We start from the raw sequence: 72,089 nt of genomic DNA, 5'->3' as shown, positions 1-72,089 counted from the left end.
CATTCGCCTCTCACAGTTATTCTTCTCGGCTCAAAATTTCATTTTATTATTCTTCTTTTTTTTCCTGAGTACGCCCAAAGAAGCTCCGTCACCTGTGTTCTTACGAAATAGAAGTGAACGTTGAACACATGTGCTGGGCTCTAAATGATTTCATAAGACACCGCTCTCAGGGACAATGTGGGGAGACTCCACGAGAGATCCAATTGCTTAAATAATGTTTTTCTAGTTTTTTTCATTATTCTCTTAATTATGCGCATATTTTTTCCTGGGCGAATAGTGAGTTTCGTTCTTTAGGAAGGTTAATATTGCGGGAGAAAAATTATGAGCGACGTCTCGCCACAAGCAGCATGTTCTTGTAAAGCGCTGTTTCGGAAATCTGCAGTGACTTCCGAATTGAGATGGACAAGGCATGATGAATATATTTTGCGTGCTAAAATATAGACGAAAAAATGTAGGTAAGGCCTACACTGCCATTGTGAGGCCATTGTGAGGAAGTTACCGCTTCCTAGAAGAAATTTCAAAAACGCAGTCTTATGTCATGTTATCTTGAATAATTTTGTTCGTCACTATAATTTATACTTCCATAAAATTTCGTGACTAGATAACAACCTATTAGCTAAAAAGTGCCCTGATTTTTATGTTAATAAGACAAGGAAGCACAACAAACATTGCCCGAGATCTGGTGCTTTTAGTTTATAACCCATTTCTACTCACTTAAAATTTTGAAAACCAGACTCTAGAAGGAGGAAAAAGAATAAAAAAAGACATATTGCACTCGATTTATGTGCCATTAAGCCTGAGGACATCATCATCATCATCATCCGGCAATGTTATCAAAGCTAACATCTATGGCTTCTCCAGCCTCGGCCGAGCGCCTCAATGAAGGCGCAACAGCAGCAAATACGCCCTCTGCTTTTTAAAATTTTAGCCAGACACCAACGCTGTCACCTTTTCCATCAAGAGACAGCACACGTATTTATATTTTTATGAATCGACACAGATCTCTTACGTAAACAGTATGCGGAGGCTTCGCTTTCGCTGGGTGTGGGCAACAGCTGGCGGTGCGAGCCTTAAGGGAATGCATGGAAACGGACAGCTGCAATGTAACTTTATGATTTCACTGCGCATCCATGGTGTCGTAAGCGCCCCTGGGCCCTCGCTTTGTTTTTCTGTTGTAAGCATACCATGCCTTATGTCCTCTTCTGAAAGGCATTTGGCTTAAAAATACATTTGGGGCTTCTTTTAGCTCCTCCTCAACTATTTTGATTGGTTGTGATTTATTTTGATTGAGCCTTTGAGAGCTACACTGCAGCAGATTCTTTCAGATTTTTCTTTTACTTTATTTACGCTCTTGCCTTTATATGCAAGAGACTACAAAATGAAGAAAGCAAGTACTCCTTCATTAACGAAAGAAGGTTGGTTGGTTTACGGAGTTTAACGTCCCAAAGCGACTAAGGCTATGAGAGAAGGTTAGTGCGTAGGCCCGGATTTGGAAACGCAAAGCGTTTCTTGCAAGTGCATATTGGGTTCTTTTAAAATGGAATTGGCTTTGAAATGATTTTTGACACTTCTACATTCTGTTCTATGATGGAGTCGGCTTTTATTAACATTGCAGCAACAATGTTGCAGCGGCGACAATATCTTGAAACAACGACTGAGCGCCGTTCTACTCTCTGTCGCAGATCACCGCCGGTACAGTTGAACGGAACCACAGACCAACAGCACATCGCACGTGCCTGCCATCGCACGTACCTGTGACTCGTTATCTTACGGAGCCGCACACGCAGCGTAACCCGACTATCACCTGGCGGCATTGCCATCAACCCCTACAAGCCTCACAGTTGGCGCTCCAGTCGACCACATCGACTACATATAAGGGACCACCATCAACACCCCGAACACTTGGCAGCGGCGACAATATCTTGAAACAACGACTGAGCGCCGTTCTACTCTCTGTCGCAGATCACCGCCGGTACAGTTGAACGGAACCACAGACCAACAGCACATCGCACGTGCCTGCCATCGCACGTACCTGTGACTCGTTATCGTACGGAGCCGCACACGCGGCGTAACCCGACTATCACCTGGCGGCATTGCCATCAACCCCTACAAGCCTCACAGTTGGCGCTCCAGTCGACCACATCGACTACATATAAGGGACCACCATCAACACGCCGAACACTTGGCAGCGGCGACAATATCTTGAAACAACGACTGAGCGCCGTTCTACTCTCTGTCGCAGATCACCGCCGGTACAGTTGAACGGAACCACAGACCAACAGCACATCGCACGTGCCTGCCATCGCACGTACCTGTGACTCGTTATCGTACGGAGCCGCACACGCGGCGTAACCCGACTATCACCTGGCGGCATTGCCATCAACCCCTACAAGCCTCACAGTTGGCGCTCCAGTCGACCACATCGACTACATATAAGGGACCACCATCAACACCCCGAACACTTGGCAGCGGCGACAATATCTTGAAACAACGACTGAGCGCCGTTCTACTCTCTGTCGCAGATCACCGCCGGTACAGTTGAACGGAACTACAGACCAACAGCACATCGCACGTGCCTGCCATCGCACGTACCTGTGACTCGTTATCGTACGGAGCCGCACACGCGGCGTAACCCGACTATCACCTGGCGGCATTGCCATCAACCCCTACAAGCCTCACAGTTGGCGCTCCAGTCGACCACATCGACTACATATAAGGGACCACCATCAACACCCCGAACACTTGGCAGCGGCGACAATATCTTGAAACAACGACTGAGCGCCGTTCTACTCTCTGTCGCAGATCACCGCCGGTACAGTTGAACGGAACTACAGACCAACAGCACATCGCACGTGCCTGCCATCGCACGTACCTGTGACTCGTTATCGTACGGAGCCGCACACGCGGCGTAACCCGACTATCACCTGGCGGCATTGCCATCAACCCCTACAAGCCTCACAGTTGGCGCTCCAGTCGACCACATCGACTACATATAAGGGACCACCATCAACACCCCGAACACTTGGCAGCGGCGACAATATCTTGAAACAACGACTGAGCGCCGTTCTACTCTCTGTCGCAGATCACCGCCGGTACAGTTGAACGGAACCACAGACCAACAGCACATCGCACGTGCCTGCCATCGCACGTACCTGTGACTCGTTATCGTACGGAGCCGCACACGCGGCGTAACCCGACTATCACCTGGCGGCATTGCCATCAACCCCTACAAGCCTCACAGTTGGCGCTCCAGTCGACCACATCGACTACATATAAGGGACCACCATCAACACCCCGAACACTTGGCAGCGGCGACAATATCTTGAAACAACGACTGAGCGCCGTTCTACTCTCTGTCGCAGATCACCGCCGGTACAGTTGAACGGAACTACAGACCAACAGCACATCGCACGTGCCTGCCATCGCACGTACCTGTGACTCGTTATCGTACGGAGCCGCACACGCGGCGTAACCCGACTATCACCTGGCGGCATTGCCATCAACCCCTACAAGCCTCACAGTTGGCGCTCCAGTCGACCACATCGACTACATATAAGGGACCACCATCAACACCCCGAACACTTGGCAGCGGCGACAATATCTTGAAACAACGACTGAGCGCCGTTCTACTCTCTGTCGCAGATCACCGCCGGTACAGTTGAACGGAACCACAGACCAACAGCACATCGCACGTGCCTGCCATCGCACGTACCTGTGACTCGTTATCGTACGGAGCCGCACACGCGGCGTAACCCGACTATCACCTGGCGGCATTGCCATCAACCCCTACAAGCCTCACAGTTGGCGCTCATGCAAGAGCAGAATATATGTACACTTCAGATCACATGCGCATGCGATGAAAACTCAAACCAGATAAAAAATTATCTGGCTGCGCATGCGAAAGAAGAAAGATATGCAATCTCTTTCTCAGACAGCCAAATCGACGCACCACTTACACATTCATCGCCAGATCGTGCTATCTCACTTGCCTCAACAATTTCACGCGTTGTTTTACACTTGCTTTTATACAGAACTTTACTTTGATGAAAGAGAGGACGACAATTCTTGCTTTTGCACTTGAGGCAATGAATGCTCAAATGCCCACCTTTTCTGTTTTCGACAACATAATTGTGTTCACCTAATCTCTCATTCAGGCATCTACCAGTTTGGCCTATGTAATATTTACCGCAAGTCAATGGTATCTTGTACACAACCCCTTCTGTGCATTTTACAAATGGTTTTTGGTGCTTGATCATGCAACCTGACTTCAGCCTGTTTTTTGACGTGCTCTGTTTGCTTAGCGCACTCAGCTTACTTGGGGCAGAGAACAACACATTTACATTCACTCGGTTACCAATTTTTCTTAGGTTGTGTGACAACCTGTGCTTATAGGGTATGACTGCAAACTTTCTTTTATCTTTTGTCTTATCCGGCTCTTGCTTTGAGTTAGCATTCCTTTTGTTTGTTTTAACAAGTCCTTCTGCAACAGACACCAGCATGTGCAATGGGTAGCCAGCATCTTGCAACTTTCTTGACTGTAAAAAGATGCTTTCTTCAACAGAATGTGGGCATGACTTTTTCAAACAGTTTATGAAACCTAATCGAGCTATGTTACGTTTAATGAGTTTAGAATGCGCGGAGCTAAAAGGTAAAGGCAATTTTCCATCTCTGGGATGATAAGTCCAGCAAGTATGATCTGCAAAAAATGTTAATATGATGTCAAGGAAGCGTATGCTATTGTTATCAGGGAGCTCATGTGTGATAACAAGTGGAGATAAACAATTCGAAAAACAATCTAAAACACTTCCAACGGCCTCATCGAGGGTGATTACAGTTGTGTCTAACAAAATTAAAAAGTCGTCAACGTAACGAAATACCTTTAACACCCCTACGTCTTTCAGGCAGGCAAAGAGCCTTCTGTCACATTCAGATAAAAACATGTCACTTAAAATGGGAGCCACACTGGACCCTATACATTGAGAATGAGAATGAGAATGAGAATGTATTTCACAAGCAGCGATTGAGAATGTATTTCACAAGCAGCAAGGCATTAAGCTTTCAAAAATTAGGCTGAAGGCAAAAAAGTTGTGTACTTCGCATAATCTCACCCGTTTAGCTCAGTCCATTGAAAATTCCAGAGGCCTAAGTCTTGACATGTTCTTTTCTGCTAAAACCCATAAATTGGATTGTCCTTTAAGAATAATCGTTTCAGAAGCGGGAACGTGGCAAAAATCAGTCTCAGACTTCCTGCAAAGGAGCCTAAAACAGCTAGTTGTTGACGACCCCTTCTTAATAAAAAATTCCGATTGTGTGACTACTTTTCTTAAGCAAAGTGAAAGAAGAAGTCTTAGTGCTTTCTCGGTAGATATAAAGGATCTCTACTACTCTTTGCCCCAAAATGGTTTGCTGCAGTGCGTTGAAAGATGTATCGAGAACTCTGGTGTAATTGATTTTCAGAATTCAGTGGGTGTGAGTGTTGGCGTTTTTCTAGAACTTTTAGGAACATATCTTGATTCTACATTTGTTAGGTGGGGCGATGACCTGTTTTTACAGAAGAAAGGAATTTGTATAGGGTCCAGTGTGGCTCCCATTTTAAGTGACATGTTTTTATCTGAATGTGACAGAAGGCTCTTTGCCTGCCTGAAAGACGTAGGGGTGTTAAAGGTATTTCGTTACGTTGACGACTTTTTAATTTTGTTAGACACAACTGTAATCACCCTCGATGAGGCTGTTGGAAGTGTTTTAGATTGTTTTTCGAATTGTTTATCTCCACTTGTTATCACACATGAGCTCCCTGATAACAATAGCATACGCTTCCTTGACATCATATTAACATTTTTTGCAGATCATACTTGCTGGACTTATCATCCCAGAGATGGAAAATTGCCTTTACCTTTTAGCTCCGCGCATTCTAAACTCATTAAACGTAACATAGCTCGATTAGGTTTCATAAACTGTTTGAAAAAGTCATGCCCACATTCTGTTGAAGAAAGCATCTTTTTACAGTCAAGAAAGTTGCAAGATGCTGGCTACCCATTGCACATGCTGGTGTCTGTTGCAGAAGGACTTGTTAAAACAAACAAAAGGAATGCTAACTCAAAGCAAGAGCCGGATAAGACAAAAGATAAAAGAAAGTTTGCAGTCATACCCTATAAGCACAGGTTGTCACACAACCTAAGAAAAATTGGTAACCGAGTGAATGTAAATGTGTTGTTCTCTGCCCCAAGTAAGCTGAGTGCGCTAAGCAAACAGAGCACGTCAAAAAACAGGCTGAAGTCAGGTTGCATGATCAAGCACCAAAAACCATTTGTAAAATGCACAGAAGGGGTTGTGTACAAGATACCATTGACTTGCGGTAAATATTACATAGGCCAAACTGGTAGATGCCTGAATGAGAGATTAGGTGAACACAATTATGTTGTCGAAAACAGAAAAGGTGGGCATTTGAGCATTCATTGCCTCAAGTGCAAAAGCAAGAATTGTCGTCCTCTCTTTCATCAAAGTAAAGTTCTGTATAAAAGCAAGTGTAAAACAACGCGTGAAATTGTTGAGGCAAGTGAGATAGCACGATCTGGCGATGAATGTGTAAGTGGTGCGTCGATTTGGCTGTCTGAGAAAGAGATTGCATATCTTTCTTCTTTCGCATGCGCAGCCAGATAATTTTTTATCTGGTTTGAGTTTTCATCGCATGCGCATGTGATCTGAAGTGTACATATATTCTGCTCTTGCATGAAAATAAAAATCAGTTGGAAGTAAGCGCTCGTGTTGTCTGTTTCTTTCTGTTGTCCTTTGTTTTTATGCGCTTTCCAGGTTTAACATGTCTAACCAACTCGCCCAAACGCAGCCATTATTGAACTCGTTATCGTACGGAGCCGCACACGCGGCGTAACCCGACTATCACCTGGCGGCATTGCCATCAACCCCTACAAGCCTCACAGTTGGCGCTCCAGTCGACCACATCGACTACATATAAGGGACCACCATCAACACGCCGAACACTTGGCAGCGGCGACAATATCTTGAAACAACGACTGAGCGCCGTTCTACTCTCTGTCGCAGGTTAGTGTCCTGTGTGCTTTCTTCTTTATGCCGTAGTCTTGTCGCTGCTGCCAAGTTCGGGATTTGTTCTGAAATCTTTTTGTGTGTGCTTTTTATTGTTTTATTTTTCAAAATGGATAAGAGCCTGGCTAAACTTAAGGAAGACATTAGAGCGGATTTCCAGAAGCTAAAAGATGAACTGAGAATATCCCGTGAGGGATCCGAACGAGACCTTCGTACCGAACTTCGTGAAATACGAGCTGAGCAAAGAACCGCAGCCCAAAGTATGGAATTTATGGATTCCACAATTGAAGAACTGAAGAAAAAGTTAGATGCTGAAATCGCAAGAAACATGGCACTAGAAACTGAGAACGAGACACTTCGGGCTAAATGTGAGGAACATGAGAAAAGAATTGTAAGTCTGGAGCAGTACTCGAGAAACGCCAACATCGAGATCAAAGGCATCGAAAGGCTAGAAAACGAGAACGTTCTTGACATAGTCGCTAAAATAGGAGATGCCATCGAAGTCCCGATTACTCCTGATGATCTTGAAGCTTGCCACCGTGTGCCAACTCGCAATGAAAATGAATCCAACATAGTAGTACAGTTTAAGTCACGTGCAAAGCGCGACGCGGCACTCAGGAAGGCAAAGAAAGCCAGACTAACTAACGAAGACATAGGCTTCAGCGGCTCGGAACCGGTGTATGTAAACGAGCATCTCTGTCCTGCACTTAAAAAAACTACTCGGTGCGGCCAGCAAAAGGAAAACGGAGCACAAATGGAAATCTGTGTGGTCGTTTAACGGTAAAATCTTTGCAAAGAGAACAGAAAAGTCGAAGATTATACACATATCAGGAAAGCGTGACCTCTCAAAGATAACAAGCTCAGAAGCAGCTAGCTTGGAAGTACCCGCTTAGGCGCACAGTATGGATTATGTAACTTTCACTTCACCGGAATCCATTAAACCTGTTTCCTTAGCAAGCGCTTCACTTCTACATTTGAACACCCGTTCAGCAGCTAATAAACACGATGCCATTAACAATCTTTTAAGTCAATTTTCCTTTCCAATAAACACCCTAATTTTCACTGAAACCTGGTACTATGAAGGCTGTAACCCTCTTACGCTTGATGGTTACAAAGGTTTTTTTCTTAACCGCCCAGGCCGAAAAGGTGGCGGCACTGCTATATATACAGAAGCTTCTAAAAAATACGACCTTGTGCCAGAATATAGCAAGGTTACTGCGGATTATGAAATAGTGGCGCTGCGATCCAACAATGAAATTGCGTCGGTTTATACCGCCCACCCGGCGGTAATATGCTATGCTTCTTCAATTTCTTTGAACAGTTTTTGGAATACGTCTCTGAAAATAGATTCTGACTCATTTGTTCTGGAGATTTCAACATAGATGTTTTAGAGCAGAGTAATACAACTATTTACTTTACATATATATTGTCCTCAACTGGTTTCAGAAACATAGTTTCTACACCCACTCGTGTCACTTTATCGAGTTCATCAGCATTGGATGTAATTATTACAAACATTGAAACGACTGTTCACCATGCTGGTACAATCACGTCCGATGTCAGTGACCATTGTCCTGTATTCATGTTTTATTCAAGAGACCCAGACAAGACAAAGAGCATACCCGCGATCCATTTTCCTTTCAGTGCGTAACAACAGATGCCTTAGAATCATTCAGAAATGAACTAAGTGCAGTAAACTGGTCTTCTGTATTTGAAAAGACAAGTGCGGATGAAGCGTATAGCGTGTTTATCAAAACTTTTACATGTGTCTACACAAAGCACTTTCCCTTCAAAACAGCTAAGCCATCGAAGAAAATCAGAAAGCCGTGGATAACGCAGTGGCATGCTAAAATGATAAGGCATAAAAACCATCTATACCATTCATTTCTGCGTACGCGTACACCAGCGTCACTCGAAGAATTTAAAAAGACCCGGAATAAACTTAATGCCGAACTAAAACGAGCTAAGCTTGCATATCATCACCAGTTATTTGCTAATGCTTCAGGCAAACAGCCAGACGTAGCCTGGAAAATATTAAACGAAGTCTTGGGCCGCAACCGCTCAGACTTTCACCCTGATAAGATCACTGTGGACGGCCACGAATTCACCGGCAAGTCCCTTGCTGAATATTTCAACAGGCATTTCGTCAACATTGCTGCAACGATACAGACGGTGCCGCCAGACCAAGAACCAGGACAAGATGTAGAGTTTAGCCCCACAAATAGTTTTTTTATGGAACCAACAGACGAAACAGAAGTGCACAGAACTTTCAATAACCTAAAGAATAGTGCTGCATTGGACTGCGATAACTTACAGAATAAGCCGATAAAACATGCGTTAGATTTTCTTCTTCCCGTGCTGGTGCACATATACAACCTAATATTTGAAACTGGCGTATTTCCAAGTGAAATGAAGCGTTCCAGAGTTTCCGTCATCTACAAAGGTGGTGATAAAAACACCGTAGCAAATTATAGACCAATAAGCATTATTCCAATCTTCTCCAAAGGACTGGAAAAAATCATGTTTTCTCGTCTAATGAAATTTTTTTCGTTAAAAAATGTCTTCAGTGAAGACTTGCATGGCTTCAGAGCCGGGAGATGAACTGAAACTGCTCTCGTAACACTGAAAGAGCCTGTACTACATAACATCGATCAGAACTACTTTACTTTAGGTCTTTTTGTAGATTTCACGAAGGCTTTCGATTGTTTAAGTCATAAAATCCTCGTAGATAAACTATCCCGGTATGGAGTTCGTGGTATTCCTCTAGAATTGATTAAATCGTACTTAAGCAGCAGAACACAGATGGTATGCCTGAGAAATCACCGATCCAGTTTTCTACCCATTAATAAAGGCGTCCCACAAGGAAGCCTCTTATATGGCCTCTCCTGTTTAATGTTTTTAATAACGACATTGTCCTCATTGACAGATCAGTGAAGTTCATCATATATGCCGATGACTGTTCAGTACTTATGCCGGGGCCAGATGTAGGTATGTTGGTAAAGCAATGCGAAGACTTTCTTTTAAAATTATCCTTATGGACACAATCCAATGGACTGAAACTGAGTCCATCCAAAACCAAAATTATTCTTTTCAGAGCGAAAAATAAAAGATTCCAGGTTAATCACCCAATAAATTATGAAGCCGATAATATTGAAATTGTAGAATCCCACAAAATACTTGGAGTCACGTTTAGTAGTAACTTGAACTGGGACTTGCATGTTGAGAACATATGCAAGAAAGTATCCGCAGCAGCCGGGGCGATCTCACGCTGTCGAACATTCCTGCCTACGCAGATAAAGATCCAGCTCTATCACGCATTATTTGCATCCCACATCCACTATTGCAATTTTGTCTGGGGCACCACTACAGGTACCAATAAGCATAAAATTCTTACACTACAAAAAAGGATCATGCGATACATCGGAAATCACCCATACCTCTCGCACACTGGTCACTTGTTCGCAACCTATAAAATAATCCCCGTGACTTCTTTGTACGACTTCCGAATTTCGCGCACGTTTTATTCTTCAAACGGCCCATTTCGTGACTTTGTAATTGCAACCGCATCACTACAGCGCCACGAACATATTCTCTCTACCAGAAGCATTGATAACTGGTACATTCCGCGTTTTCGAACTAATTATAAACATCAGTCACTTAAACATAATCTCCCTTCGGTTCTAAACACATACATAGTTCCTACTAAGCCTACGATAAACCAGTTGAGGCAGCAATTTCTTAACACAATATGACAAAGTTTTAAACATTACCTTGAATGTTGCTCACTTCAAAAAATGCTGGTTTTGTTATGTCTAATGTAGTTGTTGCTTTTGAAATTAAAGATGTGTAAGCTGGTTTTTCTTTTTCATTATTTCCACTTATACATGCAGTATGTTTTTCTTTATGTGCCACATTATAAAATGTCTGACTTCGTATTGAAATTAGTATAATAATGAACTTTGAAAATGTTGTCTCTCCTGCATCTAGAATGTACACTGAACATCTAATGTAATACGCTCATTGATGACTGACTGCACTACTGCAATACTAACTGCTTGTCTACCTACTTGATTTGTATTGCGTGTCCTCATGTATGAACATGTCAGCTTCGATTTTATATTTGTTTTTCTCCCTTGGTGTTTGTATTGCCACGCTGGCCTGCCTTGTTGTGGTCTCTTGGGCCCTGTCAAGCTGCCTCGAGCAGCTTTTTGCCCAAGAGTTCCTACCATGCATATGGTGAAATAAACGAATTGAATTGAATTGAATTGAATGACAGCGGTGAGCGCCTTGGACGCTTGCACCCGCCATCATTTTCTTCCTTGCACGGGAGTTGCCAGAAGTCGTTGAAATCTGTCACGGGGAAGTGATGATTCAAGTGTTTTTCTTTTGGAGGCAACTTTGATAGCCCGAACCAAGAACCTTAGTTTTTCCCACCACTGTAGCTCCCTAGCTGCCTCAGCTCGAGTGGTTTCTGCTAGGTACGGCCAATTAAAACACATTGAGCGGACTTCGCGTTTTTCAAAAGAAGGCATTGCTTGTGTTGCTGTTTCAGAGCCTTGCACAACTCACACTGTGCTTTCATCGCCCCCGTACAAAGGCCTAGAAAAAAATTTGCATTTCTTTTTTTTTTCTCCTCTCCTTAAGCGCCGGTAGACAAGCAGAATCTCTCGAAAGAACAATGAGCCAATCAGGCCGCCATGCGAATCGCTGACATGCACCACTCCGTAGAACCGTTAGGCGGGCTTGGAGTAGACCTTACTGTGCCCAGTAGGAACGTCAACGGTGGCAGTCGTCTCATAGGGCAAGAAAATGGTTCCTAAAAAAAGAAGAGAACACAGCCTCTTTCGTTGCTCAACACCAGAGCAGGGAGAATTTTGGCCGATGCAAACGTGATGTTTCTCGCCTAATAAAGAAAGTGCTTACACGGGCAGCCGGCCAGTCCGGCAAGGTGGTGCGAGCGTTACCGTTTTCGCTCACTTGTAGGTAGTACTAGGTTTGCAGTTAATTTTTGCATGATTTCCGCCCCACCTCCCCCATCACCAACGACCCGCTAGCTTTTATTTTAAGTCTTTTTTGTTTGGTAGTAAAGTACCTAAAAGAAATGAAACAACTAAAATGCCAGAAGTGTCAATATTGCAACATAATCTTCTAAGTAATGGGCAAAGAAAAAATCGGGACAATATTAAAAACATCGTCCTAGGCCGTAATAAACTAGTGCGCAGAATATAGCGGAATGCAAACGCTGTTTACCAAGCGCAGTGAACGCCGACAGCCGTCTTCGCATCAAGCAGCCGAACTAGTGAGAAAATGGGCTGCACGTACGCAAGCGACTCTTGAGAGCTGAGCGGCAGCAGCGCGTAGTCCTTAATGCTCACGGCGTGCTCAACCGTGCCTTTATCACTATTCGGGAGGAAGCAACATTTAATTTGCAGCTTTAGAAATAGTTGATGCGATTGTTGAATGAATATATCAGGTGCGGCTGAATGGCAGGAGGGAGAGGGTGAAAACAACTTGACTTGTAGGATGAGAAGATGAAAATAGCACGAAGATTAAGAAAATTCCTTCTTAGCTATATATCTGTACATCATAAGACGCACAAACAAGTGTGTGCTTAAGTTACAAGCGTCACAGGTGAAGGCAGTTTGTCTAAGTTCTGTGCTGCTGCCCCTTGCTCATTGCATGATTACGTATTCACCCTTCATTCACAGATTATCTCTATCTTTCCTTCCCCCCTGCCCTTTTTTTTTTCATTGCACGGAGAAATTGGCTACACCCACGTTCGCACCGGCTGATCTCTCCACCTATCGCGCCATAACAGTTTTCGCTTTCTCTGCTGCCGTTGCTTCAGGTGGATGATGATATCGAATGTTGCACACAGCAGCTTACCCCGCAGCATCTTCCCTTTGCAAAAATGGAATGAAATATATGAAGGAGAACTTCGAATCACACTCTTCCATTTTTACTCGTTTCTAAACTGAACTTCACTCCCCTCTCCCGTAATCACCTTCCTGCCCCATATTGCCTCTCCCTTGCCATTTGAATTGTAAGAGAAAGCATTTAGGAATAAGGATATCTCCTTGAGTGCGAGTGGATACGGTAGTCCCTAGCCTCGCCAAGCAAGGAACCCGTGAGGTCACAAAAAGACTACAGGCGCTCAGGAAAATATGACTGGCATGGGGTTAAAAACATCGATATGAGAAGCGGAGTCCCGGAGGTGCGGCCCTTGAGGATGAATGAGGGTTCGCACTGTCGCGGCCAGAGAGCATTTTCGTGTCTCCCTGTGTAGACGCAGGCACTTCGGCGGAGCATGCGAGCGATTCCCAAGCAGTGCGGGCCTAAGGCTTAGCGCATTAAATTGGAACCCGCATGCCCTGTTCAGATCAATGACCTTCTCTCGCAACCCCAAAGTGCTCGTGTCTCCTTTCGCCTCCAGTGGCCGCCAGTTTTAAACGCGCCGCAGACACTCCGGCTGTCTCCGCGGATTTGCTTCGCCTGTCTGGAAATCACACACTTAGCTAATGAGTCTCCAGCAGACGGTTACGTCATTCTATGCGCGCCATCAGGTCCTCTTGCAGTAACCAGCGCCGGACTAATTGGTCTCTTTGAGTCAGCAGCAATCCTGCTTTGGTTTGGTTTAGCAGAAATAAGAGGTTGCGACGCCTTTCTATGAGTGCATAAAGGGAAAGTGTCACGGCTGTATGGACCTCTTAGTGGGACATTACTGGGGCTTGCCCTATTTTATTCGAGGCTCGGGGAACCTGACTAACATTCGCCCAGTTGGGGAATACGCGCCCGCCTTCACGGTGAGCATTGATTCTTCACGCAGCCCCAGTTTCTCGCTGCGTTTAGTTTAAATTTACCTCAAACTTTCTCCTGTGTAGCGAATGGGCCCCTTTGCTAGAGGAATTCTATAAGAATTCCGTGAAATAGTGGCCAATGCCGGGTTACGGGAATTCGTTGGCTACCACTGCTTTTGAAGCATTCTGAACAGTGTCCTTTTGTCACAAAATTCGGCGCATTTTAGAAACAAAGAAAAACCGCCGCGCGCACGGCGTCTCGCCGGCGCGAGCCCAACGGGAGAGAGGGAAAGCCCCGCCGAGCGCGTGCCTCTCTCTCCACCGCCACGGCGTGCGCCGAAGGAATGAGTCATCCACGCCGAATTCTCTGGAACAGACGAGTTGCTTCTGCAGCTGACGGGGGGAAAGGGCTTAGCCTTGCGTGCACTAAGACACGTCCCCCTCGCCCGTCGGCGACGGCGCCACTCAAGAACACGCTCGAAACTTCGAGATGCGACCCCCGACCTCTGACCAATGGGGACGCGCGGCCAGTGAGAAGAAGGAAGGGAGACAGCACTGCAAATGCTGCGTGTATGTGCGCGCCTACTCTGGCGCGTAGAACAAACAGACGTGGAAGCGAGCCTATAAAAGAAGGCGTTGACCGCTATCAGTCAGTCCGGACCGCCGTTTAAGCTTCATCGAAGCGCGCCCGTTCGACTCCCGGGAAAAACACCACTCGGCCAGCCACGGACCAACGAGGCAACGTTCGCCAGTCTGCGGGACGGCATCGTCGAGGAACTCTGGTCGTCGGACTGCCGCAGTGCCCGGTGAACAAATTGTGTTTTGTTTGTTTACCTCTCTCTCCTGTTCTAGTGCACTTTAGGTGTAATTTTTCCTTTGAATTGTATTCTCTCTCGAGTTTAACTTTGCACGAGTTGCATTGTGTTGTTAATCACTTTGTCTTTGTACTAGTGTTTGTGAAACCCTCTGTATCGTCTCAATTGCTGTATAAACTTTGTTTTGTTTTGTGAACCTTTGGCTCCGACCCATTCTCTGGCTTGCGACCAGCGAAAGCTGGGCACCGAACGCCCAAAAACCTCTTGTCACTTGGTAGCTGGTCTCCGCTGAGTTTGCCACGCTGAGTAGAGGGCATCTCCTTTGAGTCCGAGACCGCTACCCCCACACGCTCTAAGGGTGTCTGGGAACTTCCCACGTAAAAGTGCGCGAAGTGTGGGTGACACCTTTCTAACTCGTACTGCAATGTGCCGTAACTAATAATGCACCGTTGATATGCCCATCTGTATAACTCTTGTCACGCATAGAGGCTGTCGTTCGTGGCCTTCCAACACGACTTCAAATGCTCCACACACTCATGTCTCTCGCCTTCCAACAAGGACACGGTGAGGTCGAAGTAGCCGAATATTTCTGCGCTAGGGTAGCAGGCCCACCTACTCCATCCCCAACGCTGCCTAGCAGCGATGTTCGGGCCTCTCACGACGAACGGATGGACGCTGCCTTCTCCGTGGAGGAGATTGACGCGGGGCTTGCTTGTTGCAGACGCTCATCATTGCCAGAACCCAACGATGTGACATACTTTGCGCTTGCAAAACCTGGACAAGAGTCTGGGCGCGCCCTTTCGGAATATTATAAGAAGTCTTGGAGTTAGGGTGTAGTTCTGGATGAGTGGAAGACAAGTCGCCTTGTTCCGCTCCTTAAAGCAAGCAAATCAACACTTGGTTTGGTTTGGTTTGGTTTATGGGGTTTAACGTCCCAAAGCGACTAAGGCTATGAGAGACGCCGTAGTGGAGGGCTCCGGAAATTTCGACCACCTGGGGTTCTTTAACGTGCACTGACATCGCACAGTACACGGGCCTCGAATTTCTCCTCCAAAGAAATTCAGCCGCCGCGGCCGGGATCGAACCCGGCCGCGGCGGCTGAATTTCTTTGGAGGAGAAATTCGAGGCCCGTGTACTGTGCGATGTCAGTGCACGTTAAAGAACCCCAGGTGGTCGAAATTTCCGGAACCCTCCACTACGGCGTCTCTCATAGCCTTAGTCGCTTTGGGACGTTAAACCCCATAAACCAAACCAAACCAAACCAAGTGTTGATTTGCTTGCTTTAAGGAGCGGAACAAGGCGACTTGTCTTCCACTCATCCAGAACTACACCCTAACTCCAAGACTTCTTATAATATTCCGAAAGGGCGCGCCGAGACTCTTGTCCAGGTTTTGCAAGCGCAAAGTATGCACACTTACCTCAGATCGTACCGTCCAACTGCAATGGCTAGCTGCGTCGTCGAAATACTGGAAAAGATGACGCTTAAATGTATTGAGTGGTGGTGCCCTGAGCGCTACCGAAAATATACGGACATAATATCCGGGTTTGGACCTTGACGCTATTCAGTTGGGAAAGTGGCCTTCTTGGGACACCCCCATCCGTTGAGGGCCAAAGATACTTGAAGCGCTTGACCATGGCACTTTTTCTTGTTGTAATGGGCGCATATAAAAAAGTAGCTCACTAGACCATTTTGGAGGCTTTGGAGGCTGCCAAACTTGGTAGTCGCGTGTCATGCTGGATATGCAGTGAATAGTCCAATCGATAACTCTTTGTATAGACTGAAGAAAGCCCAAAGTTTTTTACTTTCACATCCCGTGGAGTCCCAGAGGTATGATCACAACGCTCCACAATCTTGCACAGTTAGGACTTCTAGATTTACTACTACAGTCGGAGCAACTGACAATCTATGCAGACTACATGGTTATCTCGGTATCAGATGCTACGCGACCACAAGTTCGAGCTAGGCTTCAAAAAGTGGCTACTATTCTCAGGTTTTATCTCCACCTTCAACGCTTGCAGATTTCAAACGAAAACTGTTCGCTTCTTGCGTTTAAACGCAAGAATGTCTCATCTTACCGTATGTATTGTTGCGGGAAAGAATATATTTACAAGTATATACAAATAGAAAAGAACAGCTGCGAGAGGCGCCGAGAACACAGTCCGAACTTCGTTGTCGTCTTCTACTCTTCCCACTCGTGCCATCGCTCTTTGTCGTCGTCGTCTACCCGCTTCAGTATAAATGGCAGAGCTGTACCATAGGAAAGAAACCATCGCTTTCTTGGAGTAATTATCGACCGAAATGTATCGTGCAGATTACGTATTTTGTACATGAAAAAGACACAGACAATGGTTGCTCACGTTCTCGCTCTTTCTTGACGGAAATCGTGGGGAGCGTCAGTGCTGGTCGTGATGCAACTTTACAACACATTATTCGTGGGGTTCCTTCGGTACAGCCTCCCTGCACTTGAAACCAATAGAAAAAAAAAACCTACCATGTCTGCACAGCGTTCAAACACAAGACTCAAGACCTGAATATAATTTCCGAAAAGTGTCTTTTAGGCCGCAACCGCACTAATTACCCAGGAAAATCCAGCCACTACCTACGTAATGGTTGCTGGCCCGGGGGTACATTGCCAACATATTTCCTGCGTACCCTCTCACCATCTTGCCAGCCTTCCTGTAACCAGGGAGCGCACATCGTTTTCTAAGACAACTCATGCAAACCACACCATTCCGCCGTCGTAGTTTACGCCCGCAGAGCTGTACCTCGTCCCTTCTCTTCCTGTGGCCTCGTGCCGTTGCGCTGTCGCACTAGAAATAATGTTTCACCAACGTGCCCATCAGTTCACTTTGTACACCCTCTAAAGCGCCCTCTCCACTGCGGGGCTTCCACCAATCTCGCATGCTTCTTCCCATACCCGGTGTCAGAAAGAAGGTTTATGTATCGCAGAGAGGACCAAAACAAGCCACGCTTGAATATTTGCATCAGCTCCACGGAAACGAGCTGCGCATCTACACCAACGACTCAGTGAGCCCCAAAGTACTGCTGGCTCCGTGCTCATCCACACAAGTACTACAGAAATTAGAATCAAGGCTTCCCATCAGACTTCGTCGACGAGCGCAGGACTATCCGCTGTCCATGCCGCAGTTCAACGTATCAATCAAGAAAGCATCCAGCATTGTATATTTTCACCGACTCCGAAACATTCCTTCAAGGCTTACAAGTTCTCCTTCGGCGTGAACCTCATGAACAACTGGCCGCAGAACTGCGACAGCTACTTCACTTTGTGACCAATAAAGGGCACGATATTATTTACCAGTGGCTATCTGGACACAGCGACATCGCAGACAATCACTGTAGGGAGGGACGATGTCGCGTGACTGAAGAATGGACAGTTTAATTTATCGAAGTTATGACTATGTTGATTAAAATGTTCCGCATTGTCTTGTGCACGTTCCTTCCAGTGTCAGCTCGATTATAGCACTTAATCTGGTGCTCATTGATGGCCCGAGGCTAGGTGTGACATTAGTAAACTGCAGTTTCTTGAACTGGCTTTGTTGTGTCGTACCTGCATTCTTTGCGCTATGTTTGCAAGAGATTGGAAACAACGAGCCCGAACCAAGCAAAAGTATACGCAGCGCAAGAAAACAGGGACAGAAGAGACGGCACACACAACAGGACTGGCGCTGCTGTCTGCGCTGCGTATGCTTTTACTTAATGAGCCACCGACTAGCCCATACCAAGGTTTTGACCGAACCAAGCTTTTACTGTAACGTGTAAAAGTTTTTTTCAGTGATATCGGATCTATGAAAAAGTTACGCTGAATGTAGTCAGGCATAAGGTTAGGTTTTGAAGTAATGTATTCGATATGCTGCTTTCACGGGAGGGCTTTTTTGTACCATGGTCACTGAGGTATTTATTAGGTGCCGCCTGGTTAAAGTCAGCTTTTATAAAGCATTCACTCAATTGTGGTTCTCCGGTGAATCAAATCTCGTGTGCAAGCTGATCGGCCACGAACAACTTGTCACGTGATGAAGCCGTGTGACAGCTAAGTAAAATTGCAACAGCTGTCTGAAAGTGCACATGACAGGTCGCTATTTTACATTGTACTGATTTCAAGGAGATCAGCTCAGTTGTATGCGTTATGTCTATCTCGAGATTTATTAATTAGGACCACCTTGCCTGCATCATACGCAAAGCAGCAGAACATGTGATAGCACTTATCAATTGCTTCTGAGTCTACTATTTTCGACTGGTACTCTCAAGTACCTACTATTTAACGTTATTTTAAGATCATGCATCTTTTCTCAGTAGAGCTTTGCTTTATTTTCGAATTGACCACCTCTGGAGCTTGCGCCTTGCCTGTCTTTACCCATGGGCTCGCTACTCGCCATATCACTGGTAGTGAAACGCTCTCAAGTCATCCTCTTCGGTCAAGATGCAAACCTTACACTATTTTCCTCTCTGTTTTACTTAAACGGTAGAGATTTTCTTCCATGACTGTTTTTTATTTCCACAACGTCGTTTTCTCCGCTTTTCCTTATAAAATGGCTAAAGACACTCTACAGACTTCTTAGAGACTCTGCGGCCCTCCTATAGACATTTCTTTTGTCTATTCATAGTCTGTATACTGCCTATAAACAAAAGTCTACTAAAAGTGCATGGCCATAAATCTATAGATTGTCTATAGACTGTTTATAGGATTTGTATTGCCTATAGACTATTCTCTAGGATTTGTCTGAAGACGGTTTATAGACTTTATAGACAGGAGTACATGGGCAGTTTATAGACTGTCTAAACAAATTTTTGTAAGGGTGCGTGAAAATGTCTGGCATGATCACGTAGTTAACAACATAGGATACGATGCGGGAAGCCTGAGACGACGGGGAAAGGGCGGAAGGAATGAAGGTTAGGCGTCGTCGCTGTAAAAAAAAATCTAGCATCGATACACAAGGTCACCAAAAGATTGAGCGGCTGTCTTGGGTTCCTCATGAAGCGGATGAAGAAAACAGAGCGCAAGAAAATGTCTCAACTGCGCGCAGTTTTGCGTTAATAATACGAGCCGACGATGAGATAGATAGCACAATACAAAAAGGAGCATCATTGCCAACAATCAATCATTTCCGCCTTGCTCGCGAATTTTGCTGTCCTGCCAAAGCTGAGGCAACCTTCAACGCTTTTTACAGCATTGTTGCATCGCTTGCGTTTCAGCCACACTTTCCACGCTTTTCAGGTCGGCGAGAGTGGAAGATCAGGTGTCTCCATCATTATCTCTTTGCGAAACTTTTTCTCCATAGCTGTACGCCAGACCGTAATGCAAGCCTTATTTCTCGTAAGCCTTATATCATAGCCTTATATTATATTATTATAGGCAAGCCTTATTTCTCATAATGTACCTCTTAGCGAGTTTTTCATCTTGTTACGTTTACTGTGTGGCAGTGTTCCTGAATGTGCGTAGTTTCTGCTAGTTTGCGGCAAAAGACAAATTTAGGAAGTCTCATTTCCACCTTCGAGGCCTTTGTATAGCCCCAACGCACAAAACAAATCCCACTGTCTTTTACCAATTCTGAGGTTGTCCTTATTCATGTACTAAATTTTGGGCCTCATTTTTTTCCTGAAATTTCATTCCTACTTTGGAACAAGTAGCTTTTTTCCAGAATAACTACCTTACTAACAACTCGAAATTTCTGATATCCGGTAGCCGTATTTTAATACGAGAGTCATTACTCATTGGAATCCACCCAAAAGCAGCAAAAAATCTACTCTAATTTGGGGGATAGCCCTAAACCTTTGACCAAAGCCGTTATTGTCGCATGCGCAGACGTTTGCCCTTCATAATTCACTTGTCACCCGTTCGCGTACTTTATTCGGCTACAGAGCTTGCTTTTACTGTTACTTTTTTATTTCGCGCATCCTGCTGAAATGAAACTGAAAGCAGTTTGCTTGGAGGGGAACCTCGTATTGCGAAACTGGACATTCAAAACCTTTCTCTCTTCTTGCAATGAATACAGCACAGGTGTGATCAATACTATCTGCATCCGTCACCATCGTCCCACTATGGAAATACTTTCATAAAGGTATCGTCGCGGTGGCTCAGTGGTTATGGTGCTCGGCTGCTGACCCGAAAGACATGAGTTCGATGCCGGCCGCGGCGGTCGAAGTTCGATGGAGGTGAAATTCTAGAGGCCCGTGTGCTGTGCGATGTTAGCGCCCGTTAAACAACCCCAGGTGGTCGAAATTTACAGAGACCTTCTCTACGGCATCCCTCATAGTCTGAGCCACTTTGGGACTTTAAACCCCCATAAACCAAACTAAATGGAACTTTCATACAGGTGCTTCACTGAATAAAGGAGTTTGAAATAAATAATGCGAACTTGGGAACGGTAAGAAAACATTTAGGTAAATAGATTACAAATATGTGCGCTCAGTTTTGCAAGGTCTCTATTGTTCAACTATGTAATAACAAATCCACACTGTGGCACAAAACCGCGAAAAACTGAGACAGGGCATTGAACTGACACATACGAGCACTAACTAGCAACGAATGTATTTATTGCGTAAGAGTATAAATACACGTGGCGAAAGCGCGTCCACAAGCAACACAATGGCATCGCCAAACAAAAAAAGCACCAAGGGATGGGAAGTATGAAATAAGATAGGTCACTTCGTGTCAATAGAGAGAAACTGAAGCTTTTCTGACGCACGATGATGCCTCGCGTTTGATAATAGATGTTTGAAATATTTCCCTCGTCCGTGAACTGCAGCGAATAAAGGGGAACACCCTTCGCAGGCTGTACAGTGGCGCGCCTGGTTGCTGCTGAGGACAGCGACATCCAGAGACGAAGCATGTTTTCTGAGGCGATCAAGGTTTAAGTGTCCGTCGAACTAACTTGAGGTCCTACACGAGAACGGCGCCTCTTAACCGACCTGTGTGAGAATGACAACAGAACGCTTTTTATGTCCATTTAGCGGCACACCTACATGCGAGGCATTGAACAGTTGCCCATCTGCACAAGCGCTCCAGCTTGTATGGAAGTGAAGAGATAACACCGACATCAGCCGTGCGAGCTACGCCTTTCAGCTTCTAAGATACTTGATGAACATATGGCACAACTGTAAGGTTTCGCTTACGCTGTGCGCGACAACATGGTTGTATCCTGTGTTCACCAGCTAGCTTGTAAGATACCTTGTGAGCATAGAGTATAATAGGGATGATCCGCTTCTGCCTATGTTGCATTTCTCTATGGGCCACAGAGCTTTAGCACCCTCTTAGCTCTACAAAACTCAGCAAAAGTGCTACCGGAACGCCAGCCGACTTCGGACGTTCCATCTGTGCGTGAAGACTTGCCTGCACCTTGTGTTGGCAAGACCTGGTGATGGCATTCTTGAGTGCTCCTAAATCAGTATTTAATGTGGCATTAGACTGCGCGAACGTGAAGAGAAGAAAACTTTTAGGCGCTCGGGGCTCGCAGCGCCAGCATAAGTGATCGCTGCAAATGAGGACTACCATATCCAGAAAGCCTATATGTCCCTCATTTCGCAATTCCTTCGCCAGTCGGAAAGGAAAAGAACGAGCTTCTAAGACTGCGATCAGCTCATCCACTCAATGGCACGCGTCTCCTTGGTAATTGCTAACAAGTTTGAAAAAAAACAACAACCATGCAGCTAAAAGATTTGAACACGTCAAAGCCGTTCAGTGCTCCTCAAACCTGGTTGTCATAGTAGGCTAGGAAGATATAGCGGACCAGAATAGCAAAACAGGCGCCAACGCAAATTTCATCTTCCTAAATGTGAAACGAATTTTCGAACGTGACAGTTCTCGACATCCGGTAGTAGGAAAGTGTCCCAAGAAAGCTGCTCGTGACGATGCCGCATGAGTTCTAGAAACCCATGGCGGCAAAATCATCGACTGTATCTCCGAAGACTTGCCAAAGTTTCTCTTGAAGCAACTAGTGATAAAGATCATGGGCTTAGAAAAAACAAAAACGCAAGCGTCCGGGATGCTGTTTTGCACATGGTACTGAGGTATTTCCACTGCGCTTCTAACGAGAACGGGTTCTGCAAAGGCAAAATGGACAAGGACTGCTGAAGGAACTTGCCTAGGGCGCATTTCCACGTTCATCTTACTGAAACAATGACCCGAGACGGGCATCCGGGTATGTGAGTACTGACAGAAAAGATCTCAAGATCGAAGCCCTCATTATTCTTGATTGCTTTGGGCATCTCCTCCAGTCTCAAGCTCGCTGATGTCTTCATGGTCTCTTTCTTAATGCTCATAAGAGAAGCTTTGCGCAATGATCAGAATTTTTCTTCGACAGCTTCGCCAGCCTTCTGGGCGTATACACTCGCAGGGCGGAAAGCAAAACGTCCGTGTTTGTTTGAAACCAGAAGCTTAACACTAACGTGCAGGTGCGCCAGCAGTCTGTTCGATTGGACGTTATCGCGCTTTGCGCTCGAAATTTTCAGAACATCAACGTCACCCAAATACACTTCTCGATACTGACATCTGTTGCTCTGAACATGATGTTTTTTTTTGCCAGAAACAGCAGATACGAGGGGCGTTCAATAAAAATTTCCCCTGACTCACTTCTACTTACTGCAGGATGCATAAACTGCAAATGTATAATGACTTAAGTACCTATAGGACACGCGCCAATGTGCAACTCTATACTAATAACGGTCTTCCTTTCACAGGTGCTCAAGTGGTGTGAGGTGTGATAATGGATGCAGTGGAACACAGAGCAGTAATCAAGTTCCTGTACTTGAAAGGCCGCACTCCAAGGGAAACGTTCGATGAGACAAAACAGGTTTATGGGGAGGATTCCCCTTCATATGATGTAGTAGTGAACTGGCATCGTCCATTGAAATGTGGTCGGACTTTGGTGGAAACGGCTCCGATTGCAGGGCGACCTCACTCCGCTATAGATGAACACACCATCCAGCCAGTGGAGGCCGCCATTTTAAAAAATCGCCGCGTAACCGTTCGAGACCTAGCCCAAAATATTAAGATTAGTGTGGGGTCTGTGGAAAAAATTATTCAGATCCATCTTCACATGCGTAAGGTATCCGCTCGCTGGGTTCCCCGGCTGCTCACACCTTTCCGAAAGCAGGAGCGAATCGAATGCTCCCAGGCTCTTTTGACCATGTGCCATGGAAACCAGGAGGGCTTTTTCAACAGAATGATTGCACAGTATGAAAGCTGAGTCCATTACTAGGATCCGGAGACTAAAGTCCAGTCGGTGTAATCGAAGCACTTGGACTCACCGCCTCCAAAGAAGGCACGCGCCCAGCTCTAGGCGGGCAAGGTCATGCTCACAGTCTTTTGGGACCAGCACGGAGTAGTCTTGATGGATTTGCTAGCAAAATGTGCCACGATTACTGAAGCATACTATGCTTCACTGCGGAAAAAATTGCGGGAGGCCATCAAAAGCAAGAGACGTGGCATGCTCACCAAAGGTGTCCGCCTTCTGCAAGACAGTGCCTCAGTTCACAACTCACATTTTGCCCAGATGGAAGCACGCTGCTGCGGCTTTGAAATTGTACCACATCCCCCTTTTCACCCGACCTCGCACCATCAGTCTGCCAGCTCTTTCCAACAATGAAGTCATATTTGAAGGGCAAGCATTTTCCAGATGATGAGACTCTGATTTCTGAAGTCACAACATGGCTTTTGGAGCTACCTGTTGACTTCTACAAGCGAGGTTGCTAGAGTTGCATAAAAAAATGGGAGAAGTGTGTGTCCCTGGGTGGCACCTATGTAGAGAAAGACTAATAAATCTGCAAAGTTTCGTTGCTCTCCGTCCAAAGAAGTGGGTCAGGGGAAATCTTTATTGAACGACCCTCGTAAGTCTTGTCAAGCGAAATGGGTACAGAATCCTGCAGTACATTCAAGGCAGACGGCAGCATAACGTGAAGCAGTTGGCTCGAATGAGCAGCGCCGAGTTTTTTGGTCAGATTGAACAGATCGTTTCTCCGGAAGACCTGCTTGAGGTGTGAAGCAATTCGCACTTCTGAAGTGAGCCTGCGTTCTCGAGAGCCACGTGCGGAGTTTCCTCGGCAGGCTGAACAGAGACAGGTATGGAAAAGTAGGACCGGCTTCCAGGGCTCAAAGTGTCACGGCCGTCGTTCTATAGGCCTCTTTGTGCCTTCTGCACTGGACACAGGCCACCCATGGTAAGTTGGCAGTTGAATTACGATTATCCAAAACAGATGCCGGTCGGAGCTGCAAAAATGGCGGTGCATAAACGAAAAAAAATACCGACGATTACGTTACTTCCTAATGCGAAATTTGAGCGCAGCAAATAAGCTGTTTCACCTTTTCGATAGATTGAGGCAAAGAAATCGAGCAACACATGTATGCGCTATCACAGAATTTTTTTTTATATTTTTCACACGTATTCGCAATTTCGGCTCGGGCGGTGCACATATACAGATCCGCCGCCACCGATCTGGCTCTCTGATTGCCACCGCACAGGGGTTGCATTGGAGGAGGAGCGAAGAAAGGAATTAAGTTCGAGCCGGCGCTTTGACAACCGGAGACTCGCAGGAAGAGGGGGAAGGGGGGCGGCGTGTACACCCAGCGGCAAACGATGGGGGCAGAAGCGCGCGCAGCAAGCGGACAACACGATAAAGGGAGGAGGGAAGAGATAGCAGCGACTGACTGATGCCGCTGACGCCGATAGCGCTGCGGGGATGAAAGGGGGGCGGAGCTGGTTACGAGGCCGACGCCGACGACGACACGAAACCCAGGAACGGACGCCAAAGAGCTGCGCTCTAAAAAGTAAAGCCATGAAACACAGCGGTTATCTAAGGAAAGGGGAAGCCACGCCAGTCTGTACTTCGTGGTAAATATGACAAGCTATAAAGCATCTTTGACAGGTATGTAGTCGCACAGACAGAGCTGACGCGATAAAGAAGTTATTTTCAGCAGACATGCTGCTTTAAGTTCGATTAAATACGCAATGGTCTTATCTATACCACGCTGATTTTGTCGACTTTGGAAAAATCGCCACTAAGTGAGACAAAATGAGACGTTTTTTTTTTCACTGTAGTCAAGGGCTTTATGTTGGTGAGGAAACTGCCTCAGCTACGTACACAAAGTTCATTTTCATTTGGGCTTTTAAAAATCGCACGTACGCGACTCGTTCATTCGCCAGAACTCGACAGCACAGCCTAAGCGAAGTGCGGAGCTAGTTCCGGGTTGGCTCTTAAAAAAAAAAAATTACCCTTTCATGCGAGAGTCAAGATGAAAACAAAGAGTGGAAGCACGCTAAATTCAAAGTGCATGCCGTTTTTTCCAGGGCCTTTATCTTCGTAGGAATTGCTATTTTTGACAACAATTGACAACACAGAAAGCCTTAATAACTCTGTTATGAACAAGGCATTGTGGCACAGCCGTTAGTGACAAAGACAGTACACCAAACTCTATACTGGGATGCGGATCGCATAGCTCATTTCAGATCAACTCAGCTTGCGAAACGGGTGTCATTAGTTTCTCACGAATTCTTCCGGAAGCGTTACTTGAGACGTTCTTTCCAATGGAGATCGTCGATCACTTTTCGGAGGACAAAAGATTAAGTTTTGCGACTTTTTCCAATTTCGTAGCGCGCCTGCTCTAACTAACCAAATGTCGTTTAATTTTTCTTAGCTGTTCCGCAAAGCAGCATGCTTGGAAGAGTTGAAACCAGCTTCGCAAATATGAAAGTTTTGAAACGCGAAATTGAGAAATCAGGAAAACGATGTGGGATAGATACTATGCTATCATTGTACTCTGTGCGTTGGTTTCCACTGATAGTATCTTATTCAACAGCGATTTGTCAAAAAGTAATGACTGCCACTCTTAAACTCGCGAATTCATCTGTTTATTTCTTTGCTAGGTGAAAAATGCGTTTGGAGCTTCATTAGATTCTTCGCCCCATTTCACACTATTATCGATTAGCCGATATTTTATATGCTGCTTTTAATACTGCAGCCCCAACCTCCCGCGGTATCGATTATGAAACTATTTTCCCCTCAAAACTTGTCAGCTGCCTGAACTAGGATGAAACAAAATGTGACACTTCAAGGATAAGTCGTGGAGTTCCTTTTTCGCTTAGATGCTGTTAATGATAAAATTATATATTTTTTAGATAACATAGGCTTGAAAAAAGAAAATTATCTAGTGCTTGTCCCGTCTTTATTTCGGGTGCTAAGCGCTTTGCTCTCATTATGAATCCAACGAGAGGGCTGAGTCGGGCTGGTTGGTTCATGTTAAATGGTACGACGAAACACCGAAATAGTAGGTTACAAAGAAAGGAGTTCCAAAGTTTAAATAATAATGAAAAAAAATTTAGGCGCTGCTTGTAAGCTTTATGGAAGTGATTATATGTGTGTGACCGAGCGCGTTTTAGAGGGGTAACAGAAAGGTCTGTACGATTACCGGATGGTGCGTCCTTCAGAAATCTTCTTTATTCTTCCCTAGCTGTAGCGATTTTGGTAACATCTTTGAATAAATTGCCGACAATTACGTTACTTCCTAATGCGAAATTTGAGCGCAGCTCATCAGCTGTTTCAGCTTTTCGATAGAGTGAGGCAAAAAAATTCGAGCAAGACATGCATATACAACTACAGACAACTTATTTTTCACACATACGAGGTCTGTTAGAAAAGTATCCGACCTTTGGCCGTAGAAAAAAAACTTGCATAACTGGAGCGTTCCAAACCTAGTCAACTTCAAAGCAGTCTACTTGGGACTCCACACACTTCTCCCAGCGGTGCTGCCATTTTGAGAAGTATTCCGAAAAGGCCCCTTTCGGAATGGAGTTTAGCTCAGCTGTCTTTGCAGCCATAATGTTCTTCCTTGTCTGAAATCGCGCTCCTTTCAATGGCCTTTTGATTTTGGGAACCAGCCAGAAATAGCAGGGGCCATATCAGGAGAGTAAGGAGTGTGTTGAACTACAGGAGTCTGGTTTTTCGCCAAGAAAGTCTGAATCAAGTGCGAGGAATGTGCGGGAGCATTGTCGTGATGGATGCGCCACTTTCCTGTCGATCTGAACTCCGGTTTCTTGCACAGCACAGCATCATGTAGGCAACGGAGGACATCCCTGTAGTACTCTTTGGTCATTGTTTGACCCTGTGGAGTGCGTACTCGTGGTCTGCCACACAGAGGGTGCCAAAGAAAGCAGTCAGCATCACTTTCACATTGCTGCGCACTTGGCGGGCCTTCTGAAGTCTTGGTGACGTGGAATGCTTCCACTGTGACGACTGGGATCTGGTTTCCGGGTCGTACCTGTACACCCAAGACTCGTCACCAGTTATTACGATGTTGATTAAGTCGGGGTCACTGTTTGCGGTATCCAGCATGTCCTGTGAGACTTCAACACGAAGCTGCTTTTGCTCCACCGTGAGCAGCTTCGGCACGCATTTCGCCGCAACTCTCTCCATGGCCAAATCTTCGGTGATAATGGAATGTGCGGAAAAATTGCTCATGTCCACCTCTTCCTCAATTTCTTGGATAGTCACGCGATGGTCCCGAATCACCACAGCGTTCAGTTCGGCAATGACCTGGTCATTTCGGCATGTTGATGGCCGACCGGAGTGTGGCTCGCTCTCCACCGATGTGCGGCCATCTTTAAATCAATTGTACTACTGCTTAATCTGTGTGCTACTCATAGCATCTTCACCAAAAGCCGTCTGAATATTCCGAATGGTTTCCACTTGGCTGTCGCTCAGTTCATGGCAAAATTTGATGGAGTAGCGCTGCTCCTGTCACTCCGCCATTTTCCTTGCAATAAAAAACCGACGAGAGCACTGCGCACCGCCTCACTCAAATGCTGCTTCCCAGCGACTGACGCTATCGGCAGGCGGGAAAAAATTCGTGCATGCGCATGAAGGTTCAAGGTCACGTGATGCAAGCGCGCTTGTTTCATATCCATCAGGTGTTCGCAAAAAAAAAAATAAAGTCGGATACTTTTCTAACAGACCTCGTATTCCTTCTTCAAGAAACACTCTACTAACAGTTCTTGAATGTCATGAAGGAAGCTTTGTGGTCGGAGAAATAGATAAATATGTGCTCGACTTGCTGCACCAATGCCTGCTTTCAAAGGCGAGGTCTGTCCAGACTACAGACACACTCTCTCCCCTCACCCCTTACCCTAGCCCACTATCATCCCTCCTTCCCCACTCCGGCATACACCCTATGCCCAGAACCCCTCGCCTCTTCCCTCCACACACTTTCTCTCTTCCCGGCGGACCCTCCCCCGCGGGACCTAGAGAACCTCAAGACCTGGGAGGACTGGGAGACCCTGCTGCACTCGGAGGACCTGGCCGTGCAGACCATCGCCACCAGCCGGGCTGCCAGTGTTATGGACCTTAGGAACATAAACACTTGAGTGCAGTGGGGTCTTGCGGGAACCCTGGGGCGTGCCCAGAATTCCAAGCATTTCGCGAGGCAGCCGTGGGAGGCGTTTCGAGCGAGAGGAACGGGATGTTCGGCGGCCACCGCCACTGGGGTCCCATACTAGGGACCTCCACCTAGTGTTTGTAAGGATCGGTCCCTTGCGGGCTGATTCAAGCATACCTCCTGTCCTTTCTTAATAAATGTTTTCACCCCCACCACCACCACCACCTCTCGCACAAGTGGCAAGAAATTCTTGTTTATCTTTATATCAACACCACACCAACCCTGCCGCTCTGGCAGGTGGCAGTTAATGGTTGATCGCGAGAGTTCGTTCATCGTTGTCAGCGCTAACGCATAGAGCCCACATCTCTCTTTTCACCCAACGTACCTATAAGCGCGATTCAGGCATCCACTGACCCAGGGAGTCAGTTATGCGCACTTTCTTTCCTTAAAATAATCGGTGTGTAAAACGTTGTCAACGCCAACGCCAATGAACACAACGCCGAAGGCCTGTGGTTTCAGCGCCGCGTTTCTGACGCAACGTTTCAATGCCAACGCATGCCGCTCACATCTGTCACTACCGTCACATAGCTTAAAGCACGATTGAGGTGTCCACTATTCCAAGAGGGCACTTATGCGCCTTCTCTCTGGTTCAGGTGTCCACCGAGATGTGTGGGAGAGAAACTGCGCTATTTCCTTTCCTCAAAAACCAATTTACCAATTTTACCCTTTGCTTTCTAAGCTCCCGATCAATTGGTTTCGTAGCTTGAAGCACGGCTAAGGTGTCCACTGCTGGTTAGAACGGACAACGGCGACGGCGATGCCGACGCCGCGAAACGCAGAAACGGGCGCCAAAGAGCTGCGCTCTAAAAAAAGCCTGCGGCTTTTGACGGCAGCTTCATAGGCAGCGTTTCACACACTACAGTAAATAGCAGCTCGCAATTTAATGACACATATGCCATTCATATTTATTGATACAGTGAGGAAAGCTTCCTCCATTTTTTGTCCTTAATAATAACAAGTTATATCAGTCTTGCTGAGTTTACCAATGCTTTCCTACAGCAAAAGATGCGTTATACATAAATAGAAAACAGCGCTTCAAAGTTTTGCAGCCTGCCAACTGAAACCAGTGTAGTATCCACCAAAATGGACTCCGTGATCACTGTTTTCAGATGACTGACACTTTAGCCTAGACTCTGGGATCGCCGACTACAAAAGGAACTTCTCGACGCACGCAGTTTACTTGCAAATCAGCTGGTGATGACACCTGTGCATAAATTTTTGGCTTTCCCTAGCTTAAAAAAAAGTTTTGTTCAAATACGTGTTTGTATTTTGAGTGCTGTAATCTGTCGATACTAGACAAATACAATCAACCCTCAGTGTCCTTTTAATTTTAACATCACAAGCAACAAGAGCGAGAAGTTATCCTTCCTCTCATCTCTGTATACAATCTCGCTACACTGTATGTATGCACCTAAGCACTTAACTTTTATGCATAAGTGTTAAGCGCCTTGCTTGCGCTCCAACTACTGTGCCGTACGCACCTCGCATTTTCTTTGCTTTCACTTAACCTCTACTTTCTCTCTCTTTACAATTTTTTTTTGGAGGGCAATGCAGCCAACCTGCTGGGAAATGCTGTTGAGAAAAGTGACTGCCTTTCGTTTCCTTCTCTCGTTCTATCAGTCTCTGACAACTTCCCTTTTTTTTTGCTTTTAATCAAAGAGGAGAGTTCATGGCAAATGATGAAAGTATTCTCCCATGTTGAATGGGAATAGCGCCCGCAAACAACCAAAAGAAATAAAATGTTCAAAGCTCTCACAGATGTTTTGACAGAGGTCGGAACGTATTACACGTACAATCATTTTGCCTCCACGTGTGATCTTCTCGAGCGACTATTATTAACGAGAGACCTGTGGGGAGGCTTTGCTCATGCTTTGCTCATGCTGTGGGGAGGCTTTGCTCGTAGTCACCTCTTTCCGGATAGACAGCCTTTCGGCGCTTTCGTACCCTACCCTGCCTGCCATCAGTCACCCAGAGCAAAGAAACTGCTCTGTCGGCGTACAGCAGTTTCGGATACTCTGCCTATACAAAAGACCTTTCTCTGGTAGCATGCATTACAGAACGCTTTTCGTTCTGTGATTGCAGTTTATCCAAATAAGATGACTGCGGAACAACCTTGGTAATTAAACCATCGTGGTACCCATAACTAGCAAATAACCACTGCCGACGTTTACATTATGTGCGCTTATCAATGTCTCCAAAACAGAGATTGCGCATAATTTCCTTTTTTTTAGTATTCTATGAACACCTGTATATCTTAAAATTTTGTTATATTATGCTTACAATCCACGTTTCTGTATTAAACGCATGAAACGCTCGCCTCTTATTTAGTCATTATTGCCAAGTAGCAACCTTGCGGTTCTTAAGGAGTCGCCTAGCTCAAACTTCTGCGTGTGGGCGATAGCCACTTTGGGTTGGATGAGATCATAGAAAACTGCGACAATCGAATCGATACAGTGTCGAGACTCCTGAACCTGGCATTAAACTCTGATCTTCCGCGTGTGCCCCTAAGAACAGGCAACGAAACCACACTCACCTCGAATACGCCGCGTCAACACAAGATCCCAAAGCCCCGAAAGTCCGAACGCAGTCGTGCGCTCAAACTGACGCGCCAAGAAAATCTGACCTCAGTATATCAGCACATCTTTTATTATAGCGAAGACGGCGCACACGTCATATTGCTAGAGTTCGTCTTCGGCCCTGCACACACAGGCTTGCTTCTGGGACTCAAGGAAGGCCTCGCAACCCAGGTTCTTGGTCATGGTGGTGAACAGGCCGGCCGTCGAGACGCACGAGTCCTTGGCGGCCACCTTGGTATCGCAGATGCGCGCCATGCACGCGTCGAAGGATGTGTCGCACTGCTGCTTGTCCGCTAGGCAGGTGTCGTAGCACAGGTCGTGCTCGTTGCAGCAGGCCTCGAAGTCCGGGTGCGGCAGCGCCGAGGCCGGCAGACGGAAGGCCTCGGTGCCGCAGCCGTTGGCAGAACTCTTGTGCAGCGGTCGCGGCGAGGGCTTCAGAGAGGCCGGGCACTGGAATCGGCACTCGAGGTCTCCGCCGCCAGGGCGGGCTGTGTTTGAAGATGGGACCATGGATGTGATCAGGAGGATACCGGAGAACACTGCGACGTGGAAGGGCGACATGTCGGCCTCTCGCTGCTTCGATTCTATGGCTTCTTCTACTTCTTTGTCGATTGCTCCCCGGCTCATGCGCTCGCGCAATCGTAACCACACTGCTTCTTTTTCTTCGTCTTCTATGTAGCGTCATGAAGTTCATCCTTATATGAGGCTTTCAATCTCATGAATACGGAAGAACTGCGGGGGTTAGATTGCCTTAATGCCGGTGTTCTTCTTGTGACTGAACCTGTACCTGGCCCTCTTTGCCCTTGTCTTCCAGGATGCCATCTTCGAGACGATAGCCTTGTCGTAACTCTTCTGTGTTCTAGCTGTCGTTGCGTGTTCTTTGGTGCCTTGAGTGCCGATCGCAATTTTCAAGTCAGGGTTTCTGTACACTATTCTAGTATCGCAGAAGGGTCGTTGTCAGCCATCTTTGACTGTTTAAATGGAATGATGTTTTTTGTCACTGTTCCTGCATTTGTACGGTGACACGGCCCACGTTCAAAGATCGCAGTCGTATTTCTTCGCTTACTTGCTGTAGTGCTTCTGCCATGCTGACTGTACTAAAAGCGATGTCTGTTTTATAGCGATCACAATTGTGCACACGACAAATTTTAATCCACACGCAGAGCTGCCGTCAAGGTCATGTGACCTTGCGGCGCATCACAGCCTGCCAACTGGTTACTGAGCAAATGACCCACCATGGCAGGTGCCCGTTAAATAAATAATTGGTCACTCAGGAAGAGCAACCCGGGGACACAGGGCCCACCGCTCGGAGCACCTGCCATCTCCAGGCAGTGGCGCGTCGCTTAACCGCTGCACCACTGCACCAGGAGGGGTATGAGAACTCCGAGGGATCTATGAATGTAAAGTAGAGAGAGACATTCTGCATATATGGGAATTAAACCATTATGTTATCGTGTCGCACCCTTAAGGCGGCGCTTAAGTTTATCCTCCAAATTTTGCGTATAAGCTTTCAACGCTATGCAATAATTCTGGCCCGTGGTGCAGCTGAGGGTCGACTACACGCCTCTTAGTTGCATGGTGAAAAATTAACTGCCAGTACACTGCTCGAAATATTTTTTTTTCTTCTAGAAGGCTTTGAAACGAAACTTCTACGGCCCAGGAAATTGTTCGAATCAAAAGGTCTGCATTGCTTTAATATGACTGAGTGCGAATATACCGAACCGATAGAAAAAAAAAAAAGATTATGCGATCAGGTTGTTTTCTTTCGTTTTCTCTCTTTTTTTTGATCGCATCACTCAGTGTAAACTGCTGTTCTTTTCAAACATCCACCACACCTATACATCCATTGCGCCCATCACGCGCTTTTGCTTGAATCGCCACAGAGGGCCTCATACTGCAGGAGGCGTACATAAGACTTAAAATACCTTGCGAGAATTAAAACCGAGCTTAACACAACCGCCTTGCCCATAATTCTCAGTAGCTCGAGGAGGAGAGAGTTCAATACTACGTGAGGAAAGAGCGCGAGGCAAGAGGCAGGAGGAGGGGGAAGAGAACGCAACGTGCAACGCGCCATGTGTCACTGATCCCAAGCCCACACTCGTTTGCTCCTTTACCTATAGTACGCATTCCGAAACTAATCCATCAACAACCATTAAACAGCTCCCCAATCTTTATTTTTGTTTTTTCTGGCGTTTCCACTTGGAGAAGTATCCTTGATCAATCATGCTTACCTCCCGTCTTGCAATGCTCGAGAACACGGCCGCCGCCGTTGCAAGCACGTTCTCACTAATGGAATATTGCGAAGAGAATTGCGCCGCTCGTGCTGGGGCCCGCGACAACACACGCAGCCAGGCCCCGAGGACGGGAAAAAGTTTCCTCGGCGCACCGCTGAATCAGCCTTTATTGGGTTAACGCTCCGCGCGCCCTCCGTGTGGTTGGCGTGGCTCGACCGCATCGCTGCGCAAACGAAAATGCATATGGCCGACCGTCCGGCCGTCCGGCTGCCACTCATGTGAGCCTGAGTTCTTTTTCTTCCCTCTCTGGTTGAAGCAGAGAAGGAGGATCAAGAGAAGAACATTCTTTCCTTAACGCGTGGCCGGCGCCGGCGGAGTGTAGACGGCATGAGCGTTTTCCACAACCCGTCCCCCGCTGCCGCGCTTAATCGTTGCCAATGCATCCATCTGGTTCTTGCACTGTCTTCCCGTTTCTCGGTCTCGTCAGGGGAAGATTGGATTAATTCATTCAGATGCAGGCCGGGTTGGGACTGGCACAGAGGGGACTTAGGGTTGGGAACTTCCGGAGGGACATCTCAGAATGGAAACGACGTCCCTTGGAGACCGGTAGCGCAAACAGCGGGACGAATGTGTATGATAATGATACCAGAACACGAATAAGCCGAAAATTGAGGGTTAATGAATAAAAGAAGAAAGGCGAAGATGAAGTAAATGGGAAATGGCCTTGCTGCAGGCAAAAGTAGCCTAATATCAAGTGCAACCAAAAAGTTACGTCTGATTTGTTGCAACTGTGAGAAGTTTCTGCGCTTGCCAGAAAATAAAGGCTATTACCAAACAGCACAATTTTGCCTTCTTTTCTGATACAGCGGAAGAAAAGAAGACGGCGCTGGCTGAGACGCGTGACAATGATGATTTTGATGCGCAAAAGTTTAAGGACTGATTCCTAAGATTTATTTTCCTCAGGTTACGGACAGGAAATTCTCACAACACAAGTGCTTGAAATCTTATAATAAATTACAGAAATGAGCGTTGGGTACTGTGTTTATCTCCGCAAAATTCGTTTTCTTTAATATCTGAGTAGGATTTTGTAATTTCATAATGACTTTGCGATGACGTTGACGGGCCGATTAAGATAAGCTGTTAATAGAGGAAATGCGCCGCATTCATTTATACACTGATTGTTTCATCATCATCAACGACAAAAAAACAGCAACAATTATAAAAATCATCATCCTATGCATTAAACTCGCCAGTGGCTCATATAACGAAACTCAATCTTCGGCATAGAGATGCAGGAAAAGCCTTTGCTGTGTGCGACGGGGATGGACGGTACGACGTTTTAGCCGGAATATTAATGGCACTACGACTTATACGCTACAGGTAATATAATGCTGCATGGGCGCCTAAGGTTCTTGATCGGTTTTAATTTATAGCTCATAGGTTGGAAACAGCGCCACCCAAGCCCTAATACCTGTGCGTCACTGAGCATACCACCATGTTACCATGTTACCACCGGCCGACCTCTCCACCTTTCCCTCATTAAAATTCCTTTCTCTCTCTCTTATACTATCAGAAAATGAAGCGCAAGACAAGTCAATGCTGACAATAACGTGCTGCACCCAGCTTTCATGCTAATGGCAACCCGACGGCTTTTCACAGGCACACCCAACCTAAAAAGAGCAAACAAATGGGAGAGATGGGACCCATTTAGAACCATTGGGAGCCGAATCAGAGCCGCTGGGCGAAACTTTCAGAGATGATGCAAGAGTAAAAAGAAAGGTTTGCAATAATAAAATGTAAGCGTCCTAATAAAACATAGACGCGATCTGCGTGACTAGTGTATTTTTTGCCTGCCGCTATCGTAAATCGCAGAGCTAATAGTGCGGAGCTACCTGCTTTGGCGGCAGCGAACTTTTTTTTTTTCGTCATTCCCCTCTACTATTGATTCCTTCTTTGATAAAAAAACAAGTTACAGGATTGAACTTAAGCCGGCTTAAAAGCGGAAATGCGAAAGCCTTTCCACACTCTATTTTTAGAGACCGTTTTTCTGTTTTTATTTTCAATTTTTATTTTCTTTTGTTTTGTATTTTATTTGTTCTATTTTTCACTTTCTTTACTTGTATTGTTTTTTATTATTAGTTTATTCTTGTTATCATTTGTGTTTATTTTTGCGGACGCCACTCACGAGCCAAGAAAGGACTGTTTAGCCAGTTGAATCGTTATGAGGCTAGTGTTGGATTGGCTATGCATCTGTCTTTTCGAAGAAACGGCAGTCATGCACCAAGAAAGGGTTCCGCCTTAAAATACGAATTGAAGTGCTTTCCTAAAAATTCCATACCACACGTCAGCGCCTCCCAGCAGAAAGCTAATTTCTATGCGTGTCGGAAGATATTATTAGTGCCCATTTCTCTGGGCTGAAAGAGGAGGAGGAGGATAAACTTTATTTTCGTCGACAGATGTATCTGACGGTGTGGGATTATAGCCCCATCAAGTGGCCATGAGCCCGTAGCGTTCGGCGACTTCTAGGGCTCTTGTCACAACCCGGATCTGTGTGTCCGAGTCGGAGCTGAGCAATGCGGCCTCCCACTCGTCTGGATTCGAGAGCTGCAAGCCTCTAGGGGGGTAGTCCCGAGGGCAAGCCCAGAGTATGTGGGATAGAGTGGCATGTTGGCCACACATTTGACAGGAAGGGGAGTAGACCCCAGGGTATATGCGGGCATATATCGCGGGGTTGGGGAAGGTGTTCGTTTGGAGTTGCCTCCAAGCAACTTCTTGGGGTTTGGTGAGAGAACTATGTGCGGGGGGATATAGAAGTCTACCTAAGCGGTAGTGCTGAAAGAAAACACTGAGGGGACAGGCCTCGGCAGGAAGCATGCTATTACCTTCTTCCTTCTGCCTTACTCCGTGGGCATGTTGTGTGTAGACATGTTCATGTTCGAATAAACTGGCTTGGTTTGACTTTTGATTGACTGAATAAAGTGGATCCACTAGCTTAAAAGTACCATTGCGTTTAAATGAGATCCAATAAAACGACGAAACTACATTGGCAATGCGGGCGGTCTTTGTCGATAGGAAGGTTTCGTTATAAAAAAAAAATTTGCTATTCCAGAAAGTGAAAACAAAGAAAGGAAATCAAGTCTGGGCATGTTGGCTCTTCATATCAGTATGCCCAGACTTGTCCTATTCCAGGAATTTTAGTAGGTTGTACCTGAGTCTTGCAGACTGCTTTGCAATCTTTCATAAATTGATTGTCTGAACGTGTATTTCTTCGCCTACTGGAATTTTATGCACCTAATGCAGCTGTGGATTTATTTCTGACATGATAACTACTGCTCGCAACTGTCAGCTATGGCTACAGTTATGAAAGTTGGAAGAGAAATTGCACTTCAGGTTACCTGGTTCAATTTGGCTGAAGAGAACACCAGACCGATGTGGATAAAAAAAAAAAACCCGACCGCAGTCGTTTACCGCGCACCCCAGTCTCCCTTTTAACTTGCTTCGTCTTGGATGATATAACCACGCTGAAAAGCAGCATCACTTATGTGTTTTCGCCACTCGTAATTATTTGATTATGTGGTTATAACAAAAGGAAGGAAAAGAAACCAACGGTTGATGCCAAGAAAATTATATAGAACTTCCAGAAATCCATGCGGTAGATATTGATGTATCGTATAGAGTCGTCGGTGGCACCATATAAATAACGGAAAAACCTGCAGACTTTGCATATCTAAGAAGGTGGTGCAAATCCGAATCCGCATATTCGGACTGACTGAAGAATCGTTCCTACAAAATCAATTTATTCACCCTTTATGCCACGACAGAAGGGTTGAGAAACGAACTAAACCGGAAATTGTATAAAGAAAAGGCTGTGCTTTTGCACAGTGTGGACGTATAAAGTTCTATGACCAGCACTATGAATCGATCGCTTTCAACACGAGGAAAATCCTTGATGGACCGACCATAAAAACCACAAAATGAATACTGAACCAGCCTGGGTAAACTAAAGCTTTAAATTTCATATGAGAGATTTTTTCCATCGTGTTACGCAGGCAGCACCAGGAAGTAATATCAGATGGCGGCAGCTGGCAGACATCCATTGCGGCAGGGGAGTGAAAGTCACTCTCCTTCATTCCGGCTCTCGCGATGGCTGGCGTCTGATATTTCCGTCACATATCTACTTTCTTTCAACGTTCCTGTTCCTCTTCTGTCAGCTCAGTGCAGTGATGGTGGACAAGTCGAATGGCCATTTCTTTTTCTTCATCACTTACTGACAGCCAGTAACTACTATGGTTACTAATGCTAATACAAATGCTACAAACGACGTAGGGGCGGAAATAATGGTTAGTGGGCTTTGCGGTCTACGGCGCGCAAGAAACCGAATGCCATAAAAAAAGCCCAACCAATATTTCATACAGCGCCTCCTTGACATCATAGTTGATGATTCCTCTCTTCCAGATCTTAGCTTCCGATTTTAAGTGACAGTCGTTAGTCAAAGCGCAATATTTGGTATTGATGTTACACTGGTGCTGCAAATCCTTTCAATGGCAAGAATGGCACGTTGGAGGAGGAGAAAACATTTATTGTAGCACTTTATTGAATTGGGAAGGGAAGCTGTGGATGGCAAGTTGGAGAAATTTCAGAAACAAAAAAACGGTTTTTCAGTACGTAGCAAGGGTGAAGGCACACTTTTTCCTTGTTTAACTACTAAAAATCTTGATACAGAAATAAAAAAAAAATCAAGAGGGGGGGGGGGGCACTTTGTTGACCTAAAGTGCGGTGTCGCTGCTTGTGTCACTGATGTGTGGTTAAGATGTTAAGCATCGCCTCTCAGAGTTGTTGTTGTTGTGACTGAGAGAAGGATGAAAAGGAAATTGCACGGGCCTGCTACTGGCTCGAGCCAAGCCACCACCGCTGCCACGTGCAGACAGAGGAGAGTAAAAAGAGCAGAGGAAAGAGAAAAAGGAAAGAAAAGACGCGCGTCGCAGCAACAACTGCGTCCGCCGGAGCGGACGCTGCTCAAGAAACAGATAAGCGGCCGAAGCCGCGCTCGCCGAAGCGAGGACAGATACTAGAACGCGACAGCGTGTTGCAACGCTGCCAGGGAGTCCACAGAACGCCATCGCCCGTTCGGCTCGACGCCTTGCTCGACGGTAAATTGGTTTTTGAGGAAAGGAAATGTATCTGCCTCGCATATCTCGGTGGACACCTGAACCTCGCCGTAAGGGAAGGGAGGAAGATGGGAGTGAACGAAGACGCCGTATTCCCTAGACGCGCCTTTGTTCATTCCAAACCATAGAGCTTAAATGGCGTAGGGGTTAGCGTGCTCGTCTCGCACTCCGGAAACCCTGGTTCGATTCCCCAATTCGACCAATTTCCTACTCCGTTTTATTTATGTCAGACCAGAAAGATTAATTATGCTAAGTGGTTAATTAGCTAATTAACTAAGCTTAGTCCCCCTTACTTGCAGCTTCACTATACCGTCCCTTATTTGGTTGCGTGGTTACTAGCCAATATACAATTGGCTCGGTTTGAAATTCGCGCACTGTAACGTTTCGACCATTTCGACCAATTGAAAAGCGTGACATTTCTGTCGACAACTGCTGCTTACAACGATGAGGCATTAAAGGCTTCCGCCTTAATAAAATTTACCCTGCGATTTGCGAGTTATCTGAAGACCGCGTCTTGAACAACGTGTAAGAAGGTCTACTATTCTTGCCCTCTTATGGAGGGTGAGCGCGAGAAGTGGTTGGCCTATAAAACTATTCCTGTAATGGTGTGCTGCCCGAGCCAACCCTGACGAAGGACGCGACTCTAAGAGTCACACTTCAGAACGAGACAAGGCAAGCTGACGAGAATACATAAAGCCGCCATCCTGTTCATCGCTACTGCCTCAACGCTTATCAATGACGGCTGACTGCTTCAAAAAGGCTCCATTCTGAAACAATTACCGTCAATCTTTTCCGGTTTATGGCTCACATTTGTGCAAACGCTGTCGAATTAGGTACCGCCAAAGAAGCCGAGGTCAAACCGGCTGACCAAATCTGTGTGAAGCTTGAGCTTGAGAGTGACCTTGGTCAAGTCGTAAATAAATGGGTAATTAAAATAAATATTGCCACGACTGGGATTCGAACCCGTCCAGTTTTGAAGCTTTTTTCAGACACCGCTTTTTTCGTTTGCGAAAGTGAGTGGAAAGACTCCCCTGGGTATGCGGACATGCAGACACCGCGCCTACAACTTTCAGTAAATTTCGAAAGGCAGGTTCCCGGAATCCTCTCTTCGTAGGCGCCGGAGGCTTTAGGGAGAAAGTGCGCCCGCATTTGTGGCGGTCTCTTCTATGTTGGCCCAGACTAAGCTTTAGGGATTACCCTAAACCAAGGAAGAACCCTGATCCTGAATTCGCCGCATGACTCTGCGGTGCCCGGTGACATAATGCCGCACAATTCCCGGCACTTTGGTTAAGTTGTCCTTCTCTCCTGGCAGACATGGCCAGATATATATAAGATATAGACCTCTGGGAGAGCCGCGTTTTTTCGTGTTGAATCAACTAACCAGGCGACAAACCAGCCAAACGATAACTCTTTGATTCAATCACTAATTCGTGTATTCATTTTCTTGAATGTAAACGGCAAAACAGCCGTACCATTTAACATGAACCAAACCGGCCCGACTCAGCCCTCTCCTTGAATTCATTTTGTCAATCACGAATAAAGCAATGAATAAACAGAACTAAAAATACCACTATTTACTTGCGATTTTTAATAAAAAACTAGTTTTTTTGTCAAAAATACGAATGAATTATATAAATATTTGATTCATTCGTATCTGTTTTTAAGAAAAAAGAAATGAAGCAAGAAGTGACACTCACTACTGAGATGGTGAAGGTAAGGGTACGGGGATTCATTTCGATCCCCTGCAGTGAACCTCATCGCATGAAAGCTTGTGCGAAATTTATGGACATTTTCACTTCTGTCATCGGCACCGGTTCAGTTTCTTTTCTGCGATCTGCATTTTGAGAAAGCGTGCATTTCAGGCTTGCAGCATTGACACCCGGCGAGCGCTGGAGTAAACTTTGCGCAGTAAAACACTGCGCAAATTTACACGCAGGAGTTCGCACAAATTCTTCATTGGACGGCCTGAGGGAGCGCTGAAAATTGTGAGGCCACGTAAGACAAGGACCACAATATTGGTTTCAATCTGCGACGCGTTGTCTGGCGACCGTCTTCATCGGTAATGTGACATACAAGTTTCCCTGGCAGCACTGAGTGCAAACTTAGTGGCTTAGACTCCTTTTGTGCTGTAGTTCATGTATGCGCTTCTTGTCTGGTGCCTTCGTTTGTGCTACCCCTCAATCAAAGCATCACCCACACCAAGCTGCACAAGTTTTCGCCCAAGTACCCCCCCCCCTTCCCCCCCCCCCCCCCCCCCCCCATCTCCGGGCACTGCCGGCACCTTTTTACGGACGGTAAATTTCCTTTGTCGCCGACCAGTTTAAGTACTCGCCCCAAAGTCCCCAGCAATTCCGATGGATCTATTTTCAGGAAATTATATAGACAAGGCTTTATTGTCTCCGAAGCTCCGTGACGTTTCTGCAGGGCTGAATGCTGAAGCATGGTGCTTATCAAGTGGTGAATGCTTTCTAGATAGCCGCGTTTCTTCGATGAAAAATATTTCGTCTATTACTTTTCTATATTTCAGTACCATAACTACTAAGTGAAGACCGGAAAGGTTGGATGGAAAAAATGAACAAAACTGGCATTAAACAAACATCAGAGAGCTACAATAAATATAGCCTGTGGAAATGAGAACACCTTCAGTGAGAATCCTCTCCGCCTGATTGTGTTTGTGTGTCGACTCGATGTCGAGTCGTGGTACATCCAAATCACAAAGGCGACAGTAAACAGGTACCTGGGAGAGCTCAACGCCGCAAATGCTAATGGTCTTCGCCCAGTAACAACAAAATGAAAGCCAAAACCGGTATGTGCTGCAGCTCTCTATACTCTGAGCCTCCTTCCCTGAAGAAGGGACCAAACAAGTCCCTAGACGTTTGTGTCTGCATTCCTCAATTTTTATGCGTATCTGTATGGCAGTTGCCAGTTCTTTACTGTTCCTACCATTTGGGTTTTTACACGTGCAAGTTCTGCTTCACAGCAGTACGCAAAAAGAGATTCAGTGCAATACTAAAGCCGATTATCGAGTTAGACTGGGTATCCAACACTTAGCAACATCGAATTCAACACACACGAGACCTTTAAACATTTTATGCTGCTCGATCGATGCTCAGGCTCAGTAATTATGATATTTATGGCTGTCCAACAGTTAAGTATAAACAATTCATTAAAGTCACGGTGCGCAGACCGTCTACATTAGATGAAAATTTCATGTTTTATTTGTCGAACTATTCGACCTACGACAGCGTGAAAAACCCAGAGCTGTGCTTCCTTCCTCGAAGATTCTTATAAACCTACTGACAATGAGAGACACTCGTTTAGTTTAATGCTACCAAACTAGCACCGAATAAAACTTTAAAGTGATGCGCCCTCGTCTGGAGCTCATCGTCGATTCCCTATTAGCGAAACGTACTCGCGCAGCCTTGTTTAAAATAAATATTGGCATACAGAGAACTAAACGGCATATGCCAGTGAACTCAATAATTAATTATTAGCCCAATTTTTGATAAGATATCACCCCTTAAGTATGTGCATCCCATGCTGAATGTAATACGGATAGTGCGGTATGGAATACACAACAGAAGCTCAATTGTCGCCTGCCCATTTTTCACTGCCCGTAATACCGGCTAAACCAGGTATACTGTCATCAAGCATTAGCTGGTAGAGGTGCATGCGTACAAACTATGCACCGCGATGCTCGACCTCCTTGACTATCGCAGAGTTTGCAGTCGTGAACCATTAATAAGTGTCGCGCTCTTCACTGCGCCTCGTAAACTCCACCAGTGTACGGCAAGCGTCCCACCAATAATTTAAGAGATCGCAGGCGGCAGTCGACCACGGTTTGGTATCCCCGCTTCAAAAGTGCAGGCTTCAGTCATTCTGGGTGACTTCGGCGCAACGTGCGTGTTCTGTCGAAGTAGCTAGTGCAACGAGCCTTTTCCCGCATCTGCAGAAAGTCGCCTGCAGCGTAGGCACGCTACGCACGTCTTCGCACTAATACATGCCGGAAATAACCAAATATGCGCATGTGGAAGGTGCCGCAGTTGCTTATAGCAAGACCACATCGTGATCAATTACGCAAGTGACGTTCTTGTTGGTACACTGACGATGTGGGCTCTACTAAGATGCCAGGATGCGCAGATAGCGCAAGCGACAATTTCTAATCAACTTCAATGCTCGCTCATTACTGTTACTTTCCAAGAAGAAGCTCAATGATGAGGCTGTTGCACCGGCTGCTACAGTGTCAGGAAAGCAAAGAGAGGAAACAAAGACAAGGAGAGGTGGCAAAAGAAAGAAGAAGAATTAGCGCAGGAGCTATAAGCAAGACAGAAAAATGAAGAATAAATAAGCAAGAAGAAGGTGGAAGAAAGGAAGAAGGGAAGAAAGAAAAAGGAGGAAGAACAAGAAAGAAGGTGAAAGAAAGATAGACCGAAAGGAAGAGGAGGAAAATCAAGGAAGTAGGCGAAAAAGGTGAAGGAAGAGAAGGGAAGAAATAAAAAAAAAGAAGCCCCTCTCCCGCCAATAAAAAAAAAATGGCTGAGGCTTAACTTGGTTAAGCCTGGAGAATGCGAAGCATCATCGTGTCGCGTAATTTGGAGGCGCACAACCACAGCGACGGCGCGATGTGGGCCCCCGTTTCTCCACTGTCGTGACGTCATCAAGTCACGTGGTGTGACGTCATGTATCACGTGATTTGGAGGCGCATAACCACGGTGAAGGGCTGAAGTGGTAGCTAAAGTAGTATGCTTCGCATAAAAAGGAAGGGAGGAAAGAATAAAGACCAGCATTTCAATAGTTTTTACCAAGGTTCACGAAGACCACCCTCAGATTTGTGGAACATTAAAAGGGAAGGACTGCCATTTGACACATTTATTTCAAGCTCGTACCGATAAACACGTTTCATGCGATTAAATAATGAATAATTTCTGAAGAAAATTATAGACAAAAAAAAAACGAGCTCGGCGACCTCAAAATTAAACCTACAAAACAGCTCTTCCCATTCTTTCCAGCGTGGCAGTATGCGAAACAGGGGGGCGCTTTGCTGACCTAAAGCACGGAGAGGCGAAGGCCTTAAGCGCGGTGTTGCTGCTAGTGTCACTGATCTGTGGTTACGGCGTTAAGTTTCGCCTCAGAGTGGAACGCGACAGCGTCTTGCAACGCTGCCAAGGAGTCCACAGAACGCCATCGCCCGTTCGGCTCTACGCCTTGCTCGTCGCTAAATTGGTTTACGAAAGGAAATGTATCTGTCTCGCATATCTCGGTGGACACCTGAAACTCACCGTAAGGGAAGGGAGGAAGGTGGGAGTGAACGAAGACACCGTATTCACTAGACGAGCCTTTGTTCATTCCAAACCATCGAGCTGGCATGGCGGAGTGGTTAGCGTGCTCATCTCGCACTCCGGAGACCCTGGTTCGATTCGCCAACTCGACCAATTTCCTACTCGGTTTTATTTATGTTTCTGGTCTGACTAGAAAGGCTAATTGGTTATCTATATAACTAAACTCAGTCCCACTTGGAGCATCACTATATTATCCCTTTAATTGGTTGCATGATTACTAGCCAAAGTACAATTGGCCCCGTTTGAAATTCGCGCACTCTGACGTCACGACCATTTCGTCCAATTGAAAAGCGTGACACTTCTGTCGACAACAACTGCTTACAACGATGAGGCATTAACGGCTTCCGCCTTAATATTTTTGTGGTTTACGTCTAACATGCTTTGTCTTTTCTGCTTGGAATCTTTATTCTCGTTGCAGGCTAAATTCAGTAAATATTTCCTCTTTAACCGGCTGTTACCTTCTTTAATCAGCAACAGTTAGCACGTATCGACCAGGGTTGCCATATTTAAATTATATTAAAAACTAAGTCAGTACACATCTATGGCGCGAAAAATTCTCAGAATTCCGCGGCAAAATTTGTAAGAAACTCTCAACCGTTGCCACAGGGCACGCAGTTAGGTCGATCGTTGTGAAGGTCCAGGCACATTCCGGCTGCTAGAAAAATGCGCATCAATCCAGATGGTGCATACGCAGTCAACTAACCAGGCGAGCGAATTGATTGAGCTGCTCCAAACGGAAGTGGTCCTTGAGTACTTGCTGCACTGCGCCACCAATTAGTATTTGTATCACTGGATAAAGTGTTTGCCAGCACAAAGATTGGGAGATCATTTGCTGCCTGTTTATGGCTGCAAACGGCGGTGAACATCCCCATTTGAATAGCTGCCGAAGTCATAGCTAGGCTTCACTAGCCGTAGCTAGCGTATACGAGACGCGTGTGTACCTCGAAAGGCTCAGGATGTGCTTTCACAGTAAACAAAGCTTGTCGCCTGAAACGTGCTTAAAAATTGTTGTTACGAAACCAGGAAGACTTTGCCCTTATTTTTCATTGCCGCATGTCCGTCAGAAACGCCAGCCAGTCGCGTGGTAATGAGGGCAATAATTCGCACTTTGTTGGGACACCGGACATCGCTCAAAGACCCCTTTTCTAAACGGGAGTGTCGAAAACTTGGCGACGCGCAGAAGCATTCACGTAAATTTTATACGCGATGAAGAGTGGTTATTTTCACTGCTGTTCCCTCGCTGGCAGCTTCAGCGCTGACAAGCCTCTTTAATATTGAACGGCCAAGCGAGGGTGCCCCGACATCCACTGAAGGCCTTAGGCTTCCTTAATACTGCGGGGCTGCTCTTTTTGAATGTTTCCGATGACAAGCTATGGTGGTAGAAAAAAAAAAGAACACAGTGATATTGTCATGCATGCCGACCTCGAGAACTTTGTTGAAAAACAAAAAGAATGATTTGCCTGTCACCTTTCATTTTTTTCTTACTGAACCAAGTCCTTGATGCCAAAGTATTTATTTAATCCATCGCTTTCTGCGGTTCATTAACGTGCACTGACGTCGTGTACTGTGCCATGTCAGTGCACGTTAAAGAACACCAGGGGGTAGAAATTTCGGAGCCCTTCACTACGGCTTCTCTCATAGTCTGAGTGGCTTAGAGACGTTAAACCCCGTAAACCATAAACCATATTATCAGTAAGCGACGAGGTCAATTTCTGAAGCACATGGCACTAAACAAAGTCTAAACTTCAATGTCGAATGCATGGTTTTTTTCTTTTCATAAAGGTGCCGAATGTGAAGTGTAAGCTCACAGTTCCCAGTGCAGCAAAGACGAATCATGAGCCACCCTTTCCTTTCCCCCTACCCACTATTAGTATCAGTGCCCGGTTAGTATCAGTAAGACGAGAGTAAAAACACTGAGTTGGAAATTTCCGGTCGGCGTACAACAAATGCCTCAGATTTTAAATATTGCAGATTTCGCAAAGCTTACTACTAACTGGCTGGCAATCCGCAGTTTACAATACGCCCAGTTGCCCTCATTTTGCTACGGAGTGGTCCTGCAGATACATACTAGAATTCTGAGTTAAATAACAAAATAAAAACAAATTCTTCTCTACACAGGGGAACCCTTCTCCGCCCTTCCAGTCATCCCTCGCAATCTTCTCGCCATACTTCCGCAACCTGTGTTACGTCACGATAGATTTGGCTCCGTCATAATCAGAAACAAAATGGCGCCTTTAGACGTCCGTCCGCAGGAGTGAATGTTTTAACGCAACACATAGGACAACAGAAAGAAGTTGATTGGACCAATGCAAAGAGCTACTGGTTTGACGACGTATGAACCTTCAGTAATTTTTCTTTTCTCTCTCTTATGCTTTTTGTGCTTCGTTAAACCAGCCCTGGCGCAAACTATGTGTTCGCAGTAGGCGAAGAAAGAAGCCGCTCAAACAGAAAGCACGGGGGAAAAAGAAACTGTACGGGACATGCAGTGATGAACCGCGATTGACACAGCGTTACATTGATCTCGCTTGCTGACCTTGGCGTTATCGGTTTACAGCCTAGCATCCTAGCAATGCCGAGAAGAGATGGATAACCTAACCGATAATACACAGTACCCTTTGCGACAGGGGTTACCGGTCTCCCTTCACGAACCGCAGCTCGCAAGACGACCTAGACCTCTCCGGCATTCTAGCACGGAGACCGCCAGCTGTCGTAGTGGTTATCTTACCCTTTGAGAGTCTAGTCTGATGTGCCGAGCAGAACATCAGAAGTGTTGATCGCCTCGCGGGACCCGGTCTCCTTTGTGCTAGTTGCCGTCCCTAACTGAATGAAGATGGGTCTGTTTCCCATCGCAGCGTGTTAATAATGTACTGACCTCGACCAAGCCGGCTCGCAGCTACATCTGCCCTGGGCAGGACGGTCAGAAACCGGCGCCGGCCACATTCAGTAGGCCTGATAAGGTGCAACCTTTCTGACCGGGCGTCGGGTCCGGCACCGCAAACACAAATGGCAAGTGTTAGTGATAAAAGCTGCAGCACAGATAAAGCTATATCCCAGAGTCTTCAATGAAGCACTTTTCCCAAGCTTGTTCTTGACTATATTGCAGGAGCGGTAACAAAGTTTTCTCGGGAGAATTCGTTTGTGACGGTCAAGAAAGTGCAGTCCAACAAAGGCACGTCCGAAGTAGTCCTAAGGGTATGAACGGGAACTAAATATTCGGTTAGAGGCTGAGCGCTAAAAAGGCGGCTCTATCTTCATGTGCTCCCGTCCGAGTTGCGTGAATGTGACATAGGCTACTGCATATATCATGCGCATATTGCGCACTGCTCTGTGCTGTACAGAAGCATTACTCACGCTCGGTTGGATGGCAACCGTGACGAAACAAGCAAACAGCCTAACCAGCACAGGTAGTCCGTCCAATATCGAAAATGGCTGGCTTCACGCTGGTCCTATGTAGGTCCGCCCTTTGTCAATACATTTCTAATACTGAGCCGATTAACTGTGCTGCTGGGGAGACAAACAAAAAAACTTGGAGATCACTACGGGATCATAAAAATGGCTGTGGCTCAACTTGGTTAAGCCGGAAAATCGCGAAAGCAATACCCATGGCTACGCCCTCGCTCACATGATAGTCGTGCTGTTGTGGTGCTTGTGTGAAACTTGTTGTATACCTTGGTGCTGCTGTGGTGATCACTTGGCTAATCTATGTAGCTCGCACGTTCTCGCCGAGCCGCATACTGGGCACGTCGCTTAGCGGGTCTTGTTTCACGCTCTTCCTCTGTCTCTGTAGCTCGCCGCTCTCTTTTACGCGCATTACGACGAGCCTCCCTAGTGGTGGTAGGCGGCATCGCCGCGAAGCAATGTTAAGGCGCTGGTGGGTGGCACAGCTACTGCTTTCTAGCGACGTGAGTCGAGCATCTCTTCAGCGTAACGCCACAATCGCGCTCCTAGCGGAGAGTGCAGAAGTTCGGCGCCCGTGGTCGTGGCCGCCGCGTTCTGCTCCGGCGGCGGCGCTCGCCGTTGCTCAAAAGCGCGCTTCGATCGCGGAGGCCACGCCGTGGTGGCACCGCCGCGGCTTACGACGGCGCGAGTCGGTCGCCCTTCTCTTCGGCGTGACGTCACAAAGCACCTGTTGCGCTCCTAGCGGAGAGCGCAGGCGTTCGGTGCCGGTGGTGGTGGCACCGCCGCGCCACGCCAAAGGCTGAAAGTGCAAGTAGTAAAGCTATCGCTTTAAAAAATACGGGATCATAAATACAGAGCTACAACAATTTTGCATTTATGTAAGCCCATAAAGTAGCAAAAGATGAGAAGGAAACAGGGAGGAATGGTACAAGAATAAGTGTCTTCAAATTTAAGTCGCCTAATGGCATCACAGAAACCATGCTGCGTTAAAGAAGATCACAGCTGTTCAAAGTAATTTGAGGTTGAATTCGAGCTATACATTGAAGTTTTGTTCTCAACGAGGCGCGTTACATAAGCACATGACGCTCAAACAAACGACAGTAAGCGGTGGCAAGTTGTCCATCTATAGTTCTTTGCAAGAACTGCAAGCCTTAGGCGCAGTTCTAGGCGGTGTTCAGCTATATTTGCATTTTGGTTTTATCTTCCACGAATGGATTAAAAACCAGAGCGACTACCATTCTCCCCAGTCGCTGCAATCGCACCTGGTGGCGGAGGTAGTGGTAGTGAGGGTGGTGCTTCTGAGCGGGCAGGATTAGCCTCACAATGTTTGTCGGGAATCGTGGAACTTGTTTCTCCTAATAGAATAAAAAACGTCGTCTAGCACGCTCCCATAACGGCATTATGTTGAGAAAACGTAGGGTATTTTCGCCGCAGCTCACAGCTGAAAGTTATTTTTGTGCATTAAGAATATAAAATGAACAATAAAATGACAGTAATTGTGCTAGTTTTAGCGGTTGCCTCCTTGTTTGTGAAAGTGAAAACTCAAACAGGAAGAAAAACATCCCGTGCATTTTCCACCACCGGAAAGATTAGGTACTCTCAGGAACCAATAAGCGCGCACGCAAAGAACGACTTACTAAAAAGGAAGCGTCTTAATGACACTCGGACGGCACATGAAGAGCACTTAACTGTCCCCAAATGGGATTTCGAAGGAGGTCATTAGTCTTTGAGGTTGTTATCGGGTCCACTTCGAAGTAGGACACTGACCCAGGGCATTTTGTGCCTGACTTCTTCCTTACTTTGTTAATCCTGGCGTTAGGTCGCCTTGGAAATATCTATTTTTTTGTATTTACTTTTCTTGCTCGTGCGTGCGTAAAGGCCATTTAGCTTCCGTTATCGTTTCCGTTATTACGACAGGTCTTTTCGAAGAATCATTTTCGAAAAGCGTTTAGTTGTACGCTCAGCTTTCGCTATTTCTTGCCCACTTCCCCCTGCCTCGTTTTAATGAGTATAAACTGTCCCTTTCTTGAAAATTAGACATGGAACTAATAGAAATGGGCAGAAGAATAGTTAGCTACGTTTCCTTTCATCGTGAATAAACAAACGAACTGTCGTAAATCCGCTGTGCAATCTCCGATGTGGTTCTGATTTTTGGTTGTTGTTTTTGTTTCATGCCTTATATATTTCACGTGGGTTTTCAATAAAATTTCAGTTGCTAGACAGTGCCCGTGTTGTCTTCTTTTTCCGTGGTCCACTGTGCGTTTTGCGCTGGTCCACAATATGAATTACTTCCAACTTGCCCCGCAAAACGTACTGTTAAACGAAGCTATTGTGCTAAAACTCTACGGTTAAAATACATGCCTATCTTTGCCAGAAAGAAACAGATCGTTATCTAAAGGTGCTGTAGTTCATTTAAATGTTGAAATATACTAAAAATTCACTCGCAGGAAGGGTCTACAAGCTTGGTGTTGTATTTAATATGCATTCTTTGGTGCAAACGCATTTTTTGTTCTCAAAACTGCGCGAATTGTATTTCTTGTTTCTTTTGTTTTTCACTTGCGCTCTTACGTTTGAGGACATGACATCGCAAGGAGAGATTTACTGCAATCTGTGACTCAAACTAAATGAATTCTGACTGAAATGCCTCTGAATGTATTATTGGGCTTCGGTAGAATTTCAGTGTCAAGCGTATATTTCCTTATAAGAGCAGCATTGGTGTATACAGTGTACCCAGGGATTGCCCATTGTGTTAACTGCGTTTACAAGAGACAAAAAGTATGTGAAGCTACATAACATAAAGGCTTCTGTTTAAGTACACCCCAAGTGCACAATAGTTCGAAGAAAATACACAGAACAGAATCTGTCGCGCTTAAAATACGAAAAAGAGTAAATGTAGGCGACCCTCCACAATATGCGCTATGCCTAAGAAAATTGCCAGGTCTATTCTTACAGTTCTCACTAAATCTAGGACTTTAGATAGCGTAAAGATATTTTCTGTGTAACCGCTCTATTTAATGGGGATTTGTACCATTTTTGTAGTTTTTCGTTGGCCTGAAATATTTCTATAAGACGTTTGTTTATTGTACCAAATAGCACGGGTCACTGTCAATTTTCCTTGGTCTCATATACATCACTTATGAAGACTTGCAACATTGCTACAAGACTGTTACTCATACTTTTTTCTTTCAGTTTGAAAGCAGGGCTCACTGCACTAATCTTCGTCCTATCTACATTATTTCTGACTAGAAACAAGGAGAAAGCTTTGTTCGAAAACATATTCTTTGTTTGGCGTAACTCGCATCCTCGGTTCTTGGAGGCTTCGGCAGGCTAGTTATCACCTACAAATCTCTGCATGCCTGAGAACACAGCCAAGTAGCTATCCCAATATACAGCAATAAATAAAGTTCAGAATAATTACGAGAAAGAAGAGCTGATAGGATGGATGGATAGGCACCAATGGCACGCCCTTTGAAAGGAGATGAAGGAGGGAGGAAACAGGGTATAGGTATATATATATCTATTCATATTCCTTAACCGATCATTGAAACTTCAAAATACCATATACAATTTCGCAATCTAAACACAATTTTCATTAAGTTTGCGCTATAGGGTATTTGAACCCTCAACTGGTATCTTTAGGTAAATAACCTGAAGCTAGAACTACGTACTCGGCCGATATAGAACGACAAGAAAACAAAACCTTAAGACGACAAGATTAGCTACGTCGCCCTAAATCAGATTCCGTACAGTTTCATCCTGAGAACAAAGGAAAAAAAAGCAAAAGGAAAACCCCTTACTCAATGCCCTTCTGGGCCCTGTAAGGTATTGTGAATAAATAAAAAAAAAATCAAGCTCACGCTCCCCACAAGCAACTCCGGACACAAACTTTTATTGACGATTTTGGTGTAAGGGCGTCAAAAACGAGCCACATATGTTGGTTTCAGAAAGCTGTTGCGTGGGTGAGGTGGTGCACCAAGCATGCGGAAAGAACTATTTTTACTGGCGGTCAGCGGGTCGTTATTTTCTTACTTAAACTCGACACGCGAAGGCGAACTGCTAGGCATTTCTTTGTAGACGATATTCTTTCGGTATTTTTTTTTTACTATGCCGTCATCGTTAAGGGGATACACAGTTGCTTCATATACTTTTCTTTCCTGAAGAAAAGATTCATACACAACCTCGACCAAGGCATGCGCGCCGGGCCTGCATTCCCTTGGTTTGGACAACTAAACTTACTGATGTGCTCTGTTACGAAAGTACGAGATTAGTCAGTTTTAGCGTAGCCGGAACGCCGCGCGGCAAATGCGGTAACGTGTTGCCTTTGCTACCGTTGCCAAGCTTGCTTAGCCACATTTGCCGTACGGTATCAGTTGCCGTAGCTATACCGTACTTACCGTACGGTATCAGTTGCCGTAGCTATACCGTACTTACCGTACGGTAGGGCTAAAGCTCTGTAGTGTTGTAAATGCGCATAAAAAAATAAAGACGTCAACTAGGAAGCAAGGTGCCATCGAAATAAGTAAAGAACCAGGCAATCTTCAGGCTGTCGGCGTCTGTAGGTGATTTGATCTGGCATTCGTGAAAGCCAGCTGTCGGGGACACTGTTCAAGCGGAACACGCAACATACATTGCGGGTGGGCTGTCGGCACTCTCTCAGTCGCGGGAGCGTTGCGACAAAGCGGAACGCCCGAGTCGACAGAACGTGAGATGAGGACTTGATGTCCCTGTCTACTCCTAACCATTCGTGCGTTAGCTTCACGGGCGCTATTTGCTTCCTGTCATCCTAATCTTGCGTCGGGTCAATTCATGCGAGTTCCGACCATCCCTATACTCCCAATTAACATTATACATGTTTTCAATGACCGCGATCTTGAAGGGTCCTCTCGCAATTGGTGCATTTAACTTGTCCATTTGATAAGAGACAGTGCATCAGTTTATGACCATTGAATTCAGCACAAAAAGAAACAGCGAAAAGAGAATGTGCAGGCTGGCTCTCCGGCGGAAACTGACATCGGAAACTTGTTTACACATTTCCCGCGAAGTTCCTCGAAAATGGCTGCAATGCTCGGATTCAGCCTGAGGACTCAGCTACTTTAAGTGCCTTGTCGTAAAAGTCATAAAACTGAATTCTGGAGTGGCCACGCTACAAAATTACTACTCCGTTGTGGGGGGATTCCATTTTTTGTTGAAAATACATGTTTCCAGCCTTACTTGTGTATTTTAGAAGCCAGAAAACTGTCTTCTGGTAAAAGCGGACCAACGTTTAGTCCGGTTCCGGTGTGAAGAACTGAAAGCCACTGATGTAGCACGTCTGCTTCAATTTGCCAACCCTAGGAGACAGCCCATCCCAAGTACAGAGTAGGAGTACACATCCAACAATGCCACTTATTTTTTAATATCCTGTAGTTTTCTAACGTTGAGTGAGCAAACTACAATTTTTTTTTGTTTTGGAGCCTTTTCGCTATTCTTTGGGATGAAAATATATTTAGCCAATGTTCGCTGCAGATCTGAAAAAAAAAAGGACTCACTGAAAAGGAAAGAAAGTGTGCTGCAAACAAGCGACTTATGCCATTTTTGAAAAGAACGGGTAGACGTCGCTCTGTATTAAAAGGTCTAAGGCACGCTTTTGCAGAACCACTAGAAAATGGAGCCGTCTTTGACGCCTTTGGGTCGGCAGGGGCATAGAGGGGTGAGGGCAGAGTTTCTGTCTCCTTGCTTCAATGTAAAGCCTTCGCTTTCACACGTCACAGCGTGCGACAGACGACAAGTGCATAAGACGGCAGAAGGAGGCCACTTTTCAAAACACGCAACGACAGTTTCTAACTCCTGCTTTTGGGTCTTCAGTATTCGTCCTTAGGACATTACGAAAAGGTGGTTCTCTCTACGGCAACCACCTCTCTACAGAAACCAGAGAACCTGTCGCCCAACTGAGACTTTTCGTTCTGTTAGTGAACACCGCTACAGTTTCGTTTCATTCAGACCGAACAGTAGTGTCCCTAACGAAGGCATCCCACGGGCGTCATAATGGCTGTGTTTTACCTTTACAAGGGAGTGGCGGATCTGCAGCTTTTTATGTAGTTGGACGGCGCTTGATATTGTGATAAAATCAAAGTATAAATGTTGGTTTCAGAGGGGGTTCATAAACAGAAGTGTTCCACACGGTTCATGGCACATCCTGGTTTTAAAGCGCTAGAAAGGATATTAACGTTGAAGTGTAACTCACTGTAACGCGACGCGATGCTGTGGGAACACCGGAGCAATAGGTTGCAGGCTTAGAGCTTGTTAGTACCACCTAAAAAGCACTTCTTTTCACCTAGCATGCGCGCCAAATATACTCGGCGGAAAAGCTATCCCATGACATAGCATTGTAAGTAAGCAGAAACGAGGTAAAAAGTTTTGCTGGAATTTTTCTGAAATTCTAGGTTCGAGACAGAGACGGAAGAAATGAAATACAGAGATAGAACCAGACAAACCCATATTTAAATCTTACCCCTGAGGAAGAGAATATTAGAGAAAGAGTAGAGAGTAGGGTTAGGCCAATAGTACTTTTGGGAAACCGCCTTGAATACGAATAGTATACTTGACAACCGAATCCAATACGAATAATCAAGCAGTGAAATATCATAATGGAATGGGAATCGAATTTTAGTGATTATTCGGGGCTTGTGCAAATAACTCCACAAAAATAATTTTTATACAAAACAGTAAAGCGGTTCAGGCTGCGCTACATACATGAGATTAAAACCACCGATGTGTAAAGAAGGAACGCCCATCTCCGCTCATCGCAAAACGATGTCATACGCATGGTAATATTGCCCTTTGCTATTGCTGATGGAGGCAGTGTTCAAAGTTGAGTCAAATCTCAGTTTATGAAACAGATGAGAGTTTGAGCGATGATATCCGATATCGCGGGCATGAACGCAGGGTTTCTAAATCAGATTGAACACTCTCGCGTCACCAAACCTTCAATCCCATAAGCATGCGCATTATGAACACCACCATCCGAATGTGCTGCGCTGTGCAGCTGAACACCCTTCCCGCAGAGGTACAGGAGCAACCAGAATAATACGGAGCACAGGAAGGGTCGCGCAGCAGCGGAAACGTGCTTATGCGGGCTGCCTAGCAGTGGCGACAGGAACTATCTTAATTTGGGCGCGGCGAGATGGCGCCGGTAGCACGGACCCACTTTTTCAGCAGGCCTATCAACATCACAGCATATAGCATGCAATCCCTTGCTCTATGATCGACTGATACTCTGCTGACAGCGCCATGCGCTTCGTTGCCCCGTTTCTCGCATCGAGGAGTGGCGCGCGCGGTAAACGAGCGCAAGACGGCCGTTTTGGCATTACGTGTTATCTCGGCCCTTCAGTCCGCGTGGTCACCGCTTTGCAGTTTAGTCGACGGCGCGCGACACCGAGGGTGAAGTGAGCACGCCTGGATGAAGGCAGCACCTGGCGGTGTCGCCCGAACCAGCTCAGCATCTTTCGAACAGTGATAACGGCAGGGTTGCGGCAAAGAGGGGGGCTCGGCGGCAGGCACTCTCGCTGCGCGCGGATAGCCAGGGGTGTCTTTGTTGTGCTGATAGGTGGCGCTTAGATGCAGCTTCTGCTAGCTTCGCCGCCTTTCGCGTGCTCCGTATTATTCTGGCTGCACTTGTACATCTAAAGGCCGATTCACACGACGGACCGTTCGCCCGCGGCCCGCGCACTACGTATTCATGCGTCAGCACATTGAGAGGCGCGCTGCCGGCCGCGGCCTCTCACGGCCGGCAGCGCGCCTCTCAATGTGCTGACGCATGAGCGCGTAGTGCGCGGGCCGCGGGCGAACGGTCCGTCGTGTGAATCGGCCTTAAGCAGCACGATGGCGACGGCGGATTGCGTTCTGTCTTGAAACAGTCGACGAAAAAGACTACAGCGCACTCTTCGAACGTCGCGCCAATAATTAGTAACCTGTCCGAAAACTTGAGGCAGACTTCGATTCAACACAAATATTTTTGAACACGCACTGTTTGATTCGTTCAGCTACAAAGCTTGCCCACAAATCGTCTTTAGCCTGGCGTTAAAACCTGTGACTCACATAGCTTTGAGGATTGCCTGGAGAGCACTCCTAGAGAATGAAGGTTCAGTCCACCGTCGAAGAATCTTATTTTCTGTTAGGTGATGCGAGTCCTTGCGGCAGCGTGCTGCTTCCAAAGGCACTCGTTGATTGTCAGTGCGGGGTAAACTGCAGAGTAGGTGTGAAACCATATCTTCGAAGTCAGGTTTGACGTCATGAAGCTGCACATAATCTGTGTACCATTCACTCATGTCCCTGTGCGCCTTGACCCTGTCGTGTTCCTTAAATGCCAACATAGCGCACGGCTGTCATCCAGACGGGCGCTATGCTGCACAAAATAGGCTTTAATTCCGAGAACAAGAAATGTATGTCTTAGTCAGGAAATTTAAAATGCTTCGCCAACGCTTTGGCAATCTTCCCAGCTGTGTGAATTTGGATGGCCACTTAGAGTGTCCTAATTCCCGTGAAGCGAGGTCGTCACATTATTTACATCTGTGTGTTTGGTAGCGGCATCAACTGGGAACCTCCTCAGAGCTGCAGGTGATATAGGTAGTAATGAACTCTCTTTCATTATAGAAAGAGATGCATTATGAAGCCACACTCAGGAGCCATGTGAATGGAAACTGCATTGAATAATCAACGTTTCTTCGACAGTGTTTTCACCTCATGTTTTTACCTCAATGGCTAAAAACAGCAAAAAAAAAAAACTAATAGCAAGCCATCGTAACCCGCCGTGGTTGAATGGATCCCTTTGGCTTGCTCCAGCCGGATACAATGTTTAACTCAGGTTATTTTCAGTGAGACTTACGCCATCCAGCACCGTTCGATCTCTGAACTGTGACCAGAGCGCGTTATTTTCCGGCGAACACTTGTAAACAAGATTAAGTGTCACCTAAGCGGGTGGCACAGCATCAGAACATGCGTCTTAAACATATTATTCCACGCGTTACCAAGAAATGACGCATTAAGTGGGAAGGCAAACAGGTATTAAGAGAGTGCTTAGTTTCGAACGAGGTAAGAGTAGCCCGAGCTTTTAATATCGTTGATACTTCGACTCGGTATTTGTTACCACTTTTCAAGAAAGCTTCACCTTCGCACTGCGCGTTGGCTTAAAGGCGGCTTTGGCGTGATGTCAGCTTGAGCTTCGCGAGAGCTGGAGTTAAAAGCCTTTATTGCTTGCAAATTCCCCGAACCTGCCGTGTGAATGCAGAATGGTGTGAGGAGCACTTTGCGCTTCTTCACTATCACAAGTTGCTTTATGCAGCGTGTTCGGGTGCGATAATGCAAAGTACGCAGAGAAAGCACGTTGGAAACTTTCGGCCGTGGTTGAGGCAGTTTGAGCAGCAATATTTCGTCAAGGAAATCGGCCTTTCTTTACACGAGGACTTAAGTGAACATCTGCGCATAAACTCCACACTAAAACTTAAACAAAAACGCCAACATTGCTAACAAAAATCAAGGCCGCATTTAGCAACACATTCTTCCTAAAGTTCCCTAAATTACACAGTTCTCTCCGCCAGTACCGCGATAAGCCAAGGTTTCTTTCCTAACCGAAATACGTAGGAGACGCTTTTGTTACTTTCTCATCTAAAAATGGTTCCATTGAGTTAAGCTTTGTTGCGGATCAGGTAGCATGGTCGTGCCGGAGAGGGAATGAGGAAGGTTGGAGACGAGGATGCGGGAAAGACAAGGAGAAAAACTTTATACAGTTAAATTACATTATGTACAAGCAAAGAGTCTCGACAAGGAGCTTGATGACGATACGCTCGATGGTGAGACGCCCGATGGTGAGACGCTCGAGCGTCTCACCATCGAGCCTCTCGTCATCAAACCCCTTGTCGAGACTTTGCTTGTACATAATGTAATTTAACTGTATAAAGTTTTTCGCCTTGTCTTTCCCGCATCCTCGTCTCCGACCTTCCTCATTCCCTCTCCGGCCCGATCATGCTACCTGATCTGCAACAGCTTGCGCCATGGCCAAAGGACACCACAGGGTGGTTTTGTGCGGATGTTAAGAGTGTGCACACCTGCGTAAACAGAATTGAGTTTTCTACGTGCTTTCACAAGATTTAGTGGTGACTACACAGTACGATTAGCAGTGCACGGTGTAGCAAAGATGAGGACAAGGAAGGAATACCGGGAGAAGAGGTTTAGTTCGGCGCAGCTTACATTATTGCACGGAGCGATATGATGAAACGTTTTTTTTTAAAGTCCTCTGAAAGCCGCCATGCTTAACCTGGGGTCACACCTTTCGCAATATCAAAATTACTGGCCGTTACAGCGAAAACTGTGCCATAGATACTGTCCGCAATTCGTTCCTTTGCTGCGTTGGCAACCGGACTCTCGGCCGCTTCGATTTATGCGACAATCTTATGATAATCTTTGGCCACTTGCCGTTTGCTTTGTATCGCAGAACACCACGTGACCACCGTATCACACAGACAAAGGGTTCCAATAGCTGGGTGTATCTAAGACTAGATCGGTGATTATTACAGCAAACAATCAACCTTAACAATTTCTTGGAGAGACAGACAGAAGGTAACCGACGCTATTTTCAACTAAAAAAACTTGCGTGCCTCAACATAATCTTGAGCTCTTAGATTACTGATGTAAGTGGTTGTCTAGTAGCAGAAGTCATCACATTACCAGTGTAGAGTGCGCACTATTAGGAGAAAACCAGCTTTAATAAGACGGATGTTTTCCAAGGCATACAGGTTTAGTACAATTTTTGTGGGAAGTCCGCAAGGGTGTAGAAGGTTTGAAATAAGAGAGAAATTACTAATTAGTGTCCATCCAAGCGCCGCCCCACTGGCATAAAAAAAACTATACAGCCTTCACTGAACCACCTCTGCTAAATGCAAATTTCTCCTGGCAAGGTATCGAACCCGCGACAACCACTTACCAGAGCAATTGCTCTACCAGCTAAGCAGGAAGGCAGAAGTTTACCGGGTGAGACAGGATTCAACAAGTTTCAAAGCAGAACGCTGTTGTTCCAATGCTCAGAGAAATAAGGTAAGTTGCAGAAGATTTGCATAATGGAAGGGATTACTTTTCAGCGTATAGCCATCTGTATTTGGCATAACAGCAGTTCATTCCACTTGACCTTCCATTAGCAGCAGTCTCAATGCCGCAACTCCAAAGTGCCTGAAGTTCAGGCGCAGAAAGAATAAAGAAAAAAAAGCGCTAATCAGGCGTACTCAAATATCAATCGTTCTGCGCTTGTCGTGTTTTTTTTTTTGCGTCTATTTTCAGCTACTTCTTCGTCTCGCCTAATCCAGAGCGGACCGAGAAAATGGATGAGGATGAGGATACTACTCCTGCGACGTACTTCTGCAATGTATCATGATGGCAAACAGAAAAGCAGATGACGGTTAACACCAAGAAAGTAGCGTATTTGTTTCACATGCCTCGTTCCTGTCATCATATCGGACCCCTCCCTTCGTGGCCAAGGTTCTATTTTTCTACGCATGGTTCGTCGGCGTCTTCATTTGCTAGGCTAATCGCGGAGACAAAATAACGAGAAAAAACATGCCATTCCGGAAGCCTCGCTAGGGGTATTGATCGTGAACCACCGCGATGCGATCGGCCCGCTCATCCCCTACTCGCAACGTCCCTGCTGCACTCCGGTGCAGACAAGCACTGCACTTCGCTTATTCAGCTGCTTTTGTAAACAAAGATACGCTGGTTATTGCATACACTCGCCAGCTAAATCTAATAGCCCTTGCCGAAGAACCTTTGCCCAATTCCTTGTAGCACGTGGAGCCTGGTGTGCCCATGGGAGGCAGGCAGAGAGTGTGTGTCTGTGTTCGTGCGTTCGTGTTCGTGAGTGCACCTGAATGCACAAAGTTGTTTAAGCTGGCTCCGATATAGCATGCAATGGCCCTGCCACGCAGATTATCTCTACCGCTACACAAACACGTTCCCTCTGAGCGCAGTATGCTGCCTTGCTGAATTTGTGTGGCTGAGCATGATGCATGGCACAACGCATGTGAAATGAATGAGAAAGTAAAGAAAAAAAGCATTCTGCAGAGACATTTAAGGCTAGTCACTAGTCAGAATGCGAAAGCATTAAAGTGCTGAGTCGTGCTACGGTTCAGAATTACTATGAGTAATAACTATGAATACGAGGCATGGCTATGTATACTTTGTACAGAATCTATACATCTGACATTACGTTCCCTGTAAAGTGCTGAGTCATGGTACGTTGCAGAATGACTATGAGTAATGAGTCACAACTATGACTACGAGACATGACTATCCGTAATATTTGTACAGCTCTATACACCTTACATTGCGTTAATTGTAAAATGCTGAGTCATTCGTCATGCCGTGAGTACGCGTCATGACTACGCATACTTCGTACAAGTTCTATACACATTGCTTAACGTTTCTCGTAAAGTGCTGAGTCATGATGAATTGCAGAATGACTATAAAACACGAATATCACTATAAGTCATGACGTTCATAGCTCATAGTACGCTACGTTTCATCACTCGTAACTAAACATGTTCGCTTACTTGCATATGTTGTGACATCGTACACCGGCGTTCTGACATCTGAATTTCAGTGTTTTGTCAGCATTCCAGGCCTTCAAATAACAGCGGAAAGAATAAGTACCTCGTTAGAGCTACTGTGCTGACACATTTCCAGTCATCTGTGGTACATGCATGTGTGGTGCATAGCCAAATCACATCTACTATCAGTACACAGTGCCCAACAAGCCGATATAGCATATAGACATGCAGTAGATGCGTGTCCATGTGCCCAATATTGTAAATGTATTCGCCAAGGCTGGGCCTACAAAGGACTAAAGTGAGACCATCCGTTTCCAATATTGGGCCAATTACCAATGCTTCTTGGATTATTGGCGTATGCCTAATCAAAATAAGCGAAAAAAGAGCAAGTCTGTGTTGCCTGCGCTTGTAAGGGTGCCTTGACCAAATGCCGTGCAGATTGCAAATCTTTAAACCTAGCCTTTCTGTTCTAGTGTCCTCAGAGCAAACAGGCCACTAAAAGTACGCTTCGACTGCGACGAGCGCCGATAGCAGAAGACATCACGAGACGACGAAAAGCAGGTGACTCTTCCACAACCTACTTTGAGCTCCCCAGTCGTTTACAGAAGGAGAAAAGGTTTCCACATGAACAAAATTCTTTTTATTCCATTTATTTTTGTTTTAGTCGTGCGTTTCCTCTTCCGAGGCGACGAAACGACTCTCCAGCCGCACCTTCAACATCTTTCGGATCGTGACCTGAGTGGCCTGTTTCGCTCATAGCTGTGTGGAAAAAAAAATGACACCGGATTCGAGACCTGGCTGGTTCAGCGAACGATGTGTCCGGGACACGCGATGGCCGGGTGGGCTAGCCCGTCGATCGCGCTTGAAACACGCAGGAAAGCAGTGACACACGATCTTCACCACGACGCTGTATTGCCTTTTTTGGATTGACTTGTAATTGTATCTCCTCTCCTCCCAGCCACTCACCCTTCTTTCGTTTACTTTACACCACTTCTGTCATTTTTAGATCGCATTGCAGTCTCGCGTTTTCTCTTGTGGCCCTTAAAGTTCGTCCTACCTGGTGTCCGTGCTTTGGTTGTTCGAAACAAGGTTCTCATAATCGGTAGACGGCCCCTCCGATGCACATGAGAGCGCGCTTTCGCTCTGAGGAGCGGACAATTGTAGTTTTACGGGAATACAATCCATCGTTTTCGAATTCTGGTTTATGTTTTATGGGAGTTTAACGTCCCGAAGTGACTCAGGCTGTGAAGGACGCCGTAGTGGAGGGCTCCAGAAATTTAGGCCACTCGGGGTTCTTTAACGGGCACTGGCATCGCAGAGTACACAAGCCTGTAGCATTACACCTCTATCGAAATGCGACCGCCACGGCCAGGATCGAACCCGCGTCTTTCGAGTCAGCAGCCGAGCGCCATAACCACTGAGCAACCACGGCGGCTTGATTTTTAAATTTTCTCAGGAAAAAATCTTGGCCTGATTTAAATGACGAAAAGCAAACTTTCTTCAAAACTAGAACAAATAAGGCTGAACAATCCATATATTTATGGAAAGCCTGCCTCCAGGGCCAAAGAACGCCAACTTTTCTTATTACTATGAAACAGCTGTCGAGTTTCACTGGCTGAGAAGAAACAACAGCACATAGTTTACTCACTCGTCAATGTGCGGCAAATAATATGATACAGAATACTGTCCATTATCTTGTACGTTAAATGCCTGAACGTAATATCCCTTAAGCCAGTAGCGCTCCACTTGAAACCCAGTTGATGAATGTACATTTCGACAAACCATCTTCCTTAGACACAAGCATCAGGTGAACTCTTCGCTGCAATTAAATGTAATGAAATGCAAAATTTCGTTCTGATAGGTAATAAGGAGTTGCATCCGTCCTGATAGAGGACAGAAAGAAAATTGAGATCACTGCGCCCACCCACATTGGAGCAATGCGAAAGCAAAACGTTCACACACTATATCGGCGTCCGTGACTATTCAGACGTCCAAGTACTATATCGACGTCCATGACTCTTTTTATGGCTAAGTTTATTTGTCGTTTTTTTTTCGCATTTAATTGATTAACTAATCGCACCTCATCATTCAAGTTTTTCCCACAGCAACATTTTATCACACACTATCTATCTATCACAATCATACTTTCACACATTTATTTTAGAAAACGGCGCAATCAGGCAGAATAATTTGCTGACACTTTTGCGCGACAGAGCCATGTAATGCTCAAGTATGAATAAAAGAAGAACGCGAGGTGGATGCCAGCGCTATCAAGTCGCACCGAAAGATGTTAATCCACTGAGACCATGCAAATTATCCAGGGAATTACGGCACCGCAGAGTATGTTAGGAATCCGTTTACCTGCAAGGATCTCCTATGAATTTAAAAAATTGGCTGCATTTTCTATGGTATCACGAAACCTCAACCCCATCGGCCATCATCCCTTCATGCCACTATATCCGTTTTGTTGACTCCGGCGCACTTGCTCAGTGCATTATGCTCGGGTCAGATGTAGTAGTAGTAGTAGTAAAAGACTTTTATTCGACCATAATTTATAGGCCGAGCATGTCGACCGCCTGGGCGACCAGAAGCCGCTGTTCTTCTTCCCCTTCAGCGCCAAGCCCGTCGAGCCAGGTGGTGATGGATAGAGAGGGTGGGGGGAAGGAACCCGACTGCTGAGCAGCCGGGCAATAGAAGAGGCAATGGGCCAGGTCCGCATAGATACAGGGGCAGTTGGGACAGGAAGGGTTCGATCGATAGCCATAGAGGAAAAGGCGGGACGGGGTGATAACTGCATTCATCTGAATGTGCCGAAGAAGGCGAGACTCCGGCACCGTGAGTGATGGATGAGGGGGAGGGTAAAGGCGTTTGTCGAGGCGGAGCTCAAGGTAGACCTCTTTTATGGTGCGGCGAAGGGTGAGTCTCCCACCGTCCTCTGAGGGCTTGGGCCAGGGGATCAACGGTGCCCGGAAAAGTGTGTCGCGGGCGAGCTGATGGGCCAGCTCATTGCCGTCAATCCCTGAATGCCCAGGGACCCAGCGGAGGAAAACGATGGAAGGCTGCAGTGCGGAGACCGCTCGTTCGACCTCCTGTTGGAGAGAAGGGGTCAGGGTGCGTTTCTGTATGTGGTGTATAGCGGCTTGTGAGTCTGAATAGACTGTGTACTCCTGGAGAGAGGGAAGGAGGGCAAATGACTGGAGGGCATGCATGTACTACATTAGCAGGGATCTCACTTTACACAAAACTGTGATGTGTGAACAGCAACGGGCGTTGATCCTGCAGCGGATCAGTGGAACAATGGTTTGAGTCAGTCGCGCCGACCATGACCAAATGTGCAGGCTCTCAAAATACCAGCATCCAGGCCTCTTCCATGAACACTTGGTTGGTGCCGTTGTTCAAGTACCCGTTCACTCGGCCCATTCAGGTTCTAAAGAAAACAGGCACCAAGTGGCCCAAGATTCCGCGTGTACTCAGTGCAGTCCTATATTAATAACCACACTGATGACGTTTTCACACCCAGGATGATGACTGGGAGGTTTATCAGGAAGTACTGTGAGTATAAATACTTATGAAAATAAATGATGCCTTCGTTATCAGAACTGTCCCGGCTAAACATCAGCTCAGATGACCAAACAAACAATTAACATCAAGCAATGAAGACGTTAGCACGCCCACTGATTCTTGCAAAGGCAAGCTTCAATATGTTCTATTTTTTTGCATTTTTATGCTCTTTGAGATTTCAAGAAACGACCTTCGAACTAAAGCCTGTCACAGAAGGCCCCAATAGATTTTTTGTAACACCTGTAATCAATCTATAATCTCAAAAGAAATAGCTTCTTTCTTAACGCCTAGCCACCGTCTAAACGCATTGTCGTATTCTATGAGTGTATGTACGCAGAATCATACGTGCTAACAATCGCCCGTGCTAACTGATGCCATTAAAATAAAAACAACATAACTTGCAACCACGGCAAGCAAACGTTCTCGAAAGCATGCAAAGCACTGGCTGGCGACCTGCATTGCGCAATTATTCATGCTGATTCGCTGATGGCCCACACCCTTCGCAGCAGCTATACACAGTACAGGCGGACAAACGCTGATTCAGCAAGGTCTGTTGCCCAACAGCCTCGTTTAGGCGGCAGCTTCTTCCATGTATTGATTGCTTATAGCTGAAGTTTCGGTGCGACGCTCGCCTTCCTCTCCTTCCCTTTCTCTACATTCCCCTTTCCCAAATATATCAGATTTCCATAAAAAATAATACAAAATAAAAAGCACATTTTCAAAAGGCGCCTGAGATGCAAGGTGCCCTTCGATACCGCTTGAGCTTGGATGCGCTGAACCATAGCCAGAAACGAGAGGAAACCACGGGAGGCGCGCAGAGTTCCGCCTCCCGCGCTTCGCATACGGGCTATTATACACTCCATCATCGAGGATCTTTAGAAACGCATTGCCTTCCTGGATTTTTTTTGGCAGTAGAGAAACAGCGGGAACAAAAGGGGGAGACCAGGAATGTGTTAGGTGGAGCGAGAATGAAAGAAGGGTCCTTGTTTTCTTTCATCGTCTTGTTTGCCTTCCTTGCCTTCCTTCTGGATTCATATGGTCCTGAATCTTCCTTTTGCGGGATAGCACGATACCCGCGTTGCCATGTGTAAAGTTAACAGCGGAAAAAAAGTGAAAGCTTGTAAACGGGGAGGTGACTCTAACCTTGTACACGACCTCCTCCCCCTTTTAAGGGAAGGCAAACAGTCGCGACTACGTGGATTGGGTGCAAATTCTTCGCGTTCTATATTTTTCACAAATGCTGTAATAATATGAAGGGTATCATCAATAGTTACCGTTCTATGATACTTCGAGAAATAGTTTGTCGGGTTAGGGCATTGAGGGATAAATCTGCTTTCTAATTCCTGCGCGCCTTTAGAGAGTGTCTTGAAAACTGTGAACTGAAGAAGACATCTCACCGACGAGCTGTTGAAAGCTCGCGCATACTTCACAGCTAGTATAATTTATTTAGTGCGTGTTTTCGCGCGATTATTCTATGTGGGATTTCTTCTGGGGTGAGTGGCATCTAGTTAACATTTTAAGAGCCGATAAACCCCTATTTACCTGCTATAAAATGAAAATGTTACGCATGTGTGACTCAACCATAATAATAATGTAGGCAGACGCTGCTTTCATGGCGTGGCTGGAACAGAGGGGGGCTAAGAACATCTATCGTGACTTCGTTCTTCTGGAGGACGGTGGGAACCCTGCTAGTGCGTGTAAGGATATTAAAGATACTCCTCTGCCTTTGCACAGCAGACCTCTCCACGCATTCGCTTGTGTTGCGTTACAGACAATCATGACGTTTAGAAACATGCAAACGTTGAAAGCTGGTCTGCAAACTGCACTGTCGCTACTCGTAGAGGCGGCGCATTGCCTCAGGGGCTCTTATCTTACGAACTGAAAACGCCCATCCGCAATGTTAAGCGCGCAATGGAAAGCTGACTGGATGTTTCACTGTAGAAGAAAGCACTTCTCATGTGTAGTTCTCATTTGTATGTCTATTCAATGACTGTGTTAAAGTTTGAATAATTTATTTCGAAGCGTAAACTGTACATACACGATAAATTATTTTTCTCTACCAGGAGATCAGTTTTCTTTGCGACAAAGTGCTAAGTATTGCAAGATTTAAGAATTAGGATGTTGTGTTTTGGGAGTCGCGATTAAAAAAATCAAGACTAACATTTCCTTTCATCAGGTATGTCGGTAAGGCTACTTCATACTAAACCTTTATTTCTAAAATTATGGCTGTCACGTAAAGTCAAAATAAAAATAGGTAAACTCAGAATGCGAAGAACATTCTCAGAGTTTCTAGGCTTTAAGAATTTTATGGCCTGTTTGCATCATGAAGCTGTTGTTTTCGCAATTTTCTATGGTATTTTTCTCATTTCCTTATTGAGGGAATGAACAAAACTGCTTCCAGTCGAGCGTAAAAGAGGCTTTCAACACGCCACTAGAGAACGCGAATACTCCTTCTAGTGTCGATGGCCTTTTGTCGCAACCTAAACTGCTCCCATCGTCAATGTAGAATGCCTAACCTTCGTACAAAAGTTAGCAGCCTCTGCGCAGTTGCAATACCTCTCGCAAACCGCCCATACAGCCAATAATTTGCCAGACGGAGTTGCGCCATCAAAATGCGTTCTCTTGCTAAGGTTTGCTAACAGTAAGATAATAACCTGCCACGTCGAAGCTGACGTGCTGAGATCCCCTTGAGTTATCACCCATCCTTCTTTCTTTTGTTTTTCGACAGAACCGTCTGCAATGTCGCTTGGAGTCTAGATCCGAGAAAAGTTTCGGTGTTTTAGGATTTCCTCACCGGCAGACTATACAGGCGCGCCTTATCGACTATGCTGCAGCGGTAACAGCGATGGCTTCAAGTGACAGTTTCTCGTAAATCTGCTCGAAACGCCTCCCGTCTCATTTTTGTTTCGTTGTGCCCGCATATTATGCTATTTTTCTACTAATTAGAAAGCATTATATGGCTCTGTTGGGTCCGCAAAAGGGTCCGCAAATTTGTCTCCACGATTACTTCGTTCTCTGAAGATAAATCTCATAAAGTGTGATTGAGTCAGATAGTGTGTGATAAAATGTTACCGTAGTAAAAATGTGGTTGATGAGGTGTAATTACCTAGTGTATTAACCGCTAAAAACATACATAGACGTCAAAATATCCATGGACGTCGATATAGTACATCGACGTCAGAACAGCCACGGATATCGCTGTAGTATGTGGACGTTTTGCTTTGGCATTGTTCCAATGCTGGTGGGCGCAGTGATCTCAGTTTTTTTTCTTAAGTGTCTGTTTGCTGCTGATACAGCGATTAGTCTTAGCGAGAAAAAAATGCTGCTTAGCACTGCTTGCATATGTAAATACGTCAATGCTGCTTTTGCTAATCTGTGAATAATGATTTATAATACTTTGCGCACTGCAGTTTGTAACGCATGCCCATAGGGACGTAACTACGAAAACCAGTTGTCCGTATTTTAATTGGTTGCTTTTTCGGTGGCATGGTGCGTAGTAGCCTGGAAAACGCAAGAGTAGATTCTTCGAGGTTACGTTCTATTCCACACGAATAAATGTTGCGCGCCACAGTCATATCCACTTTTTAAATTAGTTTGAAAATGATGAGGTAATACGATGCTCTCATCACTATATCTCTAAAATGCGGTGCTACGTCGACAATGCAACGCCTGTGCTATTAAAAAAACGGCCATTTAACGTAACTACATAATTATTCGAATTAATGTCTGTTTAGTTTTTTTCTGGCCGCCTAATCCGCACATGAGTGATCCTCTTGTTTTTGGAAATAGCATCCTCTCGTCTCGAGAGCCACTGAGTGGGAAAATTTGTCGGAAACACTTTTTCCTCTCGAACGTCTTCGTGAGTCAGCAGGCTGCTCGCAAATTGCTAGCCTCGTTTCTTGACAATAATAAAAATCAATGAACAAAAATGGCGTACAGTTTAGCACCGCTCAGAAGGAAAGAATGCGTCAAAGGACGGTTTTTTGCAAAGGAACACCCCCGCTACTTACACCCCAAGTCAAAAGTGTACACCCCGAGGGAGAGAGGAGGGAGAGACTGCAATGGATACAGGACCCAAGCATTACAGCCCAAGGGGTTTGCTTGTGAGGCCTGCAGCAAGACTAGTTATGCATCCTCAGCGTCAATCCTTCCAAGCCTTTGACTGTTAGATATACTAGGGAACCATGTAAACAGCTCACAAGCGAAGCCCTTGGGCAGTACAGTTTTGATGGGGGCTGTACCTCAAAGCCACTGACAAAGGTAGCCAGCCCTTACAAAAATTTCTTTATACAATCTATAGACTATCGATAGACTTCTCTCTACAAAGTCTATAGACTGTCTAGAGAAAAATCCTAGTGAATAGTCAACAGGCAATACAAATCTTTTAGCGAGTCTATAGACTCGACGGAGGCGAAATTCTAGAGGGAACGTGTCAGTAAAAAACCCCAGATGGTCAAAATTTCCGGAACCCTCCACTACGGCGTCCCTCATGACCTGAGTCGCTTCGGGACGTTAAACCCCCCTCAACCAAAGTTTTAGTAGACTTTTGTCTATACAATGTCTATAGATTATGGATAGTCAAGAAGAAATACCTATAGGAAAGCAGTTGAGTCTATAAGAATTCTGTGCACTGTCTATAGACCATTTTCATGAGGAAGTAATTCGCCTGTCCTTTGGTCAAATTGAACGGAGTCTAAACGTTGCGCTGGTTCTGAGATAAAGAAAGGATCATAACTGCCTCAATTTGCAAGTGGACGCCACAGCCTACTCACAGCGTGACTGAGGTGTCCACCTGACCCAGTGACCCAGTTACACTTGCTACTCAGAGGCTCCCTTCAATTTGGCCTTTGGGTGTTCACTTAGGGGCCAATCTTCGGCGATATTAAGGCACAAAAGAGGTGTTATTAGTATGCGACGATCGGGACCTATTCCGTAGCTTCCGGGTGCGAAGGAGGGACTCCTGAATGTACTCCCAGTCAGTGAGTCGTTAAGGCGGTAGAAGTAGCCTCAAGGAGCAGACCTTTCTGGTTTCCTTATTTGCGCGTTTCGCCATTACTGCAGCGCTAGGGCACCCGCGGATGGAGCGGATATTCGCTGCGAAGCTCACTTGCTCTGCTTGTTTATGCGTCTCCCGGAAGCACCTGGGTGTGAGCACCAATTCCGTGCACTCAGGATACATTCTCGGGCTTTCTGGTGCCACGTCTGGCAGTGAATATCGGTTTTTGCTTCGTGTTTCCGTTAAGAAAAGCAGTCTCGAATAGCACCAAGAGCGTCACGCTGTGTTCGGGTTCTCCTGTATTTACGCAGCTGCTGCGGTAAAAGGCCAAAGTCGTGAGAGGTGCTCCCGTATTTTCTGTATTAAGTGAATGACCTTCGTTCTTCCGTCACGAAGTTCTGCACGTTGCTGTGATGCTTTCCTGCCTCTTTTTCAGCATCGAACGGGATTCGGGCTTTTTGTTCTGATGGTGATGATGATGCCCTCAGGCTTAACGGCACGTACCCACGGCGAGGGATTGGCCAGGGTGCATAGCGGATACAAACGCGCTGATGTATACAAGGAGTGAAGTATTTCGATAATTTTGTAATTTCGAGCTAGAATTTGTACAAAATAAAAAATATGGGAAAGAAAAAGTAGTGAATTCACATTCTAGCAGAGGAATCTACCAGATCAAATTTGAGATTCTTCGTCTTCTTCTTTCATGTTCTGCCCATGCTGTCTAGTGCGGGTTGTGTCATTAGTCTGTCTATGAGCTGAAATATCTGCAAAGTCTAAACCTCAGATCGCACTGTACGCTCTCGTCAAGATAATTTGCCTTGCTGTCATTGTACGCTCTAAACAATCTCGCGGCTGTTATTCTCATGGATCATCGCGAGGTCTATAAATCAAAGAGGCCTATTACACAACGAGAAACAGTTGCATTTTTTTATGCGAATAAAATGAAAGAAAGCTACCTTCCCTTCTATGCCACAATAATTCAAGTGCAATAAAACCAAGCAAACGATAGAAAAGACCGAACCAAGTAAAACCCCACTAGATAGAAGGAAGCACGCCGAAAAATAAACAATTAAAAAAACAATAACAAAACTGTGTGGGTGACCAACTACTCTATCGAAAAGATAATGTTCTAATTTCGCCTAAACAAACAGTATCCCTCGGCAAGTGTATTTGCCTTGATTCGCTTCAGTGTTTTTATCCCACTTAATTAAATGCTATATTGCAAAAAAAAAACTGCGTCAGCTACCAACTACGCCGTGAAAAAAGAATTTTGCAATCCCCGTTCTACAATCTCTTCACGGGAAAGTGAATTTGCGTTGAATTGCTCAACTGTTTTTTATCCCACTTAAATAAATGAAGTGCTGCAATCGCAATAGGCTTAAAGTGTTACCCCAGAAGCATCGGAAATGGAGGAGTAAGAATATATATATATATATATATATATATATATATATATATATATATATATATATATATATATATATATACATATATAGTGAATTATACGCTTTGTTAAAGGAAACATATTTATCTAGACCCATCTTTTTCAAGATCGGCCTCTCGAAAACGATCGATAAATATGTTTCATTTAACGAAGCGTATACTTCGCTATGTACTCCTTTAAGCAGTCAAGTACTCCATTCTCTCGCATCCTATATATATCTACATATAAAAAGAAGGCTCAACAAAAACGGTCACGCACCAGCATATGGAACTGATTAAGTTACCACGTGTTCTTACCTAACACTGACGAAACAAGTATAAAACAAACCCGTCTAAAATCCCACTAGGATTCGTATGCCGACTTATGCACGCGTGTTCAGAGGTCCGCACAGACTGATTTCCGGGAACAGGAAACCCAGGCTGAGAAAAATGCAATACTGTTATTCACAGACCGAAAAATCAGGCATTGGCGTTCTGAAACTCTCGTATTTTTCGCTCTCTGGCTTTTTACTATTTTCGCTTCTGGTTAGTGCTCTTCCATTTCTTCTTTGAATGCTTGGAATTTTGCACTCGGCTTCTCTCAGACGTTGGCTCACGGAATCTGAACTCGAATGCAGCAGTGTTTGCTTTACAAATGCTGCTTGTAAGGGCTCCATTTAACGAGATTTCGTGGAAGACATGGAAGCCAATACGCAGTTTTGGCTCCTGGGGTGCACTGAATGAATCCTTCCATATGAGCCCCGGGACCTTAGTATCGAGTACCCTGGCCTCATTATGCCTTGCTGAAGATAACATATTGGTTTTCAGTGTGTTTTTAACATGCTTGCACTCAGACGCCCAATCACCGATTTCGCCACTGTCTGTCTTGCGACGCGGGTTTCTCGGGAAGAGCAGCCATGGCCTCACAAACCACCCTGGTTGCAACGCCTGCCATTCTCAGGGCAGTGGCAGATCGCTTAACCGTTGCATCGAGGACTCTCAGGGATCTATGGATCTAAAGTCGAGAACGTCCCCTTCAGCACATATGTGCATTAACCGATCAACTCTATCGCGTCAAACCCTCACGGCGGAGCTTAAGCGTCCCATAAGTGTGGCATTCTGGCGGCATGCCAATAGAGGGGAAGCATTATATTGTGGTTCCAATACCCAAATCAGCTGGTTATCCTCCAGTATCTCTCTTTATCCTTCGGCCGATTTCGCTCACGTCTACAGTCTGTAAGCTTTGCGAAAACATTCTTGGAGCTCACTTGCCGTGGTGGTTTGAATCCCGTAAGTGTTACCTAGAATCCCAAATCCGTTTCTGTCCACAAATTGGAACGGAGGATGGTCTTGCCACTTTGGCTGCTGGCGTGCTTCGCCACCACTCTCCGCAGAGTGCTCTTAGATACGCGCGGACTTCTTCCTTCAAAAAACGACAAAAAAAAAAAAAAAGCGGGCAACCAAAAGGGTGAACCGCCGTATACTCATGGAACTACTGATGCCGTGCACAAGACTTCGCCAGCGCCGAATAGGGCTCCAGCAGGAATCCAGGAGAAAGCTCCATGGAAGGATCAGCCGAAAGTTGCCACGTAATATCAAAGGCAGAAGGACCCGTTGGCGCCGTTTCCATCACGGGGCTGAGGAGATTGTCAAAGCCGACGATACCCTGAATTGAAAATGGTGCGACAATTCTGTCGGGGCGGGTGACTA

The 72,089-nt window shown here is 45.8% G+C and overlaps 1 protein-coding gene across 1 annotated transcript; it reads right to left on the bottom strand.

The window, feature by feature from the left end:
- Positions 1 to 31,793: 31,793 nt before the first annotated feature.
- LOC149335059 (group XIIA secretory phospholipase A2-like) lies at positions 31,794 to 32,252 on the bottom strand. The gene has a single exon (XM_089553734.1). The coding sequence runs from the start codon at positions 32,250 to 32,252 to the stop codon at positions 31,794 to 31,796; it is 459 nt and encodes a 152-aa protein (XP_089409860.1).
- Between the last annotated feature and the right edge of the window lie 39,837 nt (positions 32,253 to 72,089).

This window comes from Amblyomma mixtum, chromosome 7, assembly GCF_055824585.1.
Source record: "Amblyomma mixtum isolate Tamu chromosome 7, ASM5582458v1, whole genome shotgun sequence".
In the NCBI taxonomy this organism is placed as follows: Eukaryota; Metazoa; Arthropoda; class Arachnida; order Ixodida; family Ixodidae; genus Amblyomma; species Amblyomma mixtum.
Note: the sequence above shows the minus strand (reverse complement) of the source record. Positions and strands in the feature narration are given on the sequence as shown.

Excerpts from the sequence above, each read along its gene's own strand:
- LOC149335059 (XM_089553734.1), bottom strand. The coding sequence starts at position 32,252 with ATGTCGCCCTTCCACGTCGCAGTGTTCTCCGGTATCCTCCTGATCACA.